The sequence below is a fragment of the Camellia sinensis genome, chromosome 5, assembly GCF_055761805.1.
Source record: "Camellia sinensis isolate YWXY chromosome 5, ASM5576180v1, whole genome shotgun sequence".
NCBI classification, from domain to species: Eukaryota; Viridiplantae; Streptophyta; class Magnoliopsida; order Ericales; family Theaceae; genus Camellia; species Camellia sinensis.
The window spans coordinates 212432028-212492975 of record NC_138965.1 but is presented as its reverse complement, the minus strand read 5'-3'; the positions used below and the strand labels follow the sequence as shown (position 1 = coordinate 212492975).

Here is a 60948-nt window from a genome sequence, read left to right as displayed (position 1 = left end):
ACCTCCGAGATCCTTTCCACGTAATAGAGCCTACCCGTGTAGTGCTGAGCGATGACTACACTTATGAGGAACGGCCTATACAGATTGTAAACAGACGGATCAAGAAACTGAGAAACAAAGAAATCCCGCTGGTAAAAGTTGACTGGCAGAACCATGGTGGTGTGTATGCCACTTGGGAAAGGGAAGAGGACATAGCTAAAAGATATCCTGAACTGTTTCCATTGAATCCTGTTTTCTTCCAGAACGAAGGTAACTCGAGTTTAGAGGACTAAACTCTTTATAAGGAGGGGAGACTGTAATAACCCTCACCACTGCTTACCGATAAACATTGATTACCGTTAAACTGAACTGATTATGACTGATAATTGAACTGATTAAAGTACTGAACTGACTGACTGAAAACTGGAACTGAATTGACTGAGTATGTATGTTAATTTGTATTCTATCTGTTTGATTGTTTATTTGATATGTTCGTATTTTAGTGTTTAAACTGCTAATTGAAGGCCTTATCGACGGCCGAATCCGGAATTGATTGATGCTTTATGATCATCATAATTTGTGTGATTTTATGGTATAATTATCTGAAAACTGATTAGGTATGATTAAATTAGATTAAATATTGACCAATTGCAGAGTTTGACTCACTTATAACTTTGCCCTTGAGTGGGCCACTACCTAGTCACTATTAGAGCCTTGCATACTTGAATCAAAACATTTTCCTCAGCCATATCTCTTGTTCAACCGACCATAGAGAGAGAGAGACTTGAGGAGTTGATTTCATCTCAATATTGCTTAGTAATTGAAGTATAGATTACATATTTGAGCTCCTAGTCTTCTAATTCCAAGACTTAGGTAAGGATTTCATCTTCTCATTCTTGTGTTTGAGCTAATTCTTGCATGGTCCATGTCTAATTGTAGAGCTAAGTCATGCATTGATTCATTAATGGTGAATTGAAGCTCATTTCATGCATGCATGTTTGAATTGTTGAGTTGTGAGTTGATTTCATGGTAAAATGGTACATGCATGTCCAAACTTTTGTAATGGTCCATGTTTTCAACTTGTTTTTGGATCAATCGGCTCTTTCGAGCATCAAATTGAAGCTTTAAATTGGTTTGAATTCATGCATGTTTGCATGTTCTCCATGTTCATGAAAATGGTTTGAAATTGGATTTGAATCAAACACCCTTGGGCTTTGATTTCTTAAAATTGAGCTTTGAACCATGTCATTCTATATGTTTACAAGTGTTTTCTGGAAATTCAGTCCAAGAGGATCGGTTTTGATACATTTAAACCTGGTTTTGGCTTGGAGGTGCAATCTGGAATTCCCAGATTTTGCACTTCCACTCGAGCAGGGAAATTGGCGCTCGAGCGTGGAATCCGAGCATCCAGTATCTCTGTACTGTTTTACAGTATGCTCGAGCGGAGGATTGGGCACTCGAGCGGGATCATGTGTCTCAAGCTCGAGCGGGCGTCGAGCGTCTGTCGAGCGGAGATTCCACCCATCCAGCACTTTTGACTATTTTTGCAGAACGCTCAAGCGGGTAATTCTACGCTCGAGCGGGTACCTTTGTCTGCATGTCCGCTCGAGCGGAGTTATCTACGCTCGAGCGTGACCTCTGTTTTCTGAAAATCTGAAAATGCTTTTAAAAGTACATCTTTGCATCCTCATCCCATTCTAGGCATTCTTAGGCCTAGTTTAAGGCATCTTCTTGAGGGCATAGATGTAGAACACACCGAGGCAATTAGGGATTAAGTTATTATGTTTCCCAGCTGTATAGCTTAGTGTGTTCAATCTGTTAACTGTGTAGGGTTGGCGACTGGGGAGGCACGCTTTAGCATACTGTAGCCCAAACTCTGTGAGTAACGATTGTAAAGATATGTTCACAAATGATTATCTTCTGAACAACTGAACTGTACTGTTTTCTGAACTGATTACTGTTAACTGAATGAATGTATGTCCTATATTCTGAACTGTATTGTGGCATCCTTAGCACCTACTGTTTACTGTTACTGTGACAGAATTCTCTGTCGGTTCCCTCGTTGGAACCACTACTGTTTACTGGCTGATGGCCATCATTACTGTTCGGTCTTTTAAGACCTACTGCTTACTGTACTGTTATGCTAATGGGTGTACCACATATGACTGTACTGACTGAACAACTGAAATACTGTTTAATTGAACTGTTTCCATACTGTAAGGACATTCATTCTTAACCTCTTTACGCATTATGTTATTCACTGGGCTTTAGCTCACTGCTCATATATATATGTAGGTGTTCAGGCACCAGACCGCGGCTAGGAGCGTCAGGGTTACTCCAGTTTTGTCAAGCCAGCCTATGTGCCTCACTGCGAGGTTCCGAGCCTATCGTGCTAAGGCTTAGGGGTGTTTTAGGATTTCCCCTTCTGTACTGTCTTACTGCTTTGTAATAACCGAATGGATTGTATAGACTGAATGTCACTGTACTGTTATGTAAGGGATTGGGTCCCTAGTCTGGATGACTGTATATAGTGTGCATACTGCTCTGTACTGATTATGTTTATATATATGTGAAAAGTCTTTTTGCATACAGACTGTCACAGCTCATTGGACATTGTTTATTTACTGTTTTGGCTTCCGCCAGGCCCTGTACTCTGTTTTACTGTTCTACTGTTCTGCAGGCCTTCGGTAATCTCGGATTACTGGCCGGCTACGGTGCTAAACCCATAGGGCCGGGTTTGGGTCGTGACACTTTAACTTATGGAATTGAAGTAGATATAGAGAGGAATTTACCTAGACATGAAGCTTGAAGAACAAAGATGAAAGTGTTTAATTTTCTCTTTTAAATCTACAGATTTTCAGCAAGAAGATGAAGTTTTTGCACATATAGGATATATATATATATATATAGGAAGAAAGGGATAGGTAGGATCAATGGCTAGGATTGAATGCTGAAGTATGTGGTAAAAAGGGGAGTGAGGTGGATATATCTTTCACCTCACGAAGAAATTACAGCCATGGTGGCTGATTTTACCACCATAAATTGTACTGCTCGGATAAAATGCAGTGCGCGGACATCCGAGCTGTCCAAAAATCGGTTCAAGAAAAATTTCATTTAATCATTGTTGACTAATTTTGACATTCTGAGTTGATGGTGTGATCCGTTTCGCCTAAAGAAAAAAAATATACATCTTTACGAGTTTCATTTTTGACACACTCGAAGAGGATTACCAATTATTGTTCTGTTATAGGTCCACCCCGGATGGCGAAGTATAGATAATATTTATTAACATGACATGATGAACTTATTAAATATGAGATGTGACCCCCATTCATTGACGGTGTCAAACAAAAGGTGAAAAGTTGGGTCGGGTCTTCACATCCTTCTCACCTTAAGAAGTTTGGTCCTCCAAACTTTACCAAAGTACTACAGTAACGTGTTATAAAAAAAAACATTACCTTCTTCAAAAAGATGCTGGTAGAGAGTTCGGATGTCCTCCTATTTTTCTCAAGTAACCTCTCTGTTAGCATTATTGTCCTATCAGACCTTCACTAGAGACATGACTTTGTTTCGCAATTGTTTCACCCTTCTATCCATGATACGTATGGGCTTCACAATGTAAGTCAGATTCGGTTGCACTTCAGCTGACTCAGGCACTCGAACATGTGATGAGTCTAGCACATAAGGTTTTAGCATCGAGATATGAAAGACGTCATGAACTTCGGCGAGCTCCGGTGTTAATGCGAGTTGATATGCTACAGGTCCGACACGCTCAATGATTTTGAAAGGTCCCACGAACCTTGGATTCAATTTTCCTCACTTCCCAAATCGAACGACCCCTTTCAGAGGTGAAATCTTCACAAATGCTGAGTCTCTTATATTGATATCAAGATTCCTCCTTCTGCTATCCGCATAACTTTTCTATCTATCTTGAGCTATCTTCAGGCGGTCCTGGATGAGCTTGATCTTCTCTGTTGTTTCCTTAATGATGTTTGGTTTGATTTCTTCTTCCATTATCTGTTTCTCCCCGACCTCAGTCCAACATACTGGCGATCTACATTTCCTTCCATATAAAGCTTCATAAGGTGCTATCCCGATACTCATCTGGTAACTATTATTGTACGCGAACTCTACTAAAGGTATGTACTCTTCCCAACTGCCTTGAAAATCCATCACGTGGGCTCTAAGCAAGTCCTCTAGCGTTTGAATGGTCCGTTCAGATTGTCCATCGGTTTGCGAAAAAGGTTGTACTGAGGTTCAGCTTTGTTCCCATGGTTCGTTGAAAGCTGCTCTAGAAATCTGACACAAATCTCGGGTCTCGGTCGGACACAATAGATACAGATACTCCATGTAGTCTAACTATCTCTACGAGGTAGATGTAGGCATAACGATCGACTGAGAACGTTTTTTGACCGGCAAAAAATGAGTTGACTTTGTCAATCGATCGATAATCACCCATATCATGTTATTTCCATTCGGTGTGCGTGGTAGTCCCGATACAAAGTCCATTATGATGTGCTCCCACTTCCATTCGGCTACAGGTAGAGGTTGAAGTAGTCCTACTGGCTTTTGGTGTTCTGCTTTTATCTGCTGACACTAGAAACAACTCCTTATATATTTTGCTATCTCTCTCTTCTTTCTCCTCCACCAATATACGGTCTTCAAGTCTTGATACATCTTGGTGATCCCTAGATGAATTGCAAGTCTGGACTTGTGGCCGTCGTCCAAAATCTGGCGTTTGACCTCTTCTATGGCCGAGACACAGACTCTACCTCGAAATTTCAGAATTCCATTGGTAACTGTGAAATCTAGATGTGGTTCTGTTTCTAGTCCATCTCGAACTTTTTTCAATTCTGGATCCTCCTTCTGTCTTTGTTTGATCATTTCAGTTATGGCAGGTTGAGCAACTATGGCATTGCACGTGGTAATCGATCCTGGGATTATCACTTCCAATTTTATTTGATCCATCTCTTCTAAAAGTGTTGGTTGCGTAGTGAGTAGGCAATTTATCCTCCCTGTCAATTTCCTGCTCAGAGCGTTTGCTACCACATTAGCTTTACCTAGGTGGTATTGAATGTTGACATCGTAATCTTTGATTAGTTCTAACCACTGGCGTTGCCTTAAGTTAAGGTCCTTCTGGGTAAAGATGTACTTTAGGCTTTTATGATCAGTGTAGATTTTGCACGATACTCCATACAAGTAATGTCTCCAGATTTTCAAGGCAAAAATTACCGCAGCGAGCTCTAGGTTGTGAGTTGGATAGTTTCTTTCGTGTGTCTTCAGTTGTCGTGAGGCGTAGGCGATGACTTTCCCACGTTACATTAAAACACATCTCAAGCCTTGTCGTGACGCATCACTGTAGATTGCACATCCATCGATGCCGTCAAGAAGGGTAAGGATCGGTGCCAAAACTAATCTCTTCTTTAAGTCCTGGAAACTCTGCTCTCGTTTTTCGGTCTAAACAAATGGTGTGCCTTTTCGTGTTAGCTCAGTCAATGGCACGACAATCCTTGAAAAATCTTGCACGAATTTGCGGTAGTAGCCAGCTAGTCCCAGAAAACTTCTAACTTCAGTCACGATGGTGGGTCGAGGCCAATTGACAATTGCTTCGATCTTTTGTGGGTCCACTGAAACTCCATCCTTACTGATGACGTGTCCTAAGAATTTGACACTATTTAACCAGAATTCACATTTCTTGAACTTGGCGTAGAGTTTTCGCTCCTTTAGCATTTGTAGAACCTTTCACAAGTGTTCTCCATGTTACTTTTCATCCTCGGAGTAAATCAATATATCGTCGATGAAAACGATGACAAATTCGTCCAAGAATAGCTTGAATACATGATTCATCAAGTCCATAAACGCAGCAGGTGCATTGGTCACGCTAAAAGGCATCACAAGAAACTCGTAGTGACCGTAACGAGTACAAAAAGTTGTCTTCCCTATGTCCTCGGTTTTCACCTTCAGTTGATGGTACCCCAACCGTAAATCAATCTTCGAAAATACACATGCGCCTTGCAGCTAATCAAATAACTCATCAATTCGAGGTAGTGGGTACTTATTCTTTGTTGTAACCTTATTTATTTCCCGATAATCAATACATAACCTCATTGTTCCATCTTTTTTCTTAACGAAAAGGACAGGTGCTCCCCATGGGGACGAGCTCGATCAAATAAAACCCTTGTCAAGTAACTCTTATAATTGAACTTCCAGTTCTTTCAATTCGGCTGGGGCCATCTGATACGAAGCTTTGGAGATTGGTTGCGTACCAGGTGCAACTTCAATAGAAAACTCAATCTCCCGATCTATTGGCATTCCAGGTAGATCCTCTGGAAAGACTTTCGAAAATTCTCGAACCACAGGAATAACAGATATCTTCGTATCTTCTACTGGTAACAACGAGATGCTGCACAAAAACCCATGACAACCCTTCCTCAGAAGTCGTCGGGCTTGAGCTGCAGATACTAAATACGAAGGTGGAACTATACCATCTCCCGTGAAACGAAAGTCCAGGTGACCGGGGATTCGAAACTCAACACACTTATGTGCACAGTCGATAGTGGCGTTGTTGGCAAACAGCCAAACCATGCCAAAGATAACGTCGAAGTGGCCCATCGCAATGGGAATCAAGTCGACTGTCAGATGATTATTATCAAAACACACATCACAATTTTCTATATACAGTTGAACAACAAATACTGCCACTCATGGGCTGAGAAACAATCAAATCATAACCAAGGGGTTCGGGTTTCTTAGGTAGTCTCATGGCAAAATTTAATGCAATGAATGAATGTGTTGATCCGAAATCTATAAGAGCATAAGCCGATAATGAACAGATAAACAAGTTACCTGCAACTACCATTTCTGTGTTCTGCACGTCTCCTGATATTAAGGCAAAAGCTCTGCCTTGTCGTTGATTTTTTACTAAGTTAGGTTCTGCCTCAGTTGCCTGCACCATGTTTCTCCCTAGTGGTACCGTATTCGCTCCAATTCGCACCAATTTAGGACAATCCTTTTCATGTGTCCCCCCTCGCCACAGTTAAAGCAAGTTCCAGCAGCTTTGCGACATTCTCCTGAGTGGAAGCTACCGCAAGTGTTATACCTAGGCACTTTATTGCCCCGATTGTTATTCTGCCTCCCAACATTGGATGGTCCCGCATTCTGTTTTTTGGGTGAAAAATCACTTGACTTCTTCCCATCAAAGTTGTCAAAACGACGCTTCTTCTTCTCAGTGAACTTCTTCCTACTGTTGACATTCCTCTCCACAATCATGGCACGATCAACTATGTCAGTGTATGTAACCAATCGTATTGGCAGTATGACATCACGGATGTCGGGGTGGAGTCCCTCTTTGAACCTTCGAGCTTTTAGATTTTCTGTGCTAATCAGGTGTTTCCCATACTGTGATAGCCTGGTGAATTCTACTTCGTATTCAGTCACCAACATCTGTCCCCATTGCTTCAGTCGATAAAACTCCGCATACTTTGCATCCTGGACGGATTGAGATATGTATTTCTCTCGAAAGACGACCAGAAATCGGTCCCAAATTATTGTCGGCTCGGGCTCTTCCTTCATCTCCCACCATTGCTGAGCTTCTCCTTGCAGTAAATACGTGGCTAGTCCGACCTTCTAGGTTTCTGTACAATGCATAACTTTAAATATCTTTCTCAGCTATGCGACCCAAGCATCGGCCCTTTCAGCGTCTATTCCTCCTGGGAAGGTCGGAGGTTTCAGCTTCAAGAATTCCTTCAAGTTGAGATCTTCCCATTGAGGTTGTGCCACATTCCCCAACTGTGGGCCCTGGGCATTGTTAGTCGGTTGTTGTTGTACTTGAGGTAGTGGTGGAATTACTTGAGGTGGGTTCTGTGGAGGTGGTGGTTGTTACCTTTTAGCTTGGTCTGTCGTGACGGATTACTTCATCATTCTTTCTAATTGATCGAGACGGCTTGAGTCGCCAGCTCCAGGAGCTCTCGCAAGGCTCCCTCGAGTGTTCATCCTAAAATTCAACGTGTTAATACAAAGGTGGGCTTTCGACGAGTCATAACTTGTATTGTATCATAGAGATAAGGAAGCTGGAAATGAGAAACGTATAACAAAGGAGAGTCATCATAATTATGCATCCATTTATATATATGTACATATATCTATGAGTTGATGTACACATGGTCAGCTTTACATGGTGGTTACAAAATATGGTATTATGTTAGAATGACGCAATTACCAAAAACACTTAAGTGCCACAAAGCCCAAAACTAGTTTGCCAACGTCCCAAAAGGCATCAAAACTAATCTATACTGAACATGCTAGCATCAAGGCCCCTATTACATACAAAATATAAGTATAGTTACCCAGTCTATATTCCCCCCCACCAGGACTAACTAATCGTCAGATCGATCTGACTCGTCGCAAGACTCAACGCCATAAACCTTAGGTTCGTTGGGGTTAAACTCAGGTTCTTCTTCAGGGTCTTCTTCTATGTCATCATCCATTCCATCTTCAGCAGGATCCTCGGGTTCATGAACTATGGGGACCACAAGTGCTACTTCTGGTACTATTTGATCTCCTCCGTCTCCATTAGCTTCCACATGTTCAACTTCTTCTCTGAAGAACACTGGGTCATTACTAAACGTGAGCACTTCTTGCCAAATTTGCATGTGGATACGAACACGGTGAATAACTACCGCCCTCTTCATCTCTGGAGTGAAAAGAACTTCCTCTTAGCTAACGAAAGCGATTTGGTTATAAAAGCGTCGACGTGCTTCACGGAGGACTTCCTGATTGTGACGAGCTAGGTCTCGCAGTTCGACCCTCCAATGGCCCTGCTGAGCGTCGCTCAATCGATACCCTCCAAACTCGTCATAGCGAATGATAGGCACTATGTCCTGCAATACACACAAGACGTAAATCTTGTAAGTACCGGACCCAAGGAAAATATATGGGTAAGGAGGAAAACTACAGTAACTTAATGCTGTAGTAAGGTTTCTTAAAGTATCTACCCCAAACAGGTCACCGAAAGAGACACTTAAACATGTAGCATGCATTGAGTGTCGTAGTGCAAGTGTCTTAGTGCTCTGTGGATTTAAGGTTCTCTAAACCTACAGCTCTAATACCAAGTTGTCACGACCAAAATAGGGGCTAATCGAAATCGCGACCAGCCAACGCCTTATCTTGCACCCTAGGCCTACTACTAACTAGTTTAGAGAACAAATAAATAAATCATCGCAAATACTAGGTGATTACATTTATCTAGAGCGTTGCTATATAAGTTATACAAGTCATAAAGAAAGGTTAAGTTACAACAATAACTTGGCCCTATGCCAACAAAAGAGGCAGTACATGACTTATATAAAACTATAGGTCTAGAATCCATCCCAGGCCATGAGACACCATAAAAAAATAGGCCTTTTGTTATCCACTAAGCATTCTCCTAACCTGAAATGGGTTAGTAACACACCCGTGAGCTATAAAGCTTGTGAGAACATTTTTACGTAATTTACAAGTTTGCCACGGTTCAACCATAAATATTTCAAGTCTCAAGCATAACTGTTCATATTCAAAAGCCCAATGACTGAAAAGACAAAATAAATGCTCTTATATATATATATATATATATCAAAATATACATACATATATCCATTTAACTGGATATATTGCCAAAGAAATAGGGAGCTACCCATACTAATATCAAGTGGTCATGATCATGCCAAGGGATGATGGTCGCGTCCCAACAACCACCCTTATAACGCCTCACCCGTTGGTATCTTTAATTTCCCCCAACGTCCGGGATGTTCCGTTCGAATGTACGTTATTACATTTGCAAGAGTTTTATAATAATGTTTTAACCATGGCTTCATAAAAACAATATGTATATAAGCAATACGTGTGAGTCGGCTTATCCCGTTAACTTATGTTTTCTAAAACATAACATGATTTTGAAAATGTATTCAAGGTACTTTTCCAATCATAGGCATACTTGCTAAAGTTCAAAATCATGTGTTTATTCGGTTATTCATAAATCAATGCAATCTCATGCTCCAAAATAATTCATCGATCAAAGCATGTCATTATATTCAAATACATGTAAAAAGCGTAAGCATGAACTCACCTAAATGTACACGAAGTTTGGTAAAATCAACCAGAACCGAGATCTAAACACAACTTATGAAAAACTACATTATTGTAGGTCTAGGAATTAATTCTAAGCATGAAATAAATATTCAAACCATAATCCCAAAGTGTACAATTTAAAAGGGGTCCTTCTCTTATGGTCCAGAAATTCTTAGTTTGCAGCACTTTAGATCATAAGCTAAAATCCTAATCAAAACACTTTAAAATATTCTGAAATTTTACAGGGTTATCAATCACGATGTTATGAAACTTTTTCATGAGGACTCGTCTTCCAAAAATGCTCATAAACAGGGTAAAATGGCAGTAAAACAAAGCTGGTCCAGATCCGTTGCAGTTTCTAAAAAATCATTTCCACAACAATCTAGCCGTTGGCTCGAGTTGAAACAAATTGAGTTGGAAAGATAACACTCTAATTTAACTCTGGTCCAAAAATCAACCATTAAAGTGGCCTAAATAATGTTTGACGAATTTTCAAAGTAGACTGCCTGTTCAAGAAAAAAAAACTGTTTGTTAGGTAAAATCATTGTTTTGAGCTTTAGCCTCATGGTTCATTGCAACATGATATCAATGGGAGGAAATAAAGTCTAAATCTGTATTTTAGGATTTAGATTCATGGTTCATTGTAACATGAAATCAAAGGAAAGAAATGAAGGCTTTATGTAATAACCCTCGCCACTGCTTACCGATAAATATTGATTACCGTTAAACTGAACTGATTATGACTGATAATTGAACTGATTAAAGTACTGAAGTGACTGACTGAAAACTGGAACTGAATTGACTGAGTATGTATGTTAATTTGTATTCTATCTGTTTGATTGTTTATTTGATCTGTTCGTATTTTAGTGTTTAAACTGCTAATTGAAGGCCTTATCGACGGCCGAATCTGGAATTGATTGATGTTTTATGATCATCATAATTTGTGTGATTTTATGGTATAATTATCTGAAAACTGATTAGGTATGATTAAATTAGATTAAATATTGACCAATTGCAGAGTTTGACTCATTTACAGGGTTGCTATATGAGTCAAAATCAGGCTTCTAGATAATTGGTCAATATTTGCCTCATAATGAATATTTTCTGTATATATACCTATAAAGTTTTTGTATCAAAATCAGGCTTCAATTTTTACTGATTTCGACTAATCTTTATTACATTGGTGTTTCTGTTTCTCATTTTACTATAAATTTCTTTTTAAGCTTTTTAATTAATAAATCATGAATTTTGTTAACATGCGCTTAGGGAACATGTTAAGAAGCTTAAAATTTTTATGTTTTACATAAGAGTGCATGCAATAAAAATCTGCAATTTTTTTTTTTTAATATAAAGCTTACCATTAATAACTCACGAATTTTGTTTGTTCTAAACACAAGCATTAATAATTCAATTGCACCGTTAGTGTAAAATCAGAGTCTTTTGGTGTCTTAAGATTCGAACTAGGTCAAATATGATGACTAAAGTCGACTGTCTGTTTTGTATGAACAGTTTTGTGTATAGTTCAAAATGTCCAAGCCAGCAGTAGATGTTCCTCTAAAGGGTGGATTTAGCTTCGATCTGTGTAGAAGGAATGAAATGCTCTCGAAGAAAGGTGTTCAGGCTCTGAAGTTTCTCAAAACTGGTACTACCATTGTTGGTTTAATTTTCGAGGCATGTGTATCTGTACCGCTCGCAGACTTAAATGTTCTTGTTTATTTGACTTCATTTTGAATTTCACTGCAGTGGCATATAGCCTGATAGCTTATGGTGGTTGCTTTGCTTATTAATCAATTTCAAGCTTGTTGCCATTACTTGATTGGTTGTTTAGTTGCTTGTATAGTAGTTAAATAATGATTCCATTGACTGCGTGATCAATGAAATTATCATTAGTTGTGTGACGTGATCTGAATGTCTGTCTGAGGAACAGGGTTGGAAAACGGGGTCTTATGAAATATATGTACTAATAAGGTCCGTGGGTAGACAGTTGGAAAGATGAAATGTAACTACAAAATTGCCCACCTTTATAATCTATACATGAATGTATAGTCAACTTTGACATAATATCAAAGGATTGCTGTTCCTGCAGCTGAAAGGTGCAAAACTAAAGAGTACCTTTATGAAAGATAATTTTTCTATTGCATCAAGAAAGTTCTTTTCTAATTCAGTTCTAAATTAGGGGAGGAAATTACAGGATCACATGGCTGAAATGGTGATCAAAACTTGCATAGTTTGATATCCAAATCTGAGAACTCAAATGACTCCTGTAGCTATAGATTATAGATTTTTCATATATCCTATTGAAAATGAATAATTGAAGGAACTCAATATGTGACATCCTATCTGGAAGGATGTGTGGATAGTGGTAAAGCCCTCTTGTCCCCTTGTGATCGTTCCATGTGAAGCCTTCTTGCCTATTTCTTCTTACAATGCAGAGATGAATGGTGAAACTCTTGGGTGGCTTCAGATCACAGTGATGAGTATGGAGATATATCATCAATAAGATGTTGGTTTTTAGGCTTTAAATCAGAAGATCGATTGATTGAAGTAGATATAGGTTGGAATAGTAACATTTAGAACAAATTGGACACAAATAGATAGTTTTCTCAGTGAAATTGATGGCCCAGTGGTTCAACTGCCAAATATATCTTGGGTTTATTAACATTACTTTTATGTTTTCCTACTTGTCGGAATATTTTTTTTTTACTCCCATGTATTCCTCTATTTGCTTCACAGAATCGTAGTGGATTAATTGAATAGATGCTTCCTAAACTCATACTTTATACTATTCTCAAATCATCTTCAGGATGGAGTCATCCTTGGAGCGGATACAAGAGCCACTGAAGGGCCCATTGTTGCTGATAAGAATTGTGAGAAAAATCCATTTTATGGCACCCAACATTTACTGCTGTGGAGCAGGCACTGCTGCTAATACAGAGGCAGTGACAGGTATTTCCAAGTCTAATTTCTCTATCAGAATATCTGTATTTTTAAGCTTTTACAGCACTACATCCATTTTAAACTAAGTTTCTAAAATATTGTCGTTCTAGACATTGGTCAGTTCCCAGTTGCAGCTACAGGTACCATACTGGTCAGAATCAAGGGTTGTGACGGCTCTTACCCTTTTGAAGTCCCATGTTTTTAGGCAAGGTTACATAATTCAAGGTTTGTTTTTCTCAACAATATCGGTACTTATTGTGTGAAAAGATTACAATGCAAGAAGGCCTGATTCTTTTCGCTTAACCAGCCACCAAGGTTATGTCCAAGCTGCTTTGGTGCTTGGTGGAGTTGATGTCACTGGACCACATTTGCATACTACTGTGCGTAATGTCTACTTATAGGAATCTGAAGCTAACGTATTTTATGCCCTACAATGTACTAACTATTATTTTTAAATCATTGCACAGATCTACCCACATGGATCAAAAGACATACTACCGTTTGCTACAATGGGTTCTGGTTCCCTTGCAGCAATGGATTTTTTGAATCAAAATATCATGAAGGGATAACAGTAAGTTGATATATTCTAATTGGTCGAGATACATGTAGCTTTGGTTAAGCTGTGCTGTAGGAAAGAAAAAAACTTCTAGCTTCTAAAACTAGGTGCTGGATAACTGTTACTTCATGATCCATCAAAAGAAATCTGAGTGTTTATCTTTGCAGTGGGATGGAGGAAAAAATTTGGTGTGCGAGGCTATTTGCTCTGGCATATTTCATGACTTGGGAAGTGGAAGCAAAGTAGATGTTTGTGTAATAACCAAGGTAGGTTTGATTTGTTCTGAAATCCCTTAAAAAGAACGAGAATTTTCACAGTATGCGCATTTAGTCTTGATATTTTCCAGGAGGTATGAGTTTCTAAACTCCTTTTGACAATGTTTGCTTGTAAAGGGCCACACTGAGTACCTGAGAAACCACCAGTTGCCGAATCCTAGCATGTATGGCAATGCAAAAGGCTGTTCATTCCCCAAGAAAACAGGTTGGTAATTCTGTCCTAAACGTGTCGTCAAGTCTGGTACCTGTAAGGTTGCTTTATAGAGAACTCTTGGAGCTGCTCCTTTGTTTTTTAGTCTGATTATATAATATGTCCCAATAAAGAATATAACTAATCTTGAATGGTTTGAGTTTGTTATCACATAAAGTCAAGCTTGCTTAACGTTATTTATCAACAGCAAATACTGCTCATAGCAATAATCTGCCACACTAACCTTGTATCGGGTCCCTTAAAATTATTTTGCAGAGGTTCTGTTGACAAAGATTACCGCACAGAGACAAATGGTGTCAGTGACCAAAGGAGGAGATGAAATGGAAGAATGAGCTGTTGTGGTTGAACCCTGTTCGGTGCTTTGTACTGAATTATTCTCTCACATATCGCTCTTTAGTTTCATCGCATATCAGGTCCAATGACTATTAGTGAATTGGGACAGAGGAACGGGAATATTTGGGGAGAGATGAATTGGACCCATTTGCAAATGCTTGTGATGAAAGAGACCTTGAAGCAGTGGTGGTGATAACAGTTTGGCTTTTGATTTTGTTGAATAATGAAAGAGACTTTGATAATCATGGATTTGATAGTGACAAAAACTCAAGGGTCAGAGTGGCATCACAGGAAAGTTGGGATGTTTTTATATATGAAAGGAAGATGCAGTTGACAGCTGTTTTTTGTTTTTTATTTTTTTTCCCATAAAACAAATAGATAAATGTCCTTAAAAATTTATTTAAAAAAAAAACTACTTCGGTGTTCTCTTGCATTCTAAACTAAAATACAAAGAAGTCTCATTCTCAAGCTCTACCGGGCCAAACATCAGTAATGACTAAAATTATATCCTAAGCTCGGAATTAAAACAAAATTTCAATTTCAAACTCAAGCTCACCAAATGTAAAACAAAATTTTAATTACTTTGCTTAAGTTGGCACAAATATTTACTTTGTATTTAATTTCAAAGCTTTGGTGGAATATTTTCTCTATTTTAAGCATATTCTTCTTATTTAAACAAAAATAAAATAAAATAAAATACATAAAATGTAATTTATATAAAATATCCAGGATTAATGGCCTAAAAAGCCCACGCCAAGTAAATGCGAGAGGCACCAAATCACACTAAGATGTGGAAAAAAATTAAGTATAAGATTTTATTTTATCTTTTTGCATTTTTCCTCTACAAAATACTTTAAAAATTCAAAATAACACAACCAATACCTTACTTTGAAAGATTTGATACCATATTTTTCCCTAACCATTTTCAAATAAGGACATCTTCTAATATATTGGTGTGGCTGCTGTGCGGGGGTGCACAGCAGCCACTGCTGTGCAGCCAATTAGGCCATTTTCGTGGCCCATTTTGATAATTCGAACCGTTCACATTTTAGAATACATCAAGTAGAATATACCTGTAAAAAATCAAGTTAATCGGATATCGTTTACCCATTCATCCACTCACATTTGTATTCATTTTAATACTTTAAATTACAATTGTTATTTATTTTTGTAGATACAAATGTGTGTGGAAGAATGGGCAAACAGTATTCAATTAACTTGATTTTTTACAGGTATGTTCTACTTGATGTATTCTAAAATGTGAACGGTTCGGATTATCAAAATGAGTTCCGAAAAGGGCCCAAATGGCTGCACAGCAGTGGCTGCTGTGCACCCCGCACAGCAATTGGTGTGGCTGCTCCATTTTCGTGGCCCATTTTGATAATCCGAACCGTTCACATTTTAGAATACATCAAGTAGAATATACCTATAAAAAATCAAGTTAATCGGATATCGTTTACCCATTCATCCACTCACATTTGTATATAAATTACAATTGTTATTTATTTTTGTAGATACAAATGTGAGTGGATGAATGGGTAAACGGTATTCGATTAACTTGATTTTTTACAGGTATGTTCTACTTGATATATTCTAAAATGTGAATGGTTCGGAATATCAAAATGGGTTCCGAAAAGGGCCCAAATGGCTGCACAGCAGTGGCTGCTGTGCATCCCGCACAGCAGCCACACCAATATATTAGAGGAATTGGTGTGGCTGCGGTGCGGGGTGCACAACAGCCACTGCTGTGCAGCCAATTGGACCATTTTTGTGGCCCATTTTGATAATCTGAACTGTTCACATTTTAGAATACATCAAGTAGAATATACCTGTAAAAAATCAAGTTAATCGGATATCGTTTACCCATTCATCCACTCACATTTGTATCTACAAAAATAAATAACAATTGCAAACGGTATTCGATTTATTTGATTTTTTACAGGTATGTTCTACTTGATGTATTCTAAAATGTGAACGGTTCGGATTAACATATTTTTTCATATATGTTTTTATATATGAAAGGAAGATGCAGTTGACAGCTGTTTTTTGTTTTTTGTTTTTTACAATCTTTTGATGAAGTTAATTTTTTGCATGGATGATCTTCATTATGAGGCTTGGGAGATAGACAATTCGAATCATTAATGTAAGTTTGAATTAAAACACATAAAAGGAGTATGGAGAGGTATAGAGAGATGAGGTATAAAAGGGAATATACAATAAGGGCTGGGCTTCCCTCCAATCCGTGATTAGACTAGAGGGTACTGTTAGGCTCGTAGAGGCCCACCACAGATCCCGTTTCGATAATCTAAACCGTTCAATGTGTAGAACTCATCGAGTACTATATTATAAAAAATCACGCTGATTAGATATTAATAGCTATCTCATTGGATCAAATTTTTGTCAACCGTTTATTTTTTCAACAACTATTTTTTTAATATACAAAACTGATTTGATTACGTAGCTATCGATATTCGATCAATGTATTTTTTTTATAAGCGTATTGTACTCAACGAGTTCTACACATTAAACAGTTCAGATTATTGAAACGGCACCCATGATGGGCCGCCATGGGCCCAACAGTACCCTTCAGTTCGTGATTGGATTGAAGGGAAGCCGGCCCCAATAGTAAGAATCTATATATTAAATTGATTTAGTATGAGGGAAATATTATGGTGTACACCATGCAAAATGTGTATACCATATGCACTTTATAATTAAAAAAATAGCATAATTTTAATTTTTTTGAATCATAACTAAACGCAACCTGATGCATAACTAAAAAATTCATGAGCCATAAGCAAAATAATATCACAATTAAAAAAAATAGTTATAATAAAAAAAAATGGCAGTGTAATTATATTTTTTTTGATTTGGGAAAAATTTACAGTGTATTTGGTTTGTATTTTGAGATAAATTTTTAAAAAATTGAGGAGAGAGTTTTGGTGTCGAAATTTTTTTGTTTGTTTGGTTGTATATTTTGAAAATAGTTTTGGAGTTTGGGATGATTTGATATTTTGTTATAATTGAGTAGATGTGTGTGAGAAAAAAAATAAATGAGAATGAGAGAGGAGAGAGAAAAAATTATTAATTGATGCGTAAAAAAGATAAAAAAAAAAATTTGAAATTTTTTTTTAAGAATTTAAATTAAACAAAATTTAAAAAAAAAATCAAAATTATATTTTAAGATATAAACTAAACAAATCCTTATTTTTCCTAAAATAGCTATATCGTGATATGTCAGCTTACGAAACGGTATTCAGAAGGCGTCAGGATCCTCTAGAGTCTTTCTCTGGAGTGATCTCCTACAGTGAAGGAGAGGAGTCCGACACGTGTCCCCACGCAGCCTTCAAGGGCTGAGATTTAAACTCACAAAAACGATGTCGTTTTGGTGAATAAATTAAACCAAAAAAACTAAAAATAAAACTCACGGAAATGGTAACAACATCTCCATCTTTTTCACTCAGTTCTTGGGGAGGATTAGAGAGAGAGACAGAAGGGACCAAAGCTTTGATTTTAGGTGTTTCGATTTCTTTTAAATCAATACAATCTCTTGATTTAGCTTCTATACAAACAAACCATCCATATGCTTGAAAGAGGTAAATCTGTTTAGTCAGGCCTTGATGATGATGATGATGATGCTGATGATGAAAACAACAGCCCCTCTCCATTCTCTTCCTCTTCTCTTTCATATTCTCTCTCTACCAAAAAACAGAGGATGCCCCAAATTGGCATCAACGCCAATCGCAACAGTTGGACAATCACCATTTCATTCTTTCCCACCCAAAAAATATCAGCCCCCCCAAACCCCATTTCATCCATAACTGGCACCTCCTCGTATCACAATAACATCCACCATTAACTCACCAAAACCTCTACCATGGATGCTCAGGATTCTTGCATCTTTGATATATTTATCTACAATCTGTGCAAAAATACATAAATGTTAGAGATTGAATGCAAATCACGAAACGAAATGTAACGATCTGATCATTATCATCATCATCAAGGTGTTTAAAATACCTTTCTGTTGCTAAGCCACCAATATTGCTTCTTTTCTCCGATCGCCAAAGATGGAGATGTTGCCGCCAAGCTCTAGTCCCTTCTCTCTCTCTCTCTCTCACAGGAACTGTGTGAAAAGTGAAATCCAGAATTTTGAATTTTGATTTTTTTTTTTTTAATTTACTAACTAAAACGACGTTATTTTGGTAAATTTAAATTTTCACTCTTAATTTTGTGAGTCGGACACTTGTCGAGCTACTTTGCTTTACAATAAGAAATCATTCTAGGGATCACTCTAGAGAATCCTACCGCATTGAGAAGCGGTCACTGTGAGTCATCTAAAGCTCTTCCCCGTGAGCAAAGATCCTCTAGAGTGATTTTTTCCTAAAGTTTTCTAGAGTGCTACATTGTGTGGTTGAGATTTACTGGCAAGTCACATCAATCTTTCTGATGTGACTTATCAGTAAATCTGAACCATACAATATAACACTCTAAGAAACTTTAATAAAACTTCACTCTAGAGGATCCTTGGTGCTTCCCGTCCGTCCAATAGTCAATCCTCCTGGTGGCGATGGTGTACGCACTCCATCAACGCGCCAAATTACACACTCTTTTTTCACTTCAGTTTTTCTTTTATTTTTTGAAAAAATGGAAATACAGAGAGAGACAGAGAGTGGTTGGTAGCCAATATATATATATAGAATTTTGTTTTGTTTTTGTTTTGTTTCTTGGTATTCACTCTCTGTATTCTGTTTGGCGCTCGGACTTCTCGAAGGTACGATCTTCATAAACTTACACTACACTCCAACAATGCTTGCTTAATCACCAAGTCGACGCTTCGATCAATCTCACTTCTCCCAATATTGATCAATTTCGATCCACCTATCAATATATCGACTCATTTGATCACATCTACTAATCAATAATCACCAATACTTATCCCCCATTCTAGGGTTTCCAACTAATCAATTACTATATTTCGATTCATATTAATCTTAATTTTGTCTCCAATGGAGCTGTTTTTGATCTATCCATTAGAGTGACTTGGAGGTTTGGGTGTGTGTGAGTGTGTGTGTGTGTGTCTCTCTCTCTCTCTCTATATATATATATATAACTGTAAAGAGTAATGGCGAGCGCCGGAGATGAAGACGGCGTTGTTTTGAGCGACGTCGAGGCCGACGATCAGGTTAGGGAGGTTCTCGCGGAGAATTCGAAGTCCGAATTGCAGGAATCATTCAATCGGCTAAAAATCATCGCTCATGAAGCGATCAAGAAGCGCGACGAGGCGTTGCGCGAGAAAGAAGATGCTTTAATATCAAACGAGAAGTTATCGACAGAGTTAGCCATTGCTTTGAAGGAGAGGGATGAGTCTGCGAAAGCAATTGAGACTGGGGCTCAGATGTTGGTGACTGGGATTGAGATGATATCGAGAAAAGTGAGCAATTTCAAGAATTTTACTTCAGGTGGATTGCCTAGGTCTCACAAGTACACTGGTTTGTCTGCTGTTGCTTATGGAGTTATCAAGAGAACGAATGAGATTGTTGAAGAACTTGTGAGGCAGATTGAATCGATAGCCAAGTCTAGGAATGAAGCCAGGGTGCAGATGGAGCAGAGAAATTATGAGATTGCTATTGAAGTTTCTCAGCTTGAGGCAACGATTAATGGGTTGAGAGAAGAGGTTTCCAAGAAGACTTGTTTTATAGATAATTTGGGGAAATCTGTAGCTGAAAAGGATGGGAAGATATCTGAGGTGGAAAAGCAGGTCTTGGGGCTGAGGCAAATGGTCAGTGATTATGATCATAAGTTGAGGAATTTAGAGTTGAAGATGGACTCGCAAAGGCCTCTATTGGTTGATCATTTAAATTATGTATCGAAAATTCATGACAGGCTTTATGATGTTGTCAAGATAGTTGATGTTCCTAATAAAATGGACCAGTCGCATTTGTCGGGGTCCATGTTTCTACCAAAAGAAACAGGCTTGGAGGAGAATATTCGTGCTTCATTAGCAGGGATGGAATCTATGTACAAGTTAACTAGAATTGTAGTTGAAAAAACAAAGGGTTTAGTAGAGGAGAGGAGTCGTGAAGTGAAAAGTCTTAGCGAAACTGCTTCTCGGTTAGTTAAGGAGAAAGAGCATATTGGGTCTCGTCTTAGACTCGCTTTGTCAAGAAGGATGACAACAGGTTTGTCATCAAAGACAAATGAATTGTTTAAAGTTGCAGAAAATGGCTTCAGAGAGGCTGGGATAGATTTTAAATTTTGTAATCATCTTGGGGATGGGAAAGATGAAATATATGATTTGGTAAGTGTTTTGTAGCTTTAACTCATGTTTTGAAATTTTCGTTCGTGGTCGTTGGCTGAGGTATTTATTTATTCACTTTATGCAGGCTGGTGCTTTGGACAATATCATTAAGCAATCTCAGCTTGAGATCATAGAGCTGCAGCATTCGGTGGAGGAGCTAAGGTACTTCTGTTTCAACTTGCATTCCATTTCAGACAATTGATTTGAAAAATTTGTGATTTGTCCTAGATTTATCTTATTGTAGATTTGCAATATAGAAAAAGACAAGGAAATTGGATAAAGAAAAAATTGAATATGGTGTCTGCACAAACTATATAACTCTTTCAAACTAAGTGATAACCTTATTTAGCACTTTTATTTTACACTTTCAACAATTTTACCCTTGATAGCATTTTTAACGCAGTGGTGTGATCATATTTACCAGTGACAACCATCAAGGGAAATGAACAGCCAGCATTAAATGATACTTCAATTAGCCTCCAGCTTGTTTTCAAACTCAATCATTGGCCACTGTTGTTTTGACTTTTTTAAGTTTATATAATCATTTGCATTTGTTTCATTTTACAGGACATGTTCTGAAGCAGGTTGCCTCCAACTTGTTTTAAACTCAATAGTTAGCTAATTCTTTTATTTGGACTTTTAGGTTATAACATTTGTTTGACATCAAAAAATAAGTTGTACTCATAAGTCATAAATAAAATGTTTGAGGATTTGTCCCCAGCGAGTGAAACAACCCGCCCCCACCACCAACACACGCACGCACGCACGCACACAAATTAAAAAAGAAGTTTCCTCATTTTTATATTTGTTTCATATTGCAACACATGAATGGGTTTGCTTGTTGCATAGTTGAGTTACTTCCATATTTGTAGTGTCTTGGGAATATCTATTAGCATCAGACCTGTAGTTACCAGGGATTGTTTTGTTCTTTGCTGGATTAAGGGCAGAGACAAGTTTACTCAAAGAGCATGTGGAGGCTCAAACCAAGGAGCTAAACAATAGGAAGCAACATGTAGAGGAACTTGAAGAGAAGGAGAGAGTGTCAAATGAAAATGTAAGTTGATAGTTTTTCGCAATTGTTCTTGTGTCTGAATTGGGTAACCGTATGATTACTCTTTTTTCACTCAGTTGTTTGTATTATAAGTAAATATATAAAAAGCGATCTGTAGCCTGAGTCTAGCAAGTATTGTAAGAAGGTATGTATAATTTGTTTACATCGAGTAATGGCCATATGATTCACATCTCAGGTTGAAGGACTTATGATGGATATTGCTGCTGCTGAAGAAGAAATTACGAGATGGAAAGTGGCAGCACAGCAGGAAGCTGCTGCAGGCAAAGCTGTTGAACAAGAGTTTGTGGCACAGGTATGCCAACATAAATGGACCTTTTTGCTGAGATATTTGAGTAGTGGCTCTTCTGGTATGTAGTTTCTTGTGCCTGTTGTACTATTCATTATGGTTGCAAGAATAACTTTTAATGGTTTTTGGAGGTTCATATCTGCTTGCATGGTGTCTCCTATATCTTGCAATTTCTAATGCATAATGCCCAGTGTTTAGGACGATGTGGCGCTGTTTTAGGTCCTCAAAAGTTTGGCTTGTCAATGCCGTTGTATTACCTAGTTTAAAAGTGCTTGCATGGCATCTACGAGGGGTAGGGCTCCTGATAAGCCAGTCAAGCCCAGCTTAGAGGTGTTTATGTTCAGGCTTGGATATACCTTTTCTTGGATAGGTAAGATAAGGAAACTTGAATTTGAGTATATTTATTGGGGCTCTCTGCTCATTTAAATATTGAAAGAACATGAACAAGCTGATTAGCAAGCCAAAGGCCAAGCTTTTCACAAACAACTCGGTTCATTTGTAGCCTTGCAAGGGGTGGGTGCAGTTAATTATTTTATATCGGCGTTGAGGATAGCGAAATTTCTTACTTTACAAGTCTACAGTTGTGTAGGGCTTTTGGTATTAGCTTGATGATAATACATTTGTACTTCTCAAATTCACTAGTTCAATTAATTCAATATGTCATTATAAATACAAACATGAGAATATCCATTGGTATTGTTTTCATGCATTACCGTTATCTTTTTCCATGAATTTGTTTCCATTTCAATTTTTCAGTTTTATAGAACGATTTATTCTTTATTGTATATGCAGTTGTCAGCCCTACGCCAGGAGCTCGAGGAGGCAAAACAAGCTGTGTTGGAGTTAGAGCAAAAGCTCAAATTCAAAGAAGAAACAGCAGCTGCTGCCATGGCAGTAAAAGACGCGGCTGAGAAATCCTTGAGATTGGCGGACTTGAGGGCGTCGAGGCTCAGGGATAGGATTGAGGAGCTGACACATCAGCTCGAGCAGCTCGACCCTCGAGAAAACTCGAGGGGCCTAAGTGGCCCTAGATATGTATGTTGGCCACGGCAATGGCTGCGGTTGGACTTGCTTGGTTTCCAACGATCTGATACACAACCACAAATTTCAAATGAAATGGAGCTCTCTGAACCTCTTATTTGAGTCAGCCCTTTTTTTTTCCCTGTATATTTATTTTGTTATTTTAAAATCAAAAGAGTCATGAAATGGGTAGTTTATAGGGCTTTCATTTTTTCCGAGTCTCCCCTATTATTAGGCAAAAGTTGATCTTGTTTATGTTTACACCGGTGGCAGTTTACTGAGGCCAAGTGAGTATTTGCTATGTACTGTCTGGTAGAAGTGCAGAGGCTCTGTTTGGTAGAACTTTTGAGTGTTAGTTTTAGGCTTTGATTTGCACATCGTATCTGTTTACAGGTTTCAAAAATTAATTCCACTCACTTTTAAAAACTCTGTCCAAGGTGGAAAAATTTGGACTAACTGGTTGTTCGGCTGGTTAATTGGAACAATGTATTTTTGACACATGTTAATTTTTATATATTCAATAAAAAATATTTTTTGAATTTTTTAAAATTTTTTTATAAATTTGAATAGAATTTTGAGTTGCGTATTTGGTTATGAGTTGTAAGTTTTTTTATTAATATCATGTCACATTAAAAATTTCTCACTCTTTTAAAAATTTATTCATCAAATAAATTTTCCATATTCAAATCATAATTCTAAAACTCATAAATTCAAAATAAAATTCTATTTTCAAATCATATTTAGAAATTTTTACCAAACGCAACTTTAAATTCTAGTCAAATTTTTTTTATTTTTTGGATAGTGATAGAGAACTCTAACATTAGTGGTCTAACATGAACTCAAGTGAGATGTCTAAAAAAAAAAAAAAAGAAAAAAAGAAAGAGAAGAAGCAAGTCAAAACATCACATCATGATATGGAACCCGTCATTAGAATTCTATTAGAATTTTTAAATTAGAACTCTCAAATATAATTGTTATTTCTTTTATTTTTTTGTAAGAGGTTATATTGTATGAATTCATATAATTTCTTATTATTAGGTCTCATGTCAATTTAGATTTTATTATTATTTTTTTAATATTGGTGGTCATATTATCCTACCTAACTACTATGGTGATCATCTGTCCACTTCTCGCCAATTAGTGTTATTTTTATTGATTCTCATGTTCTAAAACACCCAATCATATTACTCACTTTCCTTTCCTTTCTTTTCTTTTTATTGATTTTCATGTTCTAAAAAATTAAATAAAATAGTTTATTTCCAAACATCTTATTGCTCATTCATTTAATGGTAAATGCTAAAGAGTAAATATATATATATATATATTTTTTAAGGCTATATGATAAGATGTTAGGAAGTTAGTAAATTAGATTATATCGAAGAGTTGCAGTAACTTTCGAACTTTAAACTTCTAATTTTCTCATTGTCTCAAGGGAGAGTTGTATGAATCACTCGGAAGAGTGTTTTGAAACTAAGTAGAGTAAATTTCAAATATATTCTCTGAGATTTGTTTAAAGTACGAATTGTCTTCTGTGATTTAAAAAATTTTAAATACTCTTTTGTTAGAATTTTTAAAAAAATAAAATTCATAATTATTCTCCTGTACAATAATAAAATTACTTAAATTATTAATTGAAATTTATTTCTAACATCAATAAAAATTATTAATTGACTTACTGATTTATTAATAAAAAGGCCGAATTGTTATGATATTAGAAATTTTGGGAGTGAAATGTAATTTTTAAAACCTCATGAGGCGATTTGTATTTCAATAAAATTTCAAAGGGTGTATTTGTAATTTATCTAAATAAGTAAAATGGTAAATAGTTATGAAATTAGTAATTTTATAAAAAAATAAATGAAAATTATTTTGTGTTATTTATATACTAGCGTATGCCCGTGCCTGAAGGCACGGTGTAAATAATGTTAGAATTATAATATAATTGTAATCGTAACACTATTTAAATTTAAAATTAAAATGCAATTATAAAAATATATTTAATAGAGAACTACAGTGTCAAAACTAAGTCACTCTCTCACTTTGTTTTTCTATTTCTCTCTTTAAATTGAAAAACACCCAACACCAATGAGAGGATATCAAAACACTGTACAGAGAGAGCGAGAAAGAGAGAGCCAATGTCAAAACATCCACCCAAACCATTAAGATCTCAGTGTATAAGCTAAAGAGAAATATAGTTTCAAAACTAACTCACTCTCTCACTCTGTTTTTCTATCTCTCTTCAAATTGAAGAACACCCAAGACCAATGAGAGGATGTCAAAACACTGTATAGAGAGAGTGAGGGAGAGAGTGCCGATGTCAAAACACCCAAACCATTAAGATCTGTGTATAAGCTAAAGAGAAATAGTAAACAAAGGGAAGGATGTTTCGAAAATGGTAATAATAGTTTTTTTGCAGCAGTGATATAAAATATACAGTGCAAGAGGAACCACTAAATTCTTGAAAACAACTCCAAAAAGACAGTCTAATTTTAACTCAAACTTGCTGGATTTGTAATAGCGAGAGATTCATGCCATGCTTCACATTTGACTATGAATTGGAATTTCTAATTGTTCCAACTTAGCAAGGCTGTTTAGGAGTTTGCTAAACTATTGAAAGGGAAAGGGAGTTTTTCATGCCACAGTCAGGACAATGAAGTTACAATACTGACTCTTTACTTTCTCAAATTTGAATGTATAAAGTATGTACCAGAGTAAGACCAAGGATTGGGCTAGTAGATGAGGTGCTCCCTTGCCAGGGGTGATGCTTGAGTTCGAGTCTTACCTGTTGCGTGATGCAACTTCCTAGGGTAATATTTACATTATGTAATGGTTATTATAGCATTTCTGTCAAATTTTTAACAAAAATTATTTTTAAGATTAAATTAGAAAAAAAACTTAAAATCTAAAAAATTAAAATAAAAAAATGATTAAACATAAATGAGTAAAGTATAATTTATCCAAATATATTTTTTGTTGTTTACTATTTAATTGGCAAAAATGGATGGTCATAATTCAATGGTCAAAAAAGGTTCCTTCCTCATTTATCTGATATCCTTCTATGTATTTTTTTCCACAATCCGTGTTCAATTTCCATGATCCATACTTCCCATACCAATTCCATTGAAAATTGGATCACCCATTGTTTTCAAAATAATATCATTATGGTGTAACTTATATTTTATTAATTTTAAATCAATTTCCATGATCCATACTTCCCATACCAATTCCATTGAAAATTGGATCACCCATTGTTTTCAAAATAACAACATCATTATTGTGTAACTTACATTTTATTAATTTTAAATTTATATTGTACACTAAAATTTTGAAATATTTTCCAGGTTAAAAATTCTAGATTTATACCATTTCCATTACCAAAAAATTATTTCTAATTTAGAAGAGAATTATTCTTGAAAACAATATTCTGCACCAGTTTGGCAAGCAGTAAGCTGCCTTATCCAATATTTTTTTAAGGGTTAATTTTTTTACATTTAATTTGGATTTTTTTGTTGGTGAATTTTTTTTAAAAATTATATAAAATATTTTTACATTTTAAAACATGACTGCCTACCCTAATAATTTTTAAGAATGTTGAACTTAAACTTCCTTTATAAAACTTGGCAAAACAAAAAAAAAAAATTCCTTTATAAAAAGTTTGTTAATATTTTATAAAAAGAGAATGAAGTATTGACATGTAACATTTACATAAAAAACCAAAATTCCGTCTATCTAATCTGTCTATCTAAATACACAATTGAATCATGACTGTTAAAATGTCCTAGTAGGACAATTATCTCTAGGATAAATTCAAAAACCTTTCTTCCTTATTATACAGATTTACAGAGTTATATATGTTCTTTTATTGGTCAAGATGACAATCAAATTGCACGAAGGCCAAATGATGCCAGGGCCAGGAAATATCATTCTACTAACAACAAAATCAAAGCAAAAAGATCATAAACTCACATGGCCTTTGGATTGGATACATCCAAGAAGTCTTTTGTATGGGGTTGCAGTTTAACATATGTCCCTTTTGGAGAGTCATATTTTTCACTCACACAATGTCTCCTTTTTGTAAGAGCAGATTCTCCATCATCTACAATGAAGCAATACATAAGGTGCATCAATGGAGAATAAATGCAAACAAAGACTCCTCAATGACACTGGTACACAGCAAAATACACCAAAACCACAAAACTTGTATACAAAAACACTACTGGTTGCCTACCCAGTAAGGCATATATATCATGCCTTCTTCTACAATGAACTCAAGAACGCCACAATGAGAAATGCGCTCAGTAGCAGCATTGCGAAGTTCAAACAACATAGGATAATCAATATGAAGAGATGCTGCAGAATAGAGTCTTATATTAGCATTTTAGATGATAATAGGAAAAAATTTTGAATTAACCACAAAAGATAATAAGCCACCATAAAAAATTTCAAATAAATCAACTAACCAAGACGGTCAAGGGCTGAGGGAGGCATTATAACTGCAACAACATAGTGAAAAGATAAATAAATAAAAAAAAAATTAAGACATTTAGAAGGCTAATACATGCACACACAAGTGTTTAGAGTTTGATAACTTACTTTTATCACCATTTTCAATCTGTGGTTGCAGGATTGAAAAGAAACAAATAAATTAGAAATTTGAATATGAATAAGTAAAAGACAGCATACAATTACAGTCTTTTTCCCCCTTTCCACTGTTTTCCTTTTATATTTTTTATTTTCCATCTCCTTTTTTTTTTTTTTTTTTTTTGATGTGGGTGGACACAAAAATGAGTAAAGAAAGACATGAAGGCCTTCAAGGGAAATGAAAGAGCACATATGGTATCATCTTAATTGTTAATTTTCCAGAATTCATTTATATTTACATTTGATTAAAGAGTGCCATGAATTTGGTTGAGGTCATAGAAAAGATGACAAAACATAAAACTGAAACAGTATAATGAATAAAATCAAATTAATTAAGTGAATCAAACAAAACAAAACAATTATCATGTTGAGGAAAGCTTTCCAACCTTATCAATAAAAGATGCAGGGTAACATCGATATGTTTGCTCAAATGATGTTCCATGATATCTATATCCATCAAAATACTGCAATGTGTCCCCACCAATGAAATGAAATGACAGTGATAATGATATAAACAACTATTACAATAATATAGTAATTGTAATACTTATTAACTATTATTTTTATTTTTATTACAACATCTAATGAAATGAATTTAGACGGTGAACATAATTAAACAATATCTATATAGTAATTAAAAGTGAAGCAATAAATATAATTCAAACATGTCCATAAACAAATAGTTATCAAATGGAAATTTACGGTAGGGGAAATGTAATACATATAGAAGTTGTATACAGATGGTGCAAAAATCATAAAAGCATTAAACACAAAAGGACAGTTCTCTTTTTCATGCCAATCACAGTGGTTCCCCTCAGAGACCTGATAGACCTATCCTTACTCGTGGCCTTCCAGTACCCAGCCAGAGTCGCTCTGTTCAATCGCTGCCCATTCTGATACTTGCGATCTTTAGGACAGAAAAAGAACCACTCTTCATCGGTTGTCTTTATCACCAATTTATCTGCATAAAAATAGATCAAAGCAAACCCAAAATTAGGGCTTTTTAATCAAGTATATATCAATAATCAAAGCAAAAAACCTAAAATTTTAATTTTTTAAATTTTTATGTGGGTAGTTTTACCAGGCAAATCCCAGGGTTCGCATTTGCAGACATCGATCTCTCGAATAACACTGACTTGCTTCTCATCGCTGTTGATCTTCAACTTCAGATAGTGATTGATGAGTTCTTCGTCAGTACGGCGAAATTAGTACCCAACCGAAAGAGACTCCTCCGCCAAAATTTTAGAGAGAGACATCGCTAGAGAGAGAAGATCTAAAAGAAAGGAAAAGTGGGTATGGATCGAAATGAGGAATTAAAAACCTAGAGAGGAATGGATAAACAAATCGAAAGAGAAGATGTATGAGATTCAAAGAAAATTCAGTGGGCTTTCAAAGACGTGGGGTTCGATTTGGGAGGGAGAAAAGATGAAGAGTTACTGTCGGTGGAGTTTGGAGGCGGCGCAACGATGGAAGCGAAGCGGCAGTGGAAAGGAGGGGGAGGGAGAGAGATCTGAGAAGTTGGAGAGAGAGAGAGAGAGAGAGAGAGAGAGAGAAAGAGAAAGAGAAGTGCAAATAATGTTTGGGTTTGTCGTTCGTGGGTGGGTGAGACGCTGCAGAGAGAGCGAAAGAGGGATTGTTTTGGGCGGAAATGTGAAAATGTCATAAAGCATCTCAGCCTTTAAAGAATAAAAACAAATCATCTCAGCCATTGGATCAAAATGTATCTCACATATATTTTTATACATTTTCGAAAACCTTTCTCCTTTATTATATAGATATAGATATATATATATATATATATATATATATATATATATATATATATTGAGGGAGCATTATGGATACAGATGAGAGACAGAGAGGGGTAGTAAACAGAGCAAAAGTGAGGGTTAACGGTGTTACATCGTGAGAGCATTTACGAAAAGATGTATAGAAAAATAAAAAGAAACAAATAAATTATAAATTCAAATATGAATAAGTAAAAGACAACATACAATTACAGTCTTTTTCCCCCTTTCCACTGTTTTCCTTTTATATTTTTTATTTTCCATCTCCTTTTTTTTTTTTTTTTTTGATGTGGGTGGACACGAAAATGAGTAAAGAAAGACATGAAGGCCTTCAAGGGAAATGAAAGAGCACATATGGTATCATCTTAATTGTTAATTTTCCAGAATTCATTTACATTTACATTTGATCAAAGAGTGCCATGAATTTGGTTGAGGGCATAGAAAAGATGACAAAACATAAAACTGAAACAATATAATGAATAAAATCAAATTAATTAAGTGAATCAAACAAAACAAAACAATTATCATGTTGAGGAAAGCTTTCCAACCTTATCAATAAAAGATGCAGGGTAACATCGATATGTTTGCTCAAGTGATGCTCCATGATATCCATATCCATCAAAATACTACAATGTGTCCCCACCAATGAAATGAATTATGACAGTGATAATGATATAAACAACAACTACAATAATAGTAATTGTAATAGTTATTAACTATTATTTTTATTTTTATTACAACATCTAATGAAATGAATTAAGACGGTGAACATAATTAAACAATATCTATATATATTGAAATAACTAAATATGCACTGATTTGGGTAGCAAAATATAGTAATTAAAAGTGAAGCAATGAATATAATTCAAACATGTCCATAAACAAATAGTTATCAAATGGAAATTTACAGTAATGTCCATATCAAATGGAAATTTACAGTAAGGGAAATGTAATACATATAGAAGTTGTATACAGATTGTGCAAAAATCATAAAAGCATTAAACACAAAAGGACAGTTCTCTATTTTTATAGAGACAGAGCACTTCAACTAAGCCCTCAACTTCATAGTAAAATAGCAAAATCATGAAATTGAACAGCTGTACCAAATTCGAACAACAAAATCATGAAACTCGACGGTTTCCTCAATTCACCAATTAAACTCCAAAACAGAACCCTAAAATAACAAAACATTTTGGTGTTATTAACAGACTTTATGACTCTAAAGTATAAACTTCATATCAACACAAAAAATAAAAATAAAAGCATCCTTGCTAAGCAAGTGAAGAAAAAAAAAATTATAAACACAAAATAAAACACACAAACCAAAGGAAGTGAAAAGAGATAGTGATATACTTGCAACAATATCATATAAGAAACGCTTCTCTTTTGAACTCTAAAACAGAAGAGGATAAACAACAGGAAAATAAGAAGAGGAATTGAAGTTGGAGTAAAAGCATACAAAAGAGTTCAAGAGAGATGCATCTCATTCCTACATGGTTTTGCTCCCAAAAAGTTGTAAGGCCCCATGTCTAAAGCTAGCAGTTCATACCATGTGGAGGAGCACCCTGTCTAAAGCCTCCAAAAGATAGCCAAATTTTGCTTTAGCCTGTAGACAAAATAGAGCCCATATTACATATGGGTCAATAGTTTCTAGATTTAACATTCGGTTATTCCTTTCCTTGGGAGCAATAAGTATTAACACATCAATCTAAGGAAATTCAAAAGTTCCAAGTGGTGTCCAATTGGAACTCACCTTTAAATGGTAAATATATGTGGCTGTATCTATCATTTCAAAAATATTTTAACTAAAAAGAAAATAAAAATCAGAAAGTAGTATGCAAACCACAGTGATCTACCCAAAACTTGCCAGGAACTATTTTTCAAAGTGCCAACATCACATGTGTTTCAATTCAATGTAGTGTGCACACCACAGTGATCTAATATCTTGAAGAATTGGTCAATGCATGAAAATATATTGATGATTGTTAGTAGTACAATGAAAATTTTGGCCCATAGAAGTATGAAAACCATGATAATATTAATATCAGGTAATTCAAAAGATCTACATATACTTTCTCCAATTTGGTACTTACATATTGCATTAGATGGGAATATAAAAATAATTTACAAGGTAAGAGATAAAACACAGCCCTAGTAATTAATAATTGAGCAACCCAACCAGTATTCATTAAGTGTCTCCACACCTGCTCAGGGGAAATGCCAACAATTTCCAAAACATTTTCTTGAATCTCACGCTTATAAATTCTCAAGCTTTCTCCACCAATCTGATAGCACCACAACAATTAAGTATTGCACCGTTGAATTTCACATGTTAAGTATTGGCGAAAGATCAATATTGCAACTAACAGAGAATAGAGTACATATTTATATACCTAAAAAAAACACTCATCAGTTCTACAGTGAGCAAGAAATTGGGTACCTATGATATGTATACAAATTGGGTACCGATACTATTAAATGAAATATCCATTATATAATCATTGAAGTGGATTCCACACCAACTGATTTGTTAATTGCTCCTCGTGCAACAAACCAAGTGACAGAACATTCCTGAAAAATGTAAAGTCTTAAAAAAACAATTTTACCCTTCTCGTTATATGAACAAAGGTATTATATTAAAATAGTCATTATATATACATAGAGATAGAAAACTAATTACCTCACATTAATAGTTTTCAATGCATGCATATTATGGGATTTTGGTTTTCATGTTTTAATTATGTTAATTTATTAGTTCTTGAAATATGAAATCTATGCTTCAATTAAAATATTTGTTGACCAAGTAGCACTTTTTACTCTGTTAACTTGAAAGCTGTTTTTAGAATTGGATTTATAACTGACAAAGTGATGAAATAAGAATACACGAAAAGAAGAGGAAAAGACTACCTTTAAGAAGCCAGCCTGATAAAGGATTGCCCACACATTTTCTGACATAAAATCAACTCCTACAACTGTGATATATTGGCAACCAGCTTTTACCATCTTGACAGCCGAATCTGCCATAACCTGCGAATCAAATATATGGATGTGAGGCCAGTGCTTCTGGGCAGCAGTTAAGACCCCTTGGACCTCAGAATCTATGTAAATAAAAATAGTAGAAATTATTGTTTGCATAGCATAACAATTAGAATCGATTTCATCCCAAAAATATGCATAGCAATTAGAATTGATTTCATCCCAAAACCCAAAAAATGAGAAGAATCCAAGACAACAGAGGTCAGAGAGACCTGAAATTAGATGCAAAGAGATAGTAATCGAGGTCAAAAATAATGAAAAAGGGCAATTGTCACTACGAAAACATCATGATTTCCAAATTAGTATCTAAACATCATGAAAAAGCTTTGGGGGCAAGCATGTCTAAGAATTGTATACGGGCCTATGTGACTTGAAATCAATCTTCCTATGATACTTCCCTATTCAATTCTAATAAATTGAACTCATCTTGGTAACCAATGGTGTTCTAACAATATGTTGAAAATACAATTTTATTTTCCCTACTAAAAAAAAAGGAACTGGAGGAACTGCATATGTAAAAGATGGTGCCTGGGCAGGCATTGCTGATAGATAAGATGACTGAGACGGCATCCATGATGTCGAAGCGGTACCGAGGCTGGAAGTGCTCAATAAGCCTGCTGGAGCTGCCACATTTGGTAGAGCACCATGCAAGGATGCCATGGAAGGAAACTACATAACAGGAAACACAGAATACATCAGATTAAATCCTTCTTTTGAATTTTTTTTTTTACGATGTGACTGCTAAAATTCTTTAAAATAGAAATCAATCAATGCACAAGATTCAAATTTAACTGACAATGACATACTATTATGTAACTGATTAAGCAAACCAAAAAGGGAAGGTTGAATTACAATCTAATCAGATATCTTATATGCAGGTGCTTTAATCAGAGCCCTATTTAATCAATCACACTCAAAAATCAATCTTCCTATCAATAAATCATTTCCTGTCAACTTTTCTATTCTACTTTTCTGAAATGACCATAAATGTGAGCAGCATGCACACAAAACCATGTAAGCAAACATTGCAAATTTCCTTCTTTTAAAAAAATCTATATATACAGCATATATGTTTTGGTGACTCTATTTAATAGATTATCTCTCCTGTGTAAAAAAAAAGTAATAAACTAACATCCAAAAAAAGTAATAAACTAACATAAAAGTAATAAAAAAAAAGTAATGTACCCACAAACACATTACACACCTCAGATCTGCACAGAGATCTTCCTTTCACCCACTTTAAATAAGTCAAAACAAACCAATAATTGCAATGTATTACCTCTCCTGTGTATACAGTTACGACATGGGGTGTAAAGTCCACTCCTGCTGTGTTTGCGAACAACTCACCTTCACAAATCATCAAGGTATCAAATGTGAGGTAAAAACCTAAAGTAAATCAACCCCATTTCTATTAAAGTGGATAATTAATCCTCAGTACCAACATTTTCTTTAATTATCACTCATATCAATTCTGTCTAAGAAAAAGGCATTTACAATGTCAGGCACAAAAATTTAAAGAAAAATATTTTCAACAAATTTTCACAACATCACCTGTTCATAGAATCATTCCATATAAACCACAACCACAATTTATTATTATTATTTTTTCTTTTAATTGTCTAAGAATCAAAATCCCAAAAGACAGTGGGAACCAAAATTTAAAGGCTTGGTTTGATGAACTCACCTAAAGAAGAAGAGAACCAGGTGGTCTGCCACGACCCCTTTTGGAAGAAGAGAACTCAAAAGAAGAATAAGAAAAAGGAGGTGAGAAAGAATTATATATTTCAATGTAAAATTTGTACTAAAACCCACAACAAAAAATGATGAAGGGGGATGAGGGAGAGAGAGAGAGAGAGAGGGCAAAATGCAAGTAAAAAACAGAGTACAGGAATAAAGCCCTAAAGTGATGAAGGGGGATGAGAGAGCGGGAGATGAAGGGATTAAGGTTTTGGCTGGGAGAGAGGGAGGAGGACAAGAATAAAGGGTTCCGGTTTGGGTCTCCAACGAGAGAGAGGAGAGGTGGTCGGTGGTCGTCGGTGTCGCGACGGCGGTGGTCATCGCAAGAGAAGAGAGAGTAACACATGAAAGAAATAGGAGGAAGAGAGAAAAGTTTTGAGGAGAGATGTATCTATGAAGGACAGATGAGAAAAAGTATTCAAGAAGAAGAAGAACAGAGAGGGAAAGGGAGAGGGAGAGGGAGAGGGAAGGGGGGAGGCAGACATGGGTAGGTGGAAAGGCAACAACTAGGGGTGTGCGCGGTGCGGGTCGGTGCGGTTTGAGAGAAAAATAGAAACCGTATGGCGGGTGGCGGATTGATAAAAGTGTCATTAGAATTTGCCATTTTCCTTATCAAAAACCGGCGGTTCGGTTGGCAAATAATGACGGATTTGCCTTGGCGGTTCGGGCGGATTGGCGGTTTATAAAAAATATAATTCAAATTACAAAAATTAAATCAAAGAGTAAAAAAAAGACGACAGACACCGTGATGTTAAGCATCTTGCGAAGCTTTCTTCTGATGCAGCAAGTGTAGCAACAACATGATAATATCAACGACTATGCCATCAGTTCATTACAAACATCTGTGGAAGCTACAATGATCAAATACAATACATAAAATTAATATCATTCAGGGTTTACAATATATTGAAAATGTTTACTGTTGAAAAGTATTTAGATTGAAAAGTGAGCTGATACAAGTTTGCAACATGGCCAGAAAAAAAAAAGATTGAAAAGTGAATTGGAATCTAACTGTATTTTGGATTACTGACATCTTGAATTCCCCTCGAGCAGTAATTTAATACTATATTCTAAGGTATAGAACAACAAGCAAACTTAAGTAAAAAAAAAAAATTTAGAATCTTATAAAACATGATTTAATAGCGGTGTGGGTCGGTGCGGTTTGGAAGAAAAATAGAAACCGACGGATTGATAAAAGTGTCACTAGAATTTGCCATTTTTCTTACCAAAAATCGACGGTTCGATTGGCAAATAATAACGAATTTGCCTTGACGGTGCGGTTCGGTGCGGTTTTGGCGGTTTCGACGGTATTATGCACACCCCTAGCAACAACGATGCTTTTAGGGAGAGAAGTCTTTGGGCGGGAGATCCATTCATCTGAACCGTTGATATAAACTTGGAATTAACTTCAGCCATTGGATCAAAATCTATCTCAGATACATTTTATACATTTTCAAAAACCTTCTTTCCTTATTATATAAATATATATATATATATATATATATATATAAACATTACAAATGCTTATTAACAAAAGTCCCAATATTGTAATGATAAGCTGTTTCAATTCGATAGGCTAAATTATAAATTTCAAGCTTTTCAAAAGACGGGCCGGGTCGGGCTGGGCATCAGATTAGGCCCGTATCTATAGGTGTGGGGTCATGTTTTTTTCATTTGAAAAATGTTTGAGGGTCATAAATTCTGTGGTTTAAATGGCCTCAAACTGTTAAAATAATGTCATTTTACATCGTTTTACACTTAAAATGATATTATTTTAACAATTTCAGACCATTTAAGCCACAAAATTTGTGAGTAGCTAGCATTACTATATTCATTTATTTATTCAACGAATAAAAAGGGAATAATTCCATCAATGGAACAGGAAAAGGAAAAGTTTACAGGGACACCGAAAATTGTACCGCAAATCTACCGCCGACCCACATCTCATACCGAGCTAGGGTTTCTCTCTCTCCATCCTCTTCATTTTGGTTTCGAGATCCATCTATGGAGATGGAGTACGTGACGGAATTTCATCACACGCACACGGATCGGCGTCCGAAGAAGCGTCCCAGGTTAGGTTGGGACGTCTCTCATACCCCAAAGGTGAAGTCTTTACATTTCTCAAATTATACAAATATACATATACATATCAATATCTTTTGTATTAGCTTGTTTGGATGGAAAATTCTTTCCAGGAAAAAGAAATTTTCCTAGAAAGAATCAAGTTTTGGTTGTTCTATTTTGTTGGATTTCAAGTTGTGATGTTCAATTGTTGCTTTAGGGTTCATCTGAATTCTCTTTGGATGTTTAAATTTGAATGAATTGTTGATATGAGAACTTGATATGTTTGATGGAGAAAATTCAGGAGGTGATTTGTGGTTTATTTTTATCCCAATCAAGTTTGAATAAGGTATGTCGATAAATTGCGGTTCATTGTAATAATGCTATTAACTCTTTACCTTTTTTTTGGGTTTCGGAACAGCCTAGCTATTCCCTCTGGATGATTTGAGAAAGAGGAGAAAAAAAAAATGCAAAGTCTGATCCATCTTAGCGTTTTATTCTTTCGGCATTAGACATTGAATTTTTTTTTTTTTGGGAATAATTTCTAGCATTGCTTTGAATTTGCCATTGATTCTAATGTGGGAGCTCAAAATTTGTTGGTTATGATGAGGAATGGTACATTATATTTGAATCATATTTCTATCATGATTGTTTAAAAAATTGATATGTTCTAGGTGTTAGGAAAATGAATATGTTATTTTTAGAAATAGTTTGTATCATTGTATGAGTTTGGAAAGATGGATAAATTGTTTGGAATGGTTTACTTATCCATATGTTGATGCCTTGTTTTATTGCTGAGAAGATGTAAGACAATAAGTGAAATGCGAGATTTAGGTTTTTTGGTTTTGTTTGATACCAAGCCAAACCAAGCCTTAAGTCCCATCAAATGAAGTCGGCTTGGTTTTGTTTGATAAAACTTAAAATTTCTGGTGCTAAGTAATGAATTTATAAATTTAAAATTTTTATGAGAAATATATTACTAGTAGAGAATGAAAGGGATACACTGTGTGTATTCAACATTAAGTGATAAGTCAAGCCTCTCACTGAAAATTAAGACCTATTTGCAGTCAACTTTCATGTTTAAGTGATAGTTGATTATGAGTTATCAAACACACTTAATTGTAGAACCCCTAAATGTGTCAAGTTTAAAGCACTTAATTGAGTTATCAAACAAAGCTTTAGATTTGGTTGTTTGACATGTGGGAATAATAATCTTTCATGCTCAATTTGTTTTGACAAAAATTTGTTGGATTGTCATGGGAAACTTTTTTTTCCTGGAAGCAAATTGAAGATGCTATATTAACTGTCGTTTCGTAGCAACATCATTGGCTCTGTTGTGGCTGTGGATTCATATTTTTGTAAAATTTGTTTTTTATGGTGGTTCTTTGCAGATATTAGCTAATGATCTTCTATAAAATTTATTTTTGCAACATTAATAATTATTGTGGTAGTATGTTAGAAAGGAATAAATTTTTAGTGGAGAAAGAAAATTTTTATATGATATTTCTTTAGTGGAATATAAATGGATGGCTGTGTGTATAGGCCCAATCAGGAATATATTATGGGCAAGATATTGGAAATGTGACAAGCTTTGGACATTCAAGGGTACCCTCAGACCATGCTAGTCTATTTGTAAAAGGATTGGCTCAAAAAGGCTCTCCCCCATGGCGAGATGATGGCAAAGATGGACATTACGTGTTTGAGCTTGGAGAGAATTTAACTCCGCGCTGTAATTTCACCTTTTCACTGTTGAAGGAATCTTTGGTTTTGAAGCATTTTTGTTATGTGTGTTGTTGATTTTCTATGTTTGACTTTTACTGTCAATTACTTCCCTTTTTATTACACAATGACATTGAAACTTTTGCATTCTAGTCTTTCACTTATTCAATTTTTCATTGCAAAGTTTTTCAGCTTTGAAGTTATTTGTAGTTTTTATATTGTGGATGATTTGCCATTAAACAAATGCAAAGTATTGAAAAAAATTTGTGCTTGGGCTCTTAAGATATTTTTCAGTGCCATTAGTTGCCTTTTGAAAAAAACAATTTGATCTCTTCCACTTCTTTTTATGTTATTTAATTTTTTCCCCTGGTTTGCGTTTAAAATCTTTTAATTTGATTCTGTTGAAGTGAAATGAACTCAATACTTGTACTTCAACGTTGTTTTATCAAATTTTTTTCTAACTATTCCATCACTTCATTACCTTATTCTCTTTGCTTTCTGTTCTTGCAGATAAGATTCTCAGAAAAATTGGTGAAGGTTGGCCTTGTCACTTCTTTCAGGCACATAGTTAAATTCTATCTAAACGCACACTCCTCACAGTATGCATTTCTCATATATATCTTTTCTGTTCTGCAGGTACCTTTGGACAGGTTTTGGAATGCTGGGATAGGGAAGCAAAAGAGATGGTTGCCATAAAAATTATTAGAAGCATTAAAAAGTATCGCGAAGCAGCAAAAATAGAAGTAGATGTGCTTCAATTGCTTGGTAGATATGATAGAAGTGGCAGTCGGTTAGTATAATCTCTCATGTAGTTTACTTTACATCATTGTTATGGGTTATTAGCTTGTTTTTTGGATTTTAATTCCTTTAAAGGTCAATGCATGGGTGGTTAAGTGAGTTTATTCCTTGCAGTTGCGTTCAAATACGGAACTGGTTTGATTATCGTAATCATATTTGTATAGTAAGTATAAAATTGATTTATGGTAACATGATTTCCCCAACTTTACAAATTTCTCGGGGGATTAAGACTTGTCAATGAATTTAAATGATCTTAACAGGTCTTTGAGAAGCTTGGACCAAGTTTATTCGATTTTCTTCGGAAAAACAATTATCGCTCATTTCCGGTTGATCTAGTCCGTGAGATTGGCAGACAAGTGTTGGAATGTGTAGCCTGTGTGTAGTCAATACATCTGCTGTTTCTTTTATCTTTTCTCAAACTTGTTGGCATCAATTCTAGTTGAAGATACCTGAACCCTTTACCTTTTACCTCTCTAATGTTTTACTCGTGTGTGTGTGTGTGTGTATAAAAATGTATTTTCAATTTCCTTCTCCAAGGCATTCGTATGCAATTTCAAATGCTTATGCTGGCTTTGGTTTAAATATTTCAGTTATGCATGATATGCGCCTCATCCATACAGACTTGAAGCCTGAGAACATACTTTTTATTTCACCGGACTATGTGAAAATACCCGACTACAAGGTACTACTATAGTTATTGAAGTGTCTCAGCTAGTTGTTTCAAATTAAGCTTAAATTTTCTGATTCTACATTTGTTTCCGTATTTTATTTGTTGGTTTTCCTTTCCTTTTCACATTTCCATACATGGAATGCATTGTTGTGCTTCTTATCCTGCAATTACAGGTTGCATCCTGGTCACTGAAAGATGGATCTTGTTTTAAGAGGTTGCCGAAGTCAAGTGCTATTAAGGTTATTGATTTTGGTAGCACAGCTTACGAGCATCAAGACCACAACTATATCATTTCTACTAGGCATTACCGTGCACCTGAGGTTATTCTTGGTATACCAATCGGTCCTGTGTTTGTTTACATTGAAAGTTTTACATGGGTCCGTGTCATAATTATATTTGTATAAATAAATGAATGGGGTGAGAGCTTATTTCTATTCTTTCAGGTCTTGGATGGAGCTATCCTTCTGATCTATGGAGTGTTGGTTGTATCTTGATGGAATTATGCTCAGTATGTGAATTATGTCTAATGTCAGTCGTATGTTGGCCTTCAGATTAGTTTTCTAACCACATTTTAACGTAGAATGGGAAATAAGTTTATTTGTACACTAAGGCCTTGTTTGGCAAGTGGCTTTTTTAGTCAAAAAACCAAAAAGCCACTAAAAAAATCAAAAGGCCAACAAGTCATACCAAAAAGTCAAAAATTCTCTTTTCTTTTTACTTTTTACACATCTTTTCATAAAAAGTTAAAAAATCATCCCAAACATACTAGTTTTTTTTAGCTCATATTTTAGTCATATAGCCAAAAAGTTACTAAATTAGCATGTTCCCAAACGAGACCAAAGCTTAAATTTGAATAAAAATTAAATTAAATTAAAAAAGTCAAACATACCCCAACAAGTTAGAGGATATCTTTACGCTAAATATGTGGTTGTTTCTAGGGAGAAGCTTTATTCCAGACGCACGAGAACTTGGAGCACCTGGCCATGATGGAGCGGGTTTTAGGCCCAATACCTCAGCATATGTTGAAAAGAGTAGAGTGCGTACCCTTTCCAGAAGTCTTATATTATTCTCCTTGTTAATTTATCGATTGTTAATTTCTTCTTCTTGGTGTTGATTATTGGTTCAGCCGACACGCTGAAAAGTATGTCAGAAGAGGCAGATTGGACTGGCCTGAGGGTGCAACCTCCCGGGAGAGCATCAAAGCCGTTTTGAAGCTACCCCGTCTTCAGGTGGTTGCAATATTTGGTCATCATCATATACATAACCTCTTTCTTTTTTTTTTCTTCTTAAATTTTAAAATTTCCATTGGCAGAATCTAGTGATGCAATATGTAGATCATTCAGCTGGAGATCTCATAGACCTCTTGCAAGGTCTCCTTAGGTACGACCCTTCCACCAGAGTGACCGCTCATGAAGCCCTGAGGCACCCTTTCTTTACCGGAGAGTATCACAGGAGGTATTAAGTAGAGTATATGCTCGGATGCTTTATTGATACTGGAGACACGTGCTTTCTGATTTTTGCATGGAGTGGGATGATTGGCCTGTTGGGAGAAGAAATCCTGTCATTCAAGGTTTGTACTGTTCAATTTGCTGTTACAGCAGAGATTCATCATTTATATGAACATTTTGCACTTTTGAACATGGACAATTCTGGGTACGCATGTTTTCTTTAATATTCATTTTATACACAGCGTGAGCTATAATTATCCTATCGACTCAGTGTATAACCGCTGTGGACGTGTAATTTGTCTTGGTTTCCTGATATTGCATCATATTTTTGTGTGCTCTGTAATGCCTTCTCTTTACTTTCTCGCTGGTCGGAAAATTTATTTCCGTTCTCAGGAAATCTATCAATCTGCATGAAGGGGATGGCCTGTTTCTTGTTGTATAGTCGTGCATTACAGAGAGCTATAATGGTGTTTTTCGGGTAAAAACTACACAAATTAAAATTGCCGCCCATATTGGTCCTCCAAACAAAACTAAGTGGTTTAATCTTAATTTTGGTTGTAGTAACCAAATCAAATCAAATTGAGGTCGGCCACAAGTCTTTTTTCGCCATTTTGTCTTATCAAAGATTTTATATTAAATTAAATTAAATAAATGTATATATTTTAACCTTCGTTTAACAATGATTTTTTTAGTTGATTTTTTGATTTTTTCAACGTTTTTTAGCTTAGGACTAAAAGTTTGTTTGGTTTGTGGTTTGGCTTTTTTGGTTTTTTGGCATTGGAAATGGTGTTTTCAAAACTAAAATGACAAAATTGCCCTCCAGTTAGATATTTCAAAAAACACCTCCAATTTTTTACTTTGTCACAGAAATTGCAACGGAATTACAAAATTGCATAATTTTTTTTTTTTCCATTTGTTGTGCGTTTTATCAAATTTTGTTTGTACTGGTTGCTGATTTCCAATAGCAAAAATATGTACACTTCTTAATTCCACTGTGACAATGGATTGTACTTAAGGGAAAATTTATTTTGTATGTGACTAGTATCTTGTGTTATTTGGAGAATTATGTACACTTCCAGTATGGCATTTTCATACATCAACCAACAAAACACCAGGGCACTTTTGCATATCCCAACCAAAAAAAAAAACGTCGCACATACACTAATTAATGAAATTTATTTTCCATATACGGGAAAAGTTTGTACATATTATTTTTCTGTCAATTAATACATACCACAATAAGTTTTTGGTAATTACTTCTCTGTCAATGGACAATGCATAAACCTACCATATTCGAAACGTACATACTTAAATACATAACTTATGTACCAACTATACCATAAATATTAAACGTGGTGCTATAATTCCATACAAGTACAAATAACAACAAAAATTGCCTTGGATTCAATGTAATTTACAGACTTCCCTCAATATATTTCCCAACATGCCATGGTTGTGCATGTAGACCAAACGATCTCTTATGAGAAGGAGCACGCTTGCCATATGTGGGTCAACATCCCCAACCATTAATCCATTCTCTCCATGTGCTGCCAAAGGTATGGCATTGATTATGGTTGTCGCGTCGTCCTCAGTTATTATTAGCTGAACAGTGGTTGGATTGCTAGTATTTCTACGTATGTAGTTATGTAAAGCCATCGACGTACCAACTAAATGCACTTGCGTAGTCGCAAAATTATAGCGAGACATATTTTTGATAAACCCCATTGATTTTTCCATGCCCCGAACGTTCATTCAATGACACTCTGCAACAGGGAGTATACCTTGTTAAATAATTTCTGTGGGTTCACTGCATTCCTTTCCCCTCACCGAAAATCTTGTTGGTGATAACGGTAGCCCTTGAACGATGCGAGATAACCTGTTCGGCTAGGATAGCCAGCATCAACGAGATAATATTTTCCTGTCGGATGTAAACAAATAACACTGTAAGCTTTCCCTCCATACAACTACATATTCACCATTTTTTAAAAAGTTGTCCATACCTTCCTCCGTGTGCGGAAACAACGCATTTTCATTGTTGATTGTTTCAACAAAAATTCAACTGTATTGCAGACTGCCTTCCCATCCAAGTGATACGAATGTAAAACAAATATCGAAATCAAGCATGGCCATGATATTTTGGGTGTGACAGTATTTGCGTCCAACATATATCGTTGTATCAGGCCCCGTCACTTTCACAACAACACGTGCGCCATCCAACACGCTGATACAATCCTGCTTTGCAAATAAAACAGAAAAACAAAATTCAATATATGCCAAAGCTTTGACGTAAAGAAACTGTTTGTTATTGTGTAGATATGAAAGTTATACCTCGAATGGTAGGTATTTCATTTTTTACCGCAAGTAAAGATGTTGAACATTTTGATTTGTCGTTGGCCTACAATGTATAACTATAAACTTCTTCATTGCCTTCAAAATGTTATGAACGTGCTGTGATACAATTTCCCCCGAATGTTAAAACCGTTCTTGGATGGCTCTATTCTTAAATCCTCTCAACACGTGGATGAACATTGTAACGCTTTCTTCCATGGCTAATCCATAGCTACGTTGACAAACACATAAACTAAAATCTATAACTAACGTGTCTCACAATGAAGAAAATACTTCCTTTGACATACATACATTTTCTTCAAAACAGCCAAGGTGTCCATCGAATAATTCACATATCCATGCACGTCTAGTCAATATTGCTGTTCGACATGGAGTTTTTAACATGTATTATTCGTAATACTCTTGTACATACCGACATGCTTGTACGTACATCCAATTATTTTGTTGTTATATCTATACAATCATTTGATTTATTTGCTCAACGAAGTCATCCGTTGGACATGGCCACGACTTCAGCGAGGCCTGCAACACATATGTCCAATGTTAAAATCATTATTGTAACTGTGAACTTGTTTAACCATTTCACAAACAGGTAAGATATAAATGTGACCAAAGAAGAATAACCATTAAAAAATGTGCAATCTATCAATTAAACATGCATAAACCATCCATTCCATACTGCATTCAGAACTTTTTTTAAAAAAATAGAAAATTAGTCCAAGGCAACCAACCAACATTAGTGCAACGCAAGTATGTTCTTCACGACATATGACATATGGCAGACAAAAAAAAAACTCAAATAAAACTTAAACATGTCCTACTGATCTAACACAGCAAACAGGTTGTCCTAAAAACATCATAACACATCCAGCAAGTTACAATAGAATAGCAGTAGCCCAAACCGTGGCCTCCTCCCAGCATCCATCAAACTCGTCGTACACTAAAGAGGTCTGCAAAAGAAGCTCCAGCGTAGCTTTGTAGTTGCTTCTGCAAAAGCCATCCAATAATATGCTCATCATCGGGCTAGCACTGTAAGTTTCTGTATTTCTGTATATTCAATTGTATCTTTGATTACAATCAGACCTTAGAATATATAGCCCTAACTCCTAAACCAAAAAGGAAATACAATACAATCATAACTCTAATAGGACTCTAATACAATCATGCCTCTAATAGGACTCTAAGTTAGCTTGTAAGATTAACAATATATTCACAATATATTATCACACCCCCGTTCAAACTCAAGGTGTTTTAGCAGAAAACACGGAGAGTTTGCTAAGAAGAAACTTAAACCAAGCAGTAGTGTGAGTCTTGGTGAAGAAGTCTGCAAACTGCAAAGCCGAATGGTTGAAAAGAAGCAAGATAGAGGCAGACTGCAGATGTTGGCAAACAATTTTGTCCACTCATAGAAGACAGTATTATGGGCAATCTGAACAGTACTGTGGTTATCACAATAGAGAGAGGTCGAAGAAGACTAAAAGACACCCAAATCAGACAAAAGACAATAAAGCCAAACAATCTCAGCAGTGGCATGAGCCATAGCACGATATTTAGCTTCGGCAGTAGAGCGAACAACGACTGATTGTTTCTTGCTTTTCCAAAAGATTAAGAAATCACCAAGAAACATACAAAAACCAGACGTAGACTTGCGATCAGTAACATCACCAGCCCAATCAGAGTCAGCATAGGCCACCAAGTCCAAAGAGGAAGTAAAGGACAATAGTAAGCCCTGAAATATGGTACCCCTGAGATAGCGAAGAATGTGAACCAAAGCAGCCCAATGGGTAGAGCGACGAGTAGAAACGAACTGACTAACCACATGAACAATATAAGCAAGATCAGGGCGAGTGACAGTCAGATAAACTAAACAACCCACAAGCTCGTGATATAAAGTGAGATCATCTAGAGGGACACCATCAGTAGAATTAAGCTTCACATTAAGCTCAATAGGTGGATCAGAAACCTTAGTATCGGTAAGACCAGCACGGTGAATGATTTCATTAGCAAACTTAGCCTGAGACAGAAAATAGCCCTTTGGAGAAGAAGCAACCTCAATACCCAAGAAAATACCGTAATGGACCCAGATATTTCATTTCGAAGGTGCGAAAGACATGCTGTTTGACCTCAGAGATAACAGAAGAATCAGAGCCAGTGATGATCATATCATCCACATAGAGTAAGAGAGCAACAAAACCAACCGATGTATGTCTCAGAAATAAAGCAGAGTCAGAAGTAGAAGAACGAAACCCAAGCTCGGTAACAGCAGTCTAAAAGTGATTATACCAAGTACGAGGAGACTGCTTCAAACCATACAGAGCATGCCGAAGATGACAAACTTGGCCAGAGGAATAGAAAAGGCCAGGAGGAGGACGTATGTAAACCTCCTCGGTGAGATGGCCATTAAGAAAAACATTCTTAACATCCATTTGATAAAAAGGCCAAGAACGAATAGCAGAGACAGAGATCAAAGTACAGACAGTAGTCATCTTGGCAACAGAAGCAAATCTCTCCTCATAATCAATACCATAGTCTTGGGAGAAATCTTTGGCAACCAAACGAGTTTTGTAGCACTCAAGAGACCCATCAGAATGAGTCTTGACTTTGTAAACCCACTTATAACCAACCAAGTTCTTACCAGCAGGCAAAAGAACCAGCTCCCAACTACTAGTTTTCTGTAGAGCAGACAACTCATCCTCCATAGCGTGAACCCAATGAGGATCTTGACATGCCTCTTTGTAAGACTGAGGTTCTGAAAAAGAGTGAATAGCTGACAAAAAGGTACGATAGGAAGTAGCAAAATATGTATTAGACCAACCCAACCTGTTTGGAGAATGACATGCTCGATATCGATGTTCAGCAAGATCGGAGTTGTCAAAAGCAGGAGGAGCAGCAGCAGGGGCAGAGACAACCAGTGAAAGAGGAGCCTTGCAACGAAAATAAACTAATAACAGAGAAGGAGAAGAAGCCGAATGAAGAGAAACAGCCATAGGTGAAGCAGGAGGAGAAGATGGAACAAGCTCAAGAGAAACAGTGGAAATGTATTCATCAGACGAAACCTCAAAAGGAAATGGGTCAATGTGAACCAAATCCTCTTTGAATACTGGAGCAGTGAGAGGGGGAAGCTGAAAGTAAAGAAACTGTATGTTATTGTGTAGATATGAAAGTTGTACCTTGAATAGTAGGTATTTCATTTTTTACCGCAAGTAAAGATGTTGAACAATTTGATTTGTTGTTAGCCTAGAATGTACAACTATAAACTTCTTCATTGCCTTCAAAATGTTATGAACGTGCTGTGATACAGTTTCCTCCGAATGTTAAAACCCTTCTTGGATGGCTCTATTCTTAAACCCTCTCAACACGTGGATGAACATTGCAACACTTTCTTCCATGGCTAATCCATGGCTACGTTGACAAACGCATAGACTGAAATCTATAACTAACGTGTCACACAATGAAGAAAATACTTCCTTTGACATACATACATTTTCTTCATTTTCTTCAAAACGGCCAAGGTGTCCATCGAATAATTCACATATCCATGCATGTTTAGTCAATATTGATATTCGACATGGAGTTTTTAACATGTATTTTTCATAATAGTCTTGTACATACCGACATGCTTGTACGTACATCCAATTATTTTGTTGTTGTATCTATACAATCATTTGATTTATTTGCTCAACGAAGTCATCCGTTGGACATGGCCACGACTTCAGCGAGGCCTGCAACACATATGTCCAATGTTAAAATCATTATTGTAACTGTGAACTTGTTTAACCATTTCACAAACGGGTAAGATATAAATGTGACCAAAGAAGAATAACCATTAAAAAATGTGCAATCTGTCAATTGAACATGCATAAACCATCCATTCCATACTGCATTCAGAACTTTTTTTAAAAAAATGAAAAATTAGTCCAAGGCAACCAACCAACATTAGTGCAACGCAAGTATGTTCTTCACGACATATGACATATGGAAAACGAAAAAAAAAAACCTCAAATAAAACTTAAACATGTCCTAATGATCTAACACAGCAAACAGGTTGTCCTAAAAACATCATAACACATCCAGCAAGTTACAATAGAACAGCAGTAGCCCAAACCATGGCCTCCTCCCAGCAGTCATCAAACTCGTCGTGCACTAAAGAGGTCTGCAAAAGAAGCTCCAGCGCAGCTTTGTAGTTGCTTCTGCAAAAGCCATCTGATAATATGCTCATCATCGGGCTAGCACTGTAAGTTTCTGTATTTCTGTATATTCAATTGTAACTTTGATTACAATCAAACCTTAGAATATATAGCCCTGATTCCTAAACCAAAAAGGAAATACAATACAATCATGACTCTAATAGGACTCTAATACAATCATGCCTCTAATAGGACTTTAAGTTAGCTTGTAAGATTCACAATATATTCACAATATATTATCACACCCCCGTTCAAACTAAAGGTGTTTTAGCAGAAAACATGGAGAGTTTGCTAAGAAGAAACTGAAACCGAGCAGTAGTGTGAGTCTTGGTAAAGAAGTTCGCAAGTTGCAAAGCCGAAGGGATGAAAAGAAACAAGATAGAGGCAGACTGCAGATGTTGGCGAACATTTTTGTCTGCTCATAGAAGACAGTATTATGGGCAATCTGAACAACACTGTGGTTGTCACAATATAGAGAGGTCAGAGAAGACTAAGAGACACCCAAATCAGACAAAAGACAATGAAGCCAAACAATCTCAGCAGTGGCATGAGCCATAGCATGATATTTAGCTTCGGCAGTAGAGCGAGCAACGACTGATTGTTTCTTGCTTTTCCAAAAGATCAAGGAATCACCAAGAAATATACAAAAACCAGACGTAGACTTGCGATCAGTAACATCACCAGCCCAATCAGAGTCAGCATAGGCCACCAAGTCCAAAGAGGAAGTAAAGGACAATAGTAAGCCCTGAAATATGGTACCCTTGAGATAGCAAGGAATGTAAACCAAAGCAGCCCAATGAGTAGAGCGAGGAGCAGAAACGAACTGACTAACCACATGAACAACATAAGCAAGATCAGGGTGAATGACAGTCAGATAAATTAAACAACCCACAAACTCGCGATATAAAGTGGGATCATCCAGAGGGACACCATCAGTAGAATTAAGCTTCACATTAAGCTCAATAGGTGTATCAGAAACCTTAGTATCGGTAAGACCAGCACGGTGAATGATTTCATCAGCATACTTAGCCTGAGACAGAAAATAGCCCTTTGGAGAAGAAGCAACCTCAATACCAAGAAAATATCGTAATGAACCCAGATATTTCATTTCGAATGTGCGAAAGACATGCTGTTTGACCTCAGAGATAACAGAAGAGTCAGAACCAGTGATGATCATATCATCTACATAGTGTAAGAGAGCAACAAAACCAACCGATGTATGTCTCAGAAATAAAGCAGAGTCAGAAGCAGAAGAATGAAACCCAAGCTCGGTAACAACAGTCTAAAAGCGATCATACCAAACACGAGAAGACTGCTTCAGACCATACAGAGCATGCCGAAGACGACAAACTTGGCCAGATGAATAGAGAAGGCCAGGAGGAAGACACATGTAAACCTCCTCGGTGAGATGGCCATTAAGAAAAGCATTCATAACATCCATTTGATAAAAAGGCCAAGAATGAATAGCAGCGATAGAAATCAAAGTACAGACAGTAGTCATCTTGGCAACAGAAGCAAATCTCTCCTCATAATCAATACCATAGTCTTGGGAGAAACCTTTGGCAAGCAGACGAGCTTTGTAACGCTCAAGAGACCCATCAGAATGAGTTTTGACTTTGTAGACCCATTTGCAACCAACCAAGTTCTTACCAGCAGGCAAAGGAACCAGCTCCCAAGTACTAGTTTTCTGTAGAGCAGACAACTCATCCTCCATAGCGTGAACCCAATGAGGATCTTGACATGCCTCTTTGTAAGACTAAGGTTCTGAAGAAGAGTGAATAGTAGACAAAAAAGTATGATAGGAAGCAGCAAAATATGTATTAGACCAACCTAACCTGTTTAGAGAATGACACGCTCGATATCGGTGTTCAACAAGATTGGAGTTGTCAGAAGCAAGAGGAGCAGCAGCAGGGGCAGAGACAACCAGTGGAGGAGAAGCCTTGCGACGAGAATAAACTAATAATAGAGGAGAAGAAGAAGCCGAAGGAAGAGAAGCAGCCAGAGGTGAAGCAGGAGAAGAAGATGGAACAAGCTCAAGGAAAACAGTGGAGATGTATTCATCAGACGAAACCTCATAAGGAAATGGGTCAATGTGAACCAAATCCTCTTTGAATACTGGAGCAGTGAGAGGGGGAAGCTAAAAGTAAGACAAACGTTCGAAAAGGCAACATGACGAGAGACATAAAGGCGATAAGAGACAGGATCGTAACAGCGATAGCCTTTCTGAGTAAGACTATAACCCAAAAAGACACACAAGACAAACCGGGTACTGAGTTTGGTCCAATCTTTACGAGGAAGTAGGACAAAACAAACAAACCCAAAGACACACAGGTGTGAATAATTGAGAGGTTGGAAATACAAAGCCTCATAAGGGGATCGACTGAAGAGTAAGGGAGTCGACATGCGATTAAGGAGGAAAGCAGTAGTAAGAACTGCATCACCCCAGAATAGTGCCAGAATAGAAGCAGAGAGAAGAAGAGACCGAGCTATCTCAAGGAGATGACGGTGTTTACACTCAGCACGACCATTTTGGGCAGGGGTATTAGGACAGGAGGTTTGGTGAATGGTGCTCAATTTGGCTAAATACTCACAGAATTCAGTTTTAAAGTATTCCCCACCCAAGTCAGACTGGAGTATTTTAATTGTGGCCGTAAACTATGTAGTGATCATAGACTGAAAGCTACGATATACTTGGTAGAAGTCAGATTTATGAGCCATAAGATAAACCCAGGCGTAGTGGGTACAATCATCAACAAAAGACACATAATATGCAGAATCCCCTTTAGTGGGAATAGGAGAAGGTCCCCAGACGTCAGTATGTATAAGAGAAAAAGGAGAAGCAGAAATAGAAGTACTAGTATTAAAAGGTAAAGTTGTCATTTTAGCAAGTTTACATCCTCGGTACTCATTAATTTGACTAGGAAAAACTTTACCTAACAATCTGGATTGAGCTAAAGGCCACAAGCAGTCAACAGACAAATGACCTAAGCAAGAATGCCAAAAATAAAACTGATTTGACTGAGAATCTAACTGAAAAAATGAAAGTGCAACCAGGGAGGTAGACCGAGGAAAATGCAGGCTTTTTACCACATAGAGATCTCCAACTCTACGGTTGGTCCTAATCTGCTTCTTGGATACCCGATCCTGCACACAACAGACAAAAGAAGAAAAGATAACATCAAAATCAGAAGCATCAAGCTGACTGATCGAAAGCAAGCTAACAGATAGTTGAGGAACATAAAGAATAGAGAGAAGAGTAACAGCAGACATAACAGAGGGTAAAACAGACCCAATAGATAGGACAGACATACTAGACCCATTAGCAGTATTGATAGTAATAGGAAAGGGATGAGGGATACAATTTTGGAGTAAGGAAAGGTGAGGAGTTATATGATGAGAAGCACCATAATAAAAAAGCCAAACAGTGGAAGGAATACCTGAAGAGGACCTAAGCAAACCTGAACGAGGAGAGGTGAGAGTAGAGACAGATGAAAATGGCTAAGAGGTAGACCAGAGATGCTGAAACTGAGCAATCTGGGCACTCAAGTAAGCTAAGTTAGGATCAGAAGCAGGGGCAGAGGTAGTATAAGCAGCAGGTGGACGAAAAGTACTCTGAACAGGACCTCGTGACTGTGGCTAAGGCGGCTGAGAAAACTGAGCAGACTGACGGCCCTTCCTAGGACAGTTGTACTTCTAATGACCCTTCTGATAGCAAAAAGCACACTCATCAGAGGCTAGTGGGCCCTTCTTGGGCTTTACATTGGCCTGAAGCTGATGAGGTGGGGGGTTCGACAGTAGAGGAGACGAAGTAGAAGCCAAAAAGGCAGATAGAGACAGAGTCTGACTAGCCGTCTTAAGACAGGTTTTCCTCGAAGAGGAGCTCACAAACAATAGCATCTGCAGAGGGAAGAGGAGACTGATGAAGGATGCCACCACGGATAACCTCATACTGAGATGAGAGAGCCATTAAGAATTGCACTAAACAACCTTGCCCCCGAAACTCAACATAAGCGTCTAGTGTCTTGAGGCTAGATGGTTCCATGAAAGCCAGCTAATCCCAGAGGCCTGTCATCTTAATGTAGAAGTCTTGAATAGACAGATCCCGTTGACGAGCTCCCTGAATAGCTGTTTCTAACTCATATCGTTTGGCAAAGTTGGACTGCTAATAAACACTTTGTAAGTAATCCCACACCTCTTTGGCAATGCTATATTTAGAGAACATCATCCCGATACAGTCATCTACAGAGTTATCGAACCAGGTCAAAACTTGAGCATTATCACAATCCCAAGTGTCACAGGAACTCAGATAGTCTTCTTGTTTGGGATCTGATGGACGATGAATAGACCCAGAAACATATCCCCATTTTTTTCAATCGAGAAGAAAATTTCTCATAATACTAGACCAATAAGCATAGTTGTCACTTGTAAGCTTGGATTTTATCTTCTGACATTATAATGAACTAGAAATAAAAGAAAAGGGAACTGATGGGGCATAATGATAAAATCCACAAAGGTTGAGGGGTCAACTTGTAATAATCCAAAGGTGGACTGAAATCAGCACACAGAACAAAACCAAAGGTAGAGAGAGCAAAACTTAGAGTAAAGACCAGAGAGAGAGAGCCAACACAGAGGTCACAAGAGAGTGAGATAGATCCCTCAAGCCTAGGTAGACTCACGACGTCAGACCCAGCACTAGGAGGCAATCGCGATTTCAGCGAAGATAGAGAGGGCTATCGCAATTGTTATGACCCAGAGAAGGCGTCGCAACTATCACGACCAGAGAAGGCTTACTTCGAGGGCTGTCACGACCCAGAGAAGGCGTCACAACTGTCACGACCAAAGAAGGCTGGCTTTGATCGACCCAGACAGACCCAGCAAGCAGGAACGAAGAACTTCGAATGATTCAAATGATCAAGGCCAGACCTAGGGTTCGAATGATTCGAATGATCAAGGCCAGACCTAGGGTTTCGGACAAAGCTCTGATACCATGTAAATTTCTGTATTTCTCTATATTCAATTGTATCTTTGATTACAATCAGACCTTAGAATATATAGTCCTAACTCCTAAACCAAAAAGGAAATACAATACGATGATGACTCTAATAGGACTCTAATACAATCATGTCTCTAATAGGACTCTAGGTTAGTTTGTAAGATTCACAATATATTCACAATATATTCACAATATATTCTCACAAGCACATCATAACCTCGCAGTAATTGGTGTTATCCATCAGCAACGATGCAAAGTGGAACAGCGGTGTACCAATAAGGGAAAGAATGGATTTCAGCCTCTTCATGCACTCTTAAATGGTATACAACGACTCATTACTAGTTTAGTGCCTTTGACTCTGCATGACATTGGTGAGATTGTTCATGCTTTCAGCTATAATAGATGCTCCACTAGTCAGCTTCCGCGACTTTCTAGAACTTGTGGTTGTCTTTTTCCTTTTCCCCCCATTTCAACACTTTCCATTGACGATTCAGCCTCCACTTCAATCCCAATTGAAAAGATTGGATCTGTGAATGGCCACATACCAAGGCTCTAAACCGAATCAGAAGATCACTCGTTATCTTCGACAATCTTCTCACCCAGAGTCCAATGATGTTTATCGGTTACAGCAGCCCCTGTAAAGACAATCTCCATCAATTCGCAGTGCTCCAAAGGTTTCATCTTGAACTTTACACAAGTCTTGTTTATCTACAAAACAGGAAAAACAACAAAATTTGCAAAACCATGTTAAGAACAGGAAATAAACAAAAAAACAATGCAGAATTTAAAAATAAAATAAAATGTGTGCATACTATACCGTTTCCATCCTCTCTCACCATTCATCGAAAGCCTGAAACAAGCCAGTTTCATTGTCAAATCCAATTCCTGTAATTCCTTTGGTACGATCCATTAACTTTATCCAAGCAGTCCAATCTTTTTTCAAGTTCGCATACTTGTTCTTCAATTATTTGACATCATGTTTTCTGCCTCTTTTTTTTTCAAACTTTTTCGCCAATGACTTGTACCCAACGGTGCTCAAAACCATAAATGGGCGGTTTCCCCCAATAATCTCATCGGAAATAAGCTCTAAGAAAATCCTTGTGGATTCAGTATCCCACACATCTTTGTAAACATGGTCTATGTCGTCAATAATGATTGGTCCACCCCTTGCAATCCCTTTATTTTTCGACGCTGTACGTGGTGAAGTATGTGTGGAAGCCATAACGACTATGCATGGATACATGAAAGCGTAAGTACCCAATTTATATATGTATACGTACTACTCACCCAACCCTATTTGCTCAATAAAATAGAGTAGGCATTGTGACATAACACAAAAAATATTACGTACTAATGAAGACAAACAGTTATGTAGCTCCAAATCACATACATTACATGTCATGCAAAAAGCCAGCAAGTCCACAACAAACATAAGCCATTACATTCGTAGCTTTGCAACTGTGCTACTAAACTTGGATCAGTTTTACATACGCAACAACAAAATTACGACTACAATGCACAACACAGAAACAATGGTTTTCAAGATTCACAGCGTTTGTTAAATGTGAATGACATCATCCCGTAAGTGCATGACAATGTTGTTAGTGGCGGAGTCATACTCGGTGTTCTGTCTCCTGGGTTCGTCGCACCAACCAATCCAACTTAAACATTGTTGACGGAATTTTTTTACAAATGTATTAGTTAACTGGTCCAGATGAAATGAAATTTATCACCGAAAATAAAGGGTGTACTCACCACAAGACAAGGACACTTGTAGTAAGCACGTCCTGGATTTTTGTGAGATCTCGAAATCTTAACAAGACATTAACCATAACCACAAGCACACATGCGACGTGGCCATGTAGTAGATGTGCCAGTTGATATAAAAGAAGTTATACTTTGTTTTGTCACGTATAAGAGTACAAGAACAGGACAAGGCATATGACAGTGTGTTTTCGTTTTATAATTGTCAATGTGTCCAAATAAGCATGTGTTTATGAAATTGGGCGCCAAACAAATACAAATTTCTTGTGGTATGTGTCTAATAAAATAAGGAAACATGAAAACCAAACGTGGATGTAGTATGTAGATATGAGTGTCCTAAACATAAGTCATATGAATGTATTAAACATGGAAAACAAAAATATATGGCTATATTTGGAAATGGATAGGAATGTGTGGCCTACACTTTACTCATGAGATGCATGATGCCACTGAACCTAAGTGGTTTCATCATCACTTCTAACAAATAGTGGTTTCATCACCACTTGTAAGATAAGAAAAATGACAAATTACACAATGACCAAAACCTAATTGATTAGCAAGGTTGCAGTCAATAAAATTCATTTTCCTAACATGACAAATAACAGATTTGGCAAAACCTATGTAACAAAAATGAATACTGGTTTGTAAGGTAACACTGGTTTCCAATGTTGGAAAAATATATGCTTGTCGTTCTGTGGCAGTTGTTTGTAAAAGTAGTTTGCACTGTAAAAGAATACTGCTTAACCTATGTAACAATGGTCTTTCTATAAACAAATAAATGCAGTGTAACCTACACTTTACATCAAATTGCAAATGGCTTGAGCACTTGGTTTTTGAATTAGCAAATGGCTTTGGAAGAAATCTAGGTTTGCAAAAATGAAGCCTGTCGAAGAAATTTATATGAACATTTGTAAAAATAAATTAGACAACAGAGTGCCTTGTTAAATGAATTAAAAAAAAAAATCAAAGACCGAAAGCATAAATTTGTTGGTTGTATTACAAAAAGCATTTGGATCTTGGTTGTAGTAGGAAATGCATAACAAGAAAAAAAAAATTAAAGAATAAACTAGTGATATGGATTTTGGAAAAAACTAATGTAAAAAATTTACAACATACGAAAAAGCATATCAAAGAAAGAAAAAAAAAAAAAAACAAACTGATATGCATTGGTTACATTACGAACTGTAGTAAAATATATATATATATATATATATATATATGGACAATAATAGTTCATGTTGTACCCTGCAACCAAAAACCTGTTATATGGATTTTGGAAAGCTAAAATTTAAAAAAATAAAAATAAAAACAATAATAACGCATACAAAAAAAACAATATAGCCGGAAGCAAAAATTTGTTGTTATAGTATAACGAAATTTGTTTTGTTCTTCGTTGCATTACGAAGTGGAAAAAAAAAAATGTTAGTCCCAAGGTTACTTGAATTTAAATTCTTATTGATTTTGATTATCGAATAATATTTTGAACTCATTTTCTTATTCAAAGTTTTCAAAATAATATTATATCATTGCTCTTCATTGTCTCTAATAGATAAATGCTTCAAAATTGTCAATTTCTCATCAATATTGGTACCTCAAAAACATGTAGCACTTGTATGCAAAACACTATTTGCACTTTAAAAAGGTCTAAGGGTTGACAGCAAGGGTTGATACCAGAATGAAGTACACAATGCCTAAGTGTTGCAGCTACCAAGGGTCGACACCAAGAATGACAACGGTCGACACTAAAATTCAGTATGCAAGGCTCAGACAATCCAACAACAAGGGTCGACACTAAGAATGACAAGGGTCGATACTAAATTTCAGTATACAAGGCTCAGAAAATCTAACAGTAAGGGTCGACACCAAGAATGATAAAGGTTGATACTAAATTTCAGTATACATTCAGACTTCCAGCAAATAAAGGGTTGACACCTAGTTACGAAAGGGTCGACACCAGGAACACTTGGAAATCACATAGAGAAGCAAAGGGTCGACACCCTATTTACAGGGGTCGACACCCTTAAATCTGGGTTTCAAAAAACCCAGCCGCCCAGTCAAATTTATTTTGACACAACTCAAATCTAGCCACTTTTTCTAATCTATGCACAGAATAGCCATCATTTCTGATCTATAAGCAGACTTTTATGACACAATATCTTCTTCTACCAATTTCCAAGATTTGACTTATGAGTTTGTGTATTTAATGAGGCTCCACTTCCAAAGACTTGATGACAGCCTGTGCACACTCATGCTCTGCTCCTTACGACTGGAAGATATCACCTATGCCCTGCTCTATACAACTAGAAGATATCATCCATGATCTTCTCCAACAGCTAGAAGACTCATCATGCTTCTCTTCAACGGCTAGAAGCCATTAATTCTATAATGGAAAAAGCTCTCCAGATCTGAAAGCACTCGCTCTCCAACACAGAAAATCTGAGCATTCAATAACTTTCATTTATCATACTCTATTATACTTCCACTTTCATATCTGAGTGTATTCAAAAATCCTTCTGCTCCTTCACTTTCATATTTATCTTTTAAGAGAAAAATTCTGTAAAAGATGATAGTTGTACTTCTTATTCTTATTTCCTTATTTCTGAGTGAAACACTTGTAAGGTGAGACATTTAGTTAAGAGGTCCTCAACAGATAAAATAAGTCATGTTTAAAAATCCACAAGCTAGGTAAAGCTCGGTGGTGTATTGATTCGATTCATAGTGGAGGAATTCTCAAGGAGATACCTTGAGGAGTGGACGTAGGCCAGTGAGCCAAACCACTATAAATCTTTGTGTTTCAGCTCTTCTCCATTTCTAATCTACTACCGGTATAATTGATTGCTTGCTGAATTTATTTACTTGTTTAATTGCAATCAATTTTCTACTCATATTTTTTAATTACCCAATTCATCCCCCCTCATAGGTTGCCTACCTAGGTAACAAAAAAAAAAAAAACCAAAAATAATAGTTAAGGAAATTTGTACAAAAAAATCAGGAAAAAAAAGGTTTGTGTGGAGAAATTGGTTGTTGATTTTTGAACATCTTAGTCGACAAACTGGTTGCTGCACAGTGTCACGGACTTAGACTTCGCAAGCCTACCGTGCGGCCTTAGATGCCTCTCAACCCTCTTGGTTGCACCTAAGTCAACCTTACCACTCAACCACACTAACTTGAACACAAAGTTTAGGTGGAAGAAATGCCTTCACTATACAAGTTGAATTTACAAGTATAGTCGTGTACAAAGCTTTACAAGGCTCTCACACTCACACTTTCACTCACAAGTGTTTCACTCTTAGAGCTCTCTTGGATCTCCAGCATTCGATGCCTAACAAATGAGACCCCTCACCCTTATATAGCCATCCTCCTCCCTAATGGACGGCTAGGATCATTTTGATCCAAGGGCTACAAACTCTCATCTAGAACTCTCCCTAGAACTATCTAGGACAACTACCCCTTCTACTACAATCTAGAATTCTCTTACACTAGTGTAGTACATGGTAGGCTTCTCCAGGATATTGTAGGATGTTCCAGACCCATCCAGGCTCCTCTGGACACTTCAAGGTTCTTCCACATTCTGGAATCTTCAAGGCCACTCTAGACCCTTCCACCACGTTCTAGAGCCTTCCAGCATACTCTAGCCCGTTCTTGCTCCTTCCGGAACCTTCCAGCACATTTGGCCACTTCAAATACTGCTCCTCGTGTCACATAAATTCTCGGGGCGTGACACTCTCCCCCACCCAATCCCGTGACGCCCTCGTCACACAGAAGCATACCGAGCCACCACGTCTCGATATGATCTTTGTCCGCTGTTGCTGGTGCTTGCTTCTTCGCCCTTGCCCTTGCCATGCTGCTCAGTCTGCTACATTGCCGCAAGTGCTTTCTCCTTGTCCTTAAGTAGCTGACTCCTTACCACCAATAGGACCTCACATGGTCGATCACCTGCAAACAACAACATGGTTGCAGCGTGCGGGACTGGCATCACATTGTTCTTCCTCATAAAATCTATCCCTAGGATTATAGGGTGGTCATCCATGTCAATGACCGTGAACTCCACCTGCCCAGTCCAACTCCCAATGGTCATGTCAGCACTCCTCACCAGACCTTGGATTGGCGTTGCCTTCGCATTCATTGGCTTGGACCAACCCTTGTCCTCTTTGACCTTCAAGCCCAGCCTCTTAGCCTCTCCAGTGCTCACAAAGTTATGTGTAGCACCTGTATCCACCAACGCGTGTGAAGTTACTCCATTAACCTTCACCTCCACGTATAGCACATCCTTCTTCTGGATGCTCCTCGGAGCTTCCATCTTCTCATTCTTCTTGGTTATTGACCCAAGAAGTTGGACGCTCCCCAGCTGTAGCGCTTTCACTATCGGAGGCTTTCGCCACTTTCTTCTTCATGGCACTTAGCGCCTTCTTTGGGCAGTTCCTCACTAGGTGCGGTCCGTTGCACAGGAAACACTCAAGCTGCCCTTTTCCTTCACGCTTCTTCCTTGGAGACCCGGTGCGTTGCCCATTCTTGCGCCGTTCCCGTCTCTTTTGGGACTCTCCATCACTGTGCTCATCATCGGTGGTTGGTGGAGACTGTCTCCCACCTTTGCCCTTGGGTTTCCCTAGCGCTTTGAAGTCATCCAGCTTCTCCGCCTCTGCTAGTGCGGTTGCAAGGTCTTTTACTCCCTGACTCTGCAACTCTCTTGTTGCCCAAGGCTGCAGCCCATCTAGGAAGCCATACAATGCCTCTTTCTCTGCCATGTCGGGGATCTCCAATAGTAGCGCGGAATACTCCTTCACATAGTCCCGCAATGTCCCCACATGCTTTAGCTTGCGCAGCTTCCTGTATGCTTGGAACTCGACATTGACAGGGTAGAAGTGCTTCTTCAACTCTCTCTTGAGTTCAGCCCAAGTCTCTATCTTGCACAGCCCCTTCTCCATGTCGGCATACCGCCTCCTCCACCATAGCATTGCAGTGTCCTTCAGATACAAGGTAGCGGTCTGCACCTTCTCGTCTTCATCCGTGATGTCGACATTCTCAAAGTACCGCTCCATGTTCCGAAGGAAGTTGTCGATCTCCCGGGCATCCCTTGCACCATCATAGCTCTTAGGTTCTGGCACACGAACCTTCTTCCTGGTTGGAGCCAAATTCCCTCCATTGCCAGCCACGACGGCCTTCTTGCACAACTCCAACTCCACTTCTAAGCTAGCCACCCTCGCCTCTAGGGCCTTCCGTTCGGTGAGACTGTCTCTAACTACCTCTGAGAGAGACAAGTTCACCCTTTCTTCGAAGGAGTCAACCTTCTCATCCAACTCTTCCACCCTAGCAATAAGGCTAGCAAAGTGAGTGAAAAATTCTCCAACATGGGATGTGGGCTTACCAGGACCAACTAGAGCTTCCTCCAGCCTAGTGAACCGTTCTGCCACAATCTCCATCATCCCCTCAAGTCGTGCCTCCAATGCCGCCATCGACTCCTTCGTTGAGAGCTTCCTCACCCTGGGGACGTTCTCTTCGTCGCCCGACGTAGCCATGTACACCTTTGCTCTGATACCAACTGTCACGGACTTAGACTTCGCAAGCCTACCGTGCGGCCTTAGATGCCTCTCAACCCTCTTGGTTGCACCTAAGTCAACCTTACCACTCAACCACACTAACTTGAACACAAAGTTTAGGTGGAAGAAATGCCTTCACTATACAAGTTGAATTTACAAGTATAGTCGTGTACAAAGCTTTACAAGGCTCTCACACTCACACTTTCACTCACAAGTGTTTCACTCTTAGAGCTCTCTTGGATCTCCAGCATTCGATGCCTAACAAATGAGACCCCTCACCCTTATATAGCCATCCTCCTCCCTAATGGACGGCTAGGATCATTTTGATCCAAGGGCTACAAACTCTCATCTAGAACTCTCCCTAGAACTATCTAGGACAACTACCCCTTCTACTACAATCTAGAATTCTCTTACACTAGTGTAGTACATGGTAGGCTTCTCCAGGATATTCTAGGATGTTCCAGACCCATCCAGACTCCTCTGGACACTTCAAGGTTCTTCCACATTCTGGAATCTTCAAGGCCACTCTAGACCCTTCCACCACGTTCTAGAGCCTTCCAGCATACTCTAGCCCGTTCTTGCTCCTTCCGGAACCTTCCAGCACATTTGGCCACTTCAAATACTGCTCCTCGTGTCACAGAAATTCTCAGGGCGTGACAACAGGCATACAATGGAGTTCAAAATTGAAGCCCTAATTTCGGATTTCATGACTCCAATGACACCAACAAAAGCATATTCCAACAAAGGCTTCACAACAAGGATGGGTTTTCAACATACATATAACACACAAGTAAGATCTGGTGCAAGAAGAGGAAACCCCCAAAAGAAATCGATTTATGCGTATTAGAGATGCAAACAGACTTGGATGGCATGACTAGACGATGCTCGCGGCGTTTTGGAAGCGGTGTTGACCTGGATCTGTGGTTCGATCGACTTCGTTTGCCCTCCTCTTCCATTCTTCTTCTTCGTCGTCTGCTTCGTCTCCTTCTTTTGTGAACTTGTGTGCCCTAGTCATCCTTTGCCTATACAACTGTGTATTGATTGATCTGCTTTAGTGGGTACTTTGGTAATTTTACATTCAACCATATGTGGTTCAACACTCACACGATCTGATTTTGTCCTTATGTGCTTTTGTAGCATGTTTTGT

At 37.2% G+C, this 60948-nt stretch overlaps 3 protein-coding genes, 1 long non-coding RNA gene and 1 pseudogene across 7 annotated transcripts; 3 read left to right on the top strand and 2 right to left on the bottom strand.

Annotated features, from left to right (window-relative positions):
• The first annotated feature begins 11610 nt into the window (after positions 1–11610).
• Positions 11611–14817, top strand: LOC114297442 (proteasome subunit beta type-7-A-like; annotated as a pseudogene). Its single transcript, XR_014331239.1, has 9 exons — positions 11611–11754; positions 12170–12231; positions 12887–13029; positions 13131–13160; positions 13288–13400; positions 13488–13591; positions 13744–13842; positions 13969–14056; positions 14318–14817. The product of XR_014331239.1 is annotated as a proteasome subunit beta type-7-A-like (transcript).
• A 4117-nt stretch (positions 14818–18934) lies between these two features.
• LOC114297407 (uncharacterized protein At3g49055) lies at positions 18935–23500 on the top strand. Of its 3 annotated transcripts, XR_014331028.1 has the most exons (6): positions 18935–20696; positions 20782–20858; positions 21639–21750; positions 21944–22060; positions 22253–22424; positions 22847–23500. XR_014331028.1 is itself a non-coding variant. In XM_028241827.2 (5 exons), exons 1-5 carry the CDS (start codon positions 19521–19523, stop codon positions 23195–23197), a joined length of 1833 nt encoding a protein of 610 aa, XP_028097628.2. In that variant the 5' UTR covers positions 18935–19520; the 3' UTR covers positions 23198–23500. The 3 variants fall into 3 exon arrangements, 2 of the variants coding, with proteins under 2 accessions (XP_028097628.2, XP_028097629.2); XM_028241827.2 differs by lacking the exon at positions 22253–22424; XM_028241828.2 differs by lacking the exon at positions 22253–22424 and having other exon boundaries at positions 21944–22115.
• Positions 23501–27045: 3545 nt separating this feature from the next.
• On the bottom strand, positions 27046–27747 carry LOC145791177 (uncharacterized). Its single transcript, XR_014331027.1, has 4 exons — positions 27668–27747; positions 27535–27567; positions 27303–27424; positions 27046–27170 (listed from the first exon to the last, which is right to left on the bottom strand). It is a non-coding gene; the product is annotated as an uncharacterized LOC145791177 (long non-coding RNA).
• Positions 27748–36140: 8393 nt separating this feature from the next.
• LOC114297403 (serine/threonine-protein kinase AFC2) lies at positions 36141–41309 on the top strand. The gene is made up of 12 exons (XM_028241821.2): positions 36141–36378; positions 37879–38065; positions 38566–38592; positions 38692–38845; positions 38968–39016; positions 39114–39228; positions 39444–39535; positions 39697–39853; positions 39967–40031; positions 40462–40559; positions 40650–40752; positions 40836–41309. The coding sequence occupies exons 1-12, from the start codon at positions 36280–36282 to the stop codon at positions 40983–40985; spliced, it is 1296 nt and encodes a 431-aa protein (XP_028097622.1). The 5' UTR covers positions 36141–36279; the 3' UTR covers positions 40986–41309.
• A 16811-nt stretch (positions 41310–58120) lies between these two features.
• On the bottom strand, positions 58121–58564 carry LOC145792069 (uncharacterized). Its single transcript, XM_082872557.1, has one exon. The coding sequence runs from the start codon at positions 58562–58564 to the stop codon at positions 58121–58123; it is 444 nt and encodes a 147-aa protein (XP_082728683.1).
• Positions 58565–60948: the final 2384 nt, after the last annotated feature.

Coding starts and splice junctions, on each gene's coding strand:
- LOC114297407 (XM_028241827.2), top strand. CDS start 19,521: ATGGCGAGCGCCGGAGATGAAGACGGCGTTGTTTTGAGCGACGTCGAG. Junction 20,859..21,638: donor CATTCGGTGGAGGAGCTAAG/GTACTTCTGTTT, acceptor TGCTGGATTAAG/GGCAGAGACAAGTTTACTCA. Junction 21,751..21,943: donor AGAGAGTGTCAAATGAAAAT/GTAAGTTGATAG, acceptor TTCACATCTCAG/GTTGAAGGACTTATGATGGA.
- LOC114297403 (XM_028241821.2), top strand. CDS start 36,280: ATGGAGATGGAGTACGTGACGGAATTTCATCACACGCACACGGATCGG. Junction 38,593..38,691: donor TCTCAGAAAAATTGGTGAAG/GTTGGCCTTGTC, acceptor TCTGTTCTGCAG/GTACCTTTGGACAGGTTTTG. Junction 38,846..38,967: donor TATGATAGAAGTGGCAGTCG/GTTAGTATAATC, acceptor TATTCCTTGCAG/TTGCGTTCAAATACGGAACT.
- LOC145792069 (XM_082872557.1), bottom strand. CDS start 58,564: ATGGAAGCTCCGAGGAGCATCCAGAAGAAGGATGTGCTATACGTGGAG.